Source organism: Pinus tabuliformis, chromosome 6 (assembly GCF_031772625.1).
Source record: "Pinus tabuliformis cultivar Carrire ecotype Pingquan chromosome 6, CPIR1, whole genome shotgun sequence".
Taxonomy (NCBI): Eukaryota; Viridiplantae; Streptophyta; class Pinopsida; order Pinales; family Pinaceae; genus Pinus; species Pinus tabuliformis.
Window position 1 is genome coordinate 1,407,520,508 of NC_142292.1, and position 72,089 is coordinate 1,407,592,596.

A 72,089-nucleotide genomic window follows, 5' to 3' on the forward strand; every position below is an offset into this window, starting at 1 on the left:
AGTTTGAATTTTTTACACATTTTTACAAAAAATGAGAAAATGACCTTGCCTTCAAAAACAGGGTTTTTGAACTCAAGGTAAAAATTAGCTGTACAATATGAAATCATTTGAAGTGATGCTTTGTTGGACATCCCTCTGGCCTGCTGGGCATTTATTGACCTCAAAAGACATGACCTCAAAAGACAAAATTGGACTAAACCCTGGACCTAGGACCTTGATTTCAAGACAAGACCAATGACCCTGTAAGGAATTTATTGACTGAAACAAACTTGATCCAGCAATGCCAAGAAGGGAATAAATGACACAAGCCCCTCCATCAGGGTTATGGCATGCCTAATGGAATGCAATAAGATGACACTGATGAGACACCTACTTATGCAAATGCAAAGAGCTTTGATCGCTGATGGAGGGCTACTAGACCGACTCCAACACAACTTTTAAAGGATAATGCCATTTTGGTGTAGAATCGAATGAAACAACAAGCAAATCAACATCGCAGTGAAAGAAGTTTTGATGTAGGCGATTGGGTATTTTTACGGCTACATCTCAAGCAAGCTATTTATGAGAAGGAAATGTTGGAAATACTACATGCACTTAAGAAATGGTGACATTACCTAATGGGAAGACACTTCAAGGTAAAAATGGATCATGATAGTCTTAAATACTTTTTAGAACAAAGGTTATCTTTAGAAGAACAGAAAGAATGGGTCACAAAGATGTTGGGTTATGACTTTGAAATCATCTACAAAAAAGGGAAGCAAATGTTGTTGCAAATGCACTCTCAAGAAAGGATGAGGATGTGGAAGCATTGTTTTGTGCTATTTATATTATCCAACCAGATTGGATAAACGAAGCAAGGGATGAATGGAAGAAGGACGAAGAAGTGTGGCCACTCATTCAAAAGTTGCAGAAGATCCCAGTTCAAACAATATTGCCAAAACTTGATGAGGAAGGAAAAGTCATTTTGGAACCTGGAGCAGTCACAGAAATAAGAACCCGACAGCTACGAAATCGATCAATTTCAGAGTATCTCATCAAGTGGAAGAACTTACCCGCTGAAGATTCCACATGGGAGGACAATAATTTTATATAGAAGCATCAATAACTACTCAATTGTCGAGGACAACACTTTTTGAAGGAGAGGGGTATGTTAGGTCCCTATACTACTAGTGTAACCCCTTATTGTTATTAGTACAACCCACTTATTATATTTTTGTGCCTGTGTAGTCCCCATATTGTTATTACTGTGCCCCATAGAAGCCCAATATTGTTATTATTGTGCCCTTACATTATTATTGTTATGTCGGCTCTTATTATGTTATGACCCCTTAGACTCCTATATATAGAAAGGAGGTCTTGTCATTTGTATCATCGAAGAATTGTTCATTTGTGTAATGTAAAGGAGGTTTCCCCCTCTAAGAGGCTTATTTTGAAGGCGTTTATCTATCTTTTCTATATTTTTTGTAGATGATTTCAAAGTCATAACATATTTGTGACCCATTTTTTCTGTTCTTCTAAAGATAACAACTATTACACTAGATACAACTATTTCATAAATGCCTCAAACGAGCCAATTACAGGGAAAATTTTAGGGGCTAATATTCGCAGGTGGGCTAATATTCCATGCTTTTTCCAAAAAAAAGATTCACCAATTTCCATTTTTCTAAAAATGAATTTGCCCAAATTTTATAGTATAAAATTATTTTACCTTAAAAATCACCAATATTATATATTTTCTAATATAAAATAATTAGAAATATAAACATTTTTACAAAATTATCATCAAACATTTTAAAATTTGGATATTAGGGACTAGTAAGATTCACCAAGGTTGCTAAACTTTAAGATAAACTTCCATCCTTAAAATTTTCCCTGGCCAATTATAACATGTCTTAGGAGACTTGAACCCATGAAGCCAGTGAAACAAATTGTTTTTCAAACCACTCTGGCTAACATCATTTGACTATGTATATCACAATTGGTATTAAAGCAATTAGGAAATGAAAATTTGAAATCAACTTGTGTTAAACGTTGAATTGCAATGACATAGGCCAAAAAGTGGGTCTGTGGTGAGTTACATTTCCATACCAACCATAAGATGAAGTCTTAGGTTGAAGGTGATTTTAATGGAAATGTAGCAAATTTGTTTTATTTCAATAAATTGGTGATAGGTTGAGGATTGGATAACTCCAAGCATTACAATTTTTAATAAAACGAGACAAATATATACATTGAGATGACCTTTGGTTTCATCTTCCCACAGTTTTGAGCATGGTTGATCTTATTCACCTAGACAACTCTTCATTTATCCTATGCTAACTATTTACAATACCATAATCCCAAGGAATAGGTATCTGGCATTCCCCTCTTAATACAAAGGGATGTTTATAAATGGAAGGGTATTTCTAAACTTTTCAAACTTTTCTCTTCCAAGCACTTTGGTGAATATATCTAAAATTTACTCTCTTTCATAACAATGTATCAATTGAATGGTCTTGGCCTCTATATGCTGTCAAATAAAATGGTACTTTGTGTTGATGTGCTCTCTTTTAATCATGGAATCTAGTATTCTTGGCCAACTTCATTGTAGAAGTTTTGTTAATCAAAAGTGGAGTAGTATTTGTTTGTTTATCCCACAAATCATCTAATATCTTCTTGAGACACATGATTTCCTTTGTTTCCTCTATTACAACCACATGTTCTTCCTCTGTAGTGTAATTTTCTAGAATATAATATTTATGTGATATTTAAGATATCACTATTGATCCAAATCTCATGACGTACCCTAAAGTAGACACTACATTCTTCTTATCCACATCAAAGTCTGAATGTGTATTTGCAACTAGTTTTAAGTCTTGAACATTGGAGTATTTGAACCCAAAGACTTGAGTTCCTTTCAATTACCTTGGAACTACATTTGCAGCACACCAATGTCATTCACAACGTATTTTCATGAACATGGAAAGCATCCCAACTATAAATAAATTTTTGGTTTGCTGGTAGTAAGGTAGATAAGCCTCCCCAAAAGATGTTTATATTTAGTTGCATCGTCAAATTGATTCTATTCATTTTATGTTATTTATATATTTTGTTTCGTAAAAATAGAGAGAGGATTACAACTAGCCATTGAAAATTTGTTCAATAGTTCTTCAATGTACTTCTTTTAGGAGATGAATACATGCTTTGGATTTGAAGTCACTACAATACCCAAGTATTACTGAAGATACATGATGTATATCATCTTAAATCCCTCCATATCTCTCTTTGTGGATGCAATAGATGCAATAGATGCTTCATTGTTCCCTGGTGTCAAAAGATCATTTACATACACCACAATATATAAAACAATTTTTACAACTTTCTTGACAAATAAAGTTTCATTTTCAAAATCAAAATTCTTGAAATTGATCTTCAAACATTCTTAGTTAACTTGGCATACCATGCACAAGGTGCTTGCTTTAATCCATACCAAAACTTGATGAGCTTGCATACTTTCCATATGCTTTTCGTTTGTAGTTCACATATATAAATAACAAAGTAGGATATAAGGCATTAGTTCAAGGTTTGCTTCTTGGTCAATAAAAAGGGATGAAAAACATTATTGTTTTTGGATATTCAAAACTAATTGTCAATCAAATTAGCGAGAAATACAATATTAAGAAGAAGAAATTGAAAGCTTATGCAGATAGAATTTGGGGGTTACTGAAATTTTTTTATTCCTTTGAAATGTTTTTTCTGTGCCAAGGGAGAAAAATCAAAAAGTTGATCCTTTAGTGGTAGAAACTTATCCATTTAATTGTGAATCAACTGATATTTCATACCAGTTTGAGATTTTGTTTCGCCCATCTATTTCTAATAATCAAAGAAATTGGCAAGTGTTTTACAATGAAGAACATATCATAAAGTCCCTTGTTTAGGAAGGTAAGGAGAATGAAGAACTATTCGGAAGAGAAAAAGTACCAGCGTCTCTTGAATCAATGTTCAATCATAATAATCAAATTCATATGTCCCATCTCTTAAAAGAATTGTCAAGCAAGAAAATTCAAGAAGTCAGAAAGATAAATATTTGAATTCCCAAAGTACCAAAATGGTTGAATGTTGGAACAACTTGTATTCAACATGAAGTTGATCAATACATCACCCTGTTTAGGAGATTTCAAAACATTTTTTCATGGACATGTTAGGATTTGAAGGAATAAAATAAGAAGATCATATACCATGTCATTCCTTTGAAAGAAGGGACGAAACTTATCAGACAAAATCCATGGATAATCAATCCTAAATTAAAGCCTTTGGTTAAATTAGAAATTGAGAAGATGGAAAAGGCTAGAATTATTTTTCCAATAAGGCATTATGAATAGATTGCAAATTGAATTATTGTTAGAAACAAAAATTGTGAAATAAGATTATGTATTGATTTCTGCGATCTTAAGAAAGCTTCACTTAGAGATAATTATACTCTTCCAAATATGGAAAGGATATTGCAACAAGTCACTAGAGTAGCAGTAATATCAATGCTAGATGGATTTTCTGGATATAATCATATATTGGTGGGAAAAGAGGATAGACATATGACTACATTTTTTCACCATGGGGAACCTATGCGTATGATTGAATGACATTTGGACCAAAAAATGTTTGGGAAACATTTCAGAGAGCCACATATTACACATTCAGAGAATTGATTGGAAAAATCATGGTTGATTATCAAGGTTACCTAATTGTAAATTCCAAACTCATAACATCTCATTGGGCTCACTTAATTATTTTTTTTAAAGATGCATATAATGTGGAGTATCCCTTAACCCTAAGAAATGCCTATTCATAGTATTAAAGAGAAGGTTACTTTGCCATAGAGTGAGACAAAAGGGAATCTATATAGAACTAGAGATAATCAAGGAAATAGGTGAATTGAATCCTACTACTACAAGAAATGCAATCCAACCATTTTTTGGAAAGATTAATTTTGCAAGGTGCTTTGTTCCGGGATATGTTTCAATCGTCAATAATATCAATAAATTGTTGAAGGACATTAAATTTGAATCAACAGAAGAAAATCGAAAATCCTTGGAAGATATCAAGTCGGAAATAACCTGAAGTCCCATCTGAATCAGTATTGACTTTACAAATGATTTCATCTTGTACACTTTTGCATTTGATGAAAACATTTATGTAGCCTTGACCCAAAGAATGGAAGTGAAAGAAGAACATCCTATTTATTTCATGAGTAAGTCATTACAAGAACATGAACTGGAGTTGTTTTGGAAAAATAAGCTTATGTTCTAGTTGAAGCTATTGCATACTTAAAAAGATATATTTTGGCATCACATGTAATAGCTTTTGTACATTATGCACTGGTTAAGTTGATGTTGACACAACAATTGAGAGAATGAAAATGAGCTAGTTGGTTGGCAAAATTACAAGAATATCACATTGAAATCTTGAGTGTTGTAATGAAGCAGGTCAACATGTTCTACTACAAACGTCTAACTGGTACAGGGATGTTTTATTTTACTTGAGATTAGGGAAGTTTCCAAATGGAATGGCAGTAAAATAAAGAAGAGCTCTCAAAATGAAATTGAACTCTTATGTATCAATATCTAGAATCTTATTCAAAAGAAATCATGATATAGTGTTATTAATATGCCCTCCTCAAGTAAAAACCTTAGAGATTATTAGAGAAATGTGTGAAGGTGTATGTGGAGGGAATTTTGCTTATGTTCTAATAGCCCATAAAAATTCTCAAAGGTAGATTTTATTGGCCTACACTTTCTAGAGATACACATGCTTACATAAGGAAGTTTCTTCCATGTCAAAAGTTCTCATAAAGAAAAATAAGGTTGCAATGTTTCCAAATACTATTATTGTATGTGCTCCTTTCACTCAATGGAGATTGGATGTTATTGGTCCAATTAATCCCAAATCAAAGTGTTGGTCATGCATATATTATAACAACAACATATTACATTATTGAATGGCTAGAGGTAGTAACCTTAAAGCAGGAAAAAATAGAGCATCTTATATAGTTCCTAGAAAAAAGCATCCTTGCAAGATTTGGTGTTCTAGAGAAGTTTATCATAGATAATGGATCTATAATTATCGAGTCCAAATTTACAGAATTTTGTGGAAAATATTGAATACTTACAGGGCATTCTTCCAATTATTATACACAAGGTAATGGCTTGTCTAAATTAATAAACAAGGCTTTGGTTAATGTCTTAAAGAAAACAATGGTAGAGAATCAAAAGAAAGAAAATGGAATAAGAAGTTATTGAATGCTTTATGGGCTTGCAGAGTTACTCCAAAAGTAATAACTATCCAAACACCATTTCATCTAGTATATGGGACAGATGCAAGGTTACCTAGACATATGGAAATCAATGCATTGACTATAACAAAGTAGATACAAGATGAAGATGGAATCACCCCTTTCCAAATTAGATTTCATCAACTCATTCAACTAGAAGAACAAAGAGAACAAGCTTTTAGAAAGATTTAGAGAAGACATGAAGTTGTAACTAGGAGTTTCAACAAGCGAATAACAAATAAAACTTTTTAAATATGCTAATTAGTTTTATTATGGAATAAAACCAAAGAGAAACCCTCAATGCATAGGAAGTTTGATGCCTTATGGATTGGATAATATAGCATAAAAAATATCAATGGTTGCAATTCATATATTTTAAAGTAATGGATGCTCAGGTGTTGAGATTACCTACTAATGGGTAGCATATCAAGAAATTCTTTGCATAAAAGTCTTGAAATACCTCTTTGTACATAGAAGTATATAACCTTGTACGTATACAACTTGTATCATACTTCATCCATTCACATAGTTTGACTCTATAACCCAATGGGAAAGGAAATTGGTTGAGTGGTGGTGTTTTTAGCAACTCACAAGGGTTATTATCCCACAATAGGAGCCAAATGTTGATGTATTTTTGCACTCCTACTGCATTTTCCTTATCACTAAATTTACCTTGAATTGGTCATTTTTTAAAGATAAATGTGTGGAAATACTTTTCACTTGTCACTCCACACATCTATGCACTATACATTGAGGTTTTGATCCATACTTATACAAGAATGCAACAGAATACATATACAAACATAAACACCGAGATGCAATGGAAATAAAACTTCATTTCATTATTATCAAAGAAATGAAATATGCTTACATACAGAATGGAAATTAACTAGCTCATGCGATGGTAGCTTATCTCTGAGAAGATATGTGGCGGATACAAGCCTCTGAAATATGTTACAATGAGGTTTGGTGACCTTTTATCATTGAGAAACAATGAGAAGCCCTAAACATTCAAAAACCTAACCCTAGGAGATGAAGCGCCAAAAGCTTGTGGGCCCCATTGGGGTAAGTTAGAACATCAACTTCTCGGGGTCATAACTTTGGCATAGTATCTCTATTTCCCTATCATAATACCTTGTTTCGAAGATCTTGAAGATTTGTAGGGGAGGACACACTGCTACCTGACATGGAGATCTCGTCCTTGGTGAATCCACCCAATGGTGTATGACTGCGAGTGTGGTGGGGTCAGTAGACCCAATCGCTCCACGACCTCTACTGCAATGAGGTTATTTTGGCTTTTGTTGTCGAAAATTAACTGCAACGAAGAACCCTTCACCCATATTTGTGAGTGGAAGAGTTGCTTCCCATCCTCTGGATCGTCTAGCTCAATCTTCTGGAGCTTGGTGATGGAAACGATGGCACTAAGCTCAACATCAATAATCTGCTTCCCTTCCATTTTCGGGTTCTAACTCAGAGTCAAAACATGCTTCTGATTCAAAATCTTTCAGCTCAACCACCAGTGACTACTTGACTTGAGACTCACTTGTGTTGTCAGTGAGGCTCTTATGGAACTCACACCATTTCCATGTGTCCTTCTTTGTCTTCGTGATGTCATTCTTTTCTTGCAGCTTCAATGGGTTGTCTTGGGTTGCCCCACCTTGGCTTCAGGGAAAGTTTCAGGGGCTAATATTCGCCCATGGGCTAATTTTCTATACTTTTTCCAAAAAAAAGATTCGCTAATTTCCATTTTTTTGTAAAAATGATTCACCCAAATTTTATAGAATGAAATTATTTTACCCTAAAAATTGCCAAAAAATAATATATAGACTATATAAAAATATTATAAATTTGAATATTTTTACAAAAATATCTCCAAACATTTTATAGATTTCATATTATGGACTAGTGGGATTCGCCAAGGTTTCTAAACTTTAAGATAAATTTCCATCCTTAAAATTTTCCCTGCTTGGCTTTGTCCTTTGTTCTACAGTTTGGGGTTCCTTTCCTTTGTTTTGGATTTGTAGATCCAAAGTCTCACTTCTTCTGTTTAAATTTCTACTCAATCTTGATAACATATTGACAGGTGTCGCCAAGAGAGGAGATGTCGAGGAACTCCATCTCGTCCTTGATGTACTTGTGTAGGTAGTCACGTACTTTAGGACCAAATTCATGTGAAGGGTATGAAAAATATTTGTGAACGTCGACACGCCTTGGTCCCTTCTTTGCCGCAGCATGGTCCATTTTACACATTTATCTTCATAGCTCCCGACAGGGTAATATTGTTCCTTGATGGTGTCTTGAAAAGAATTCCAAGTGGCATGGTTGAAAATAGTGAGGATTCCCTCTCATCCTTTTGTTCATAGTAGGTTTCCCATTAGTCCATGACATGGGGAGCGGCTTTGAGGAGTACAAAAGTATCTTTTCCCTATTGGAAAATTCATGAACTAAAAAATATCCTTCCAAGATATTTAACCATCTATCTACGGTATTTGCATCTATCTCTCCTTCAAATATGGGAATCTCAAATTTTACTTGTACCTTAAAGGGAGTTGCTCCCCCATAGTGGTTTTTGGATGAAGAGGTGTCGCATGTGGGTAGCCGTCGAAGGATCTGGGGAAAATTTATCCATCATCACATTCCTCTATAGCTCGAGGGATTCCTTGAGAAATATTTTGAAAGGATCTCCTGCTCACTCATCTTTCTTTTCTTCTTCCATGGGAGGTCATCGGGCTTTCCAAGGATGGTATTGCAAAGGTTCAACCAATTCGTGTTAGTTTCTATACCATTGAATGTGTTCTAGCCACAAAATTTGGTGGAGAGGCTAGAATACATGATATCTCCAAAACTAGAAATCATTTCTACAAATTCCACCTAAACATGGATTAATTAGATTATTATCTAGTTTTTAAATATTTCGTAAGTCTAAACTTATTGAATATGGTTAATTAATCATAATTAATTAGGTCAAGGTGAGAATAGTCTATAAACTCACATGGATCGAATTCAAGATGATCCTAGCCATTGATTAAGTTTTAATCTTGGTTGTTGGTGCTCCAACAATGGATTATAAGAGGAAGTCGATGGGAACTTGGAGAATACACACTAGAACTTTGATTTCCTTGGTAGATCGATTTTTTAGAGACAAACAACACTTGCTAGAGATCCAAAGATTGAAGCAGAGACATTAAGGGGCAAAGACAGTGATTTGGAGGAAGTTTTTCAGATCCAGAGAAGCACCAACAAGTAGGCCTATTTGTTCCCACCGAGGCAACACAAAGGACTACGTAATTGCTTTAGAAGAGCAACTCAATTTAGCTAGAAGAAAAATCGTTTTCAGTTCCAGAGGCCGAGCAGAGGTTCCAAAGTGCCAGAGAACTTATTTCCTTAGCTGAGACACGTAGAACGACTTCATCAGAGACTGGTTGGAAGTTTGACGTCATAGAGACTACACAGAACAGCACAGAGGGTCTAGGAGGCCGAGTTTTCTCAAGGGAGGTTGTGTCAGGATTGCTTGTGGAGGAAGGGTAATTCCCTTCAATAATTTTTTCCATATTTTCTTGTTGTGGATTGCTAGTTTCAGGCATCTAGATTGTACTCAAAATTTCACTCTTGCATAATAAAATAAAACCCTCATCCGTTACACTGGTTTTCCCCCATTGGGTTTTTCCAGGGACATTTGTCCAAAAATAATAATGTCATTTTTATTGTGTGTGTCTTAGTATTTTCTCAGTTCCAACGCTATTTATTTCCGCAATTTTTTTTGTGAAGGTTGCAGTGTGTTTATTTCGATGTTGTCGTAGCAATAAAATGAATAATTAATTTATCAATTAGAAGAAATAATACCAATTGTTGCAATAGGATTCCGGTATTGGAATTTTCACAATTCGAGCCCTAACTCCTTATACCTTGACCTCGTTTGGGACATGCAAAGAAAAACTAGAGAAAGATCATACCACTCTAATACCATTGATCCGGACTTATACATGAATGCAACAGAATATAAATACAAACATAAACACCGAGATGTAACAGAAATAAAACTTCATTTCATTAATATTCAAAGAATTTAAATATGCTTACATACAGAATGGAAATAAACTGGCTCGGGTGATGGTAGCTTATCTCTGAGAAGAGATGTGGCAGCTACAAGCCTCTGAACTGTATTAAAATGAGGCTCGATGGCCTTTTTATCATTAAAAAACAATGATAAACCCTAAACATCCAAAAACCTAACCATAGGAGATGAAGCGCCAAAAGCTTGTGGGCCCCGTTGGGGTAATTTGGAATGTCAAATTCACGGGTGTTATGCAGGATTTATGATTGCAGGCAGAAATATCTCCCTTAGGCTTGGTGGCTAACCTAAAATAACAAAATGACAAAGGACCCATTTTTTTCCTTAAAGTAAGTAGATGAGGGGAAGAAACCTACTTGGAATCTATCGTATCTTTCACTCCTTCTTTGGCTTTAATGCTCCAATATTAGCTCTAGATACCAAAATTAGAACCTACACAACCAGACAACACAAGCCAAGAAACTACAAGATCTATGTAAGATCATATATCTACGTTATTCAACATATCAACATGGTATTGAAATATATGAAATAACAACATCACGTATGGGAAAACAAAAGAACTCTTTGTATGTTTCAATCCTTCTTTGGCTTGAATGCTCCAATTTTAGCTCCAGCTGCCAAAACCAATACCTGCACAACCAGAAAACACAAGCCAAGAAACTACAAGATCTATGTAGCACCATCTATCTACTATATTCAACATATCAACATGGTATTGAAATATATGAAATAACGACATCACATATAGGAAAACAAAATAACTATGTGTATTGATATAAATGGAGTGACTTACAACCATAAATAGGTGTCGATATTGTGGAAGAGCTCCTCCAAGTTATTGAATTGTCCTTCATTTGTCACAAGTTGTACCTCCAATCACCCTAAATTCATGAAAGGATAACTCTCACAACATGAGCATAAGGGTATAATCACTCTCCAAAAGCCAACCCCTTGCATATGGAAGGTTGTAAACATATAGAGGAGTGAGGTAAGTTGGGTGTTCTTATCCTTTTACCAATCTTGGGATTGAGATCCACTCTTGATGCTAGGATGAGATCTAAGGATAAGGGATGGAAAATCCAAGGTAGGATAGGATAGGATTTGAAATTTTCATCTAAGTTAAATGGTTACAACAGATCCTAGAAGCTTCTGCAAATGGAGGATTCGAGATTCTCTCTATTTTTTGTGAAATTCTAGAGCTTCCATAGGTGTAAGGATAGAAACCTGTAGGTGATCAATGCAGGCCACAGTGGAGAAACTTTTAGGTTAACGTTGTCCAACAAGAGGCTAGGGTGCATTGTTCCTAAAACTGGCTCAGATGGTGCAGTTTAGGGCAGAAACTTTGGGGAATGAGAGAGTCATGCATAGGGATTTGTGCAATGATGATGTAAAGGGGGAATAGGATGTTGATTGATCCCATTAGGAGGTTGATTTATTAGATGTGATAAAATGTCCTATAATAGAGTGCCCCCTAAAGCACAAAGTTAGACAAGATGACTGATGACTGAAGTGCTTTAGCTTGTGACAAGTCAGGATCAAGAACAATTGGCGAGATCATCTTCTGTTACAATACATTTACATCATGACATCCTTTTGTTGAGGGAGGCATACCCTTACTCAGCACATAAGATAACATAACATGTACAATGATCAAAATACATGTCCATTGATGACTTATGGTGGACCCATAATTGGATGACTGTAAGTATGACCATAGACATCATACATAGTGATCTCTATATAATCCTAAAATCATAGCTTGGATGGTGGAAACTAGATCTAGAGTATTTTATCTCGTTCACATGACCAACCAATGTTCGAGCCTAACCATGTGAATAAATGAGCTAAATTCAAACGTGGTAGACACCATCTGATTATTGACCAATGATGTAAGTCGTTAACAAATGCGAGAGAAACCACTGATGATGTTAATTGATCTCAAGGTACTCAAGTACAATAAGTAAGGTGTGAATAAATGAGTTTACATCGAACACCACACAGAATCTTTCAACTGAAGGCCAATGATGTAAACCTATCGCCGAGGGTGAGGACACTTTCCATTGATGTATGCAAGTGCCCAAGTACCGATGGGTGTTTCTAAGTCAACTTCCTGGAGAATGTGTTGATGTCTACGGGAAGTGACCCATCGCAGGAGGGCCTTGATGTATCGCCCATGAACGACACGAAACGGGTATCATGATTGAGACAGAAGGATGTTGATATGGAACTGGATGAAAGGAAAACATGGAATGAATGCTTAAGAGTATTGTAACGGATATAAGCTAAATGACTTCTCTTGAACACAACGGCAACACTGAATGGAGTTGGTAGCATTGACCCAAAACCAAAATGGATGCTCTGAAAATTATGTGATAACTAAGAGACAAGAATATTACCTAACCCAAAAGCCATGGAGATGAAGTGGAAGAGTGTCATGTTCAAGAGCGACTCATTACCATTAACAAATGGAGTACCCTGTTTTCCCAATTTTCCCAACCATATTGGTCATTACCTCTTTATTTTTTAAAAATATTGAGGAGGGTAACATATGCTTGATATGTAAGTGCATCCTTCGGATGAATCCCTATGAGAATATTTAGTGAACCCTGAGAAGGAGTGGTTCGGCCCTGTCATGATCGACAAGCCCATCATCGTTTGATGTTTTTACTAGTCTACCGAGGGTGAAAACTCAACTTCTTTTTCATATTCAGAGATTTTGAAAAAGAGGTGAGAAAAGAAAACTCTAGATGTTCCTTTTCGTAGGTGGTCCCTTAGGTCTGAAAAGGCAGAAAACAATACCCAAGAGAACCTCTTAGCAATGTTTGACTAAGGTATTCCTTTTTCATAGTTAGTCTATCTCAGTCTGGAAAAGGGTTAAACTTATACTGAGTAGACGTCTTTTTATTTACTTTTATGAGTTCGAAAAGACAAGTGCTCGAAAATATTTTCAAATTTTGGGGGTCTGAAAAGAGCTAAAAGAGGATTCCAATGGGTTCCTCTTTCGTAGGTTTAAAGAGTCTGTAAAAAGAGATAAAAGAGTACTCTTTGGTCAAAATCGCCTGTGTAAAGCATAGAAAAATCCATTAACAACTATCGACCTGCTCAGAACAACACAAAAAGGATTAAACATACTTGTTTCATAGTAAGAATGAATCATCACTAGGTCAAAACATTACATATGAATAAAATAATGAGAAATATGACCATATATACTCAAAAATGGCTGTTCATTTTTACCATTTCACAGTTACCTCTAACAATGAGAGTTCTGAGTACTTTTGCCCTCGATCTTCTATAACTGATTGTGGCCAATCCAGTGGATGATTTCGAGTACCATCGCTTCCAAGTAGGAGATAAAACCTTTCTCTTTCTTTCAATGGTTCCATTTTGTGATTTCAAGCAAAATTTCTGAATTTTTTAAGGCCCCAGGGTTCCAAAATTTCACCCTAGGACCAACGCAAGCCCAGAAGGTCAAAAAGTGCGTTGCACCTAAGCATTCATGCACTGCAAGTAGAGGTGCAACACTCTCGTTTTCTCTTTTGGGGTGCATTGGGCGCAAATCTAAAGCTTTTTTTATCAGTTTTCCTTCAAAATTTGACAATTTTTTTGCATGAAAAGGATCATAATGAATCTCTTGTTGATGTTCAAGGGTTCATCAACACAAAATGGGTTTCATATGGACAGAAAGAGAAGATGAGGAATATGATTTAAATGCAGCAAGTGATCCTACTACCATTCAGGCATTAAAGAACTATGGATTACTAAACTTCTTCTACCATTCTAGTATGAGGCAACTAATGGAGTTGTTGAAATACCTTGTTTGTTCATGGGATGTTCAAGCACAAGAGTTTAGGTTTGGGGAACATCTAATCAAGATAAAGGTAGAAGATATCTACTTTCTGATAGGAATGTCCATGAGGGGTGCCCCCATATCTCTCCTAGGTGAGAAAAGTGGTGGGGAGAGAGTGAAAGATTATATCGCCACCTATTGTAGACCTTGAACCCGGACAAAAAAATATGGAAATATTACTATAAAATATGTGACCTGGTTACCTTTGAGAATGATCCTATTCATTATCACAAGATTAGAAAGCAGCTCCACATTTCATGTTCCAAGCAGATCATATATGCAATATGGATTGGAGTGTATGGAGCCAACACTCTTCAACTAGAGCGAGGTAGTTCCAGTCAATATGAAAGAATAATTGACTAAAGCAAAAGATGGAAAACTAAAGAACTTCGGATACGGTGTGATATTAGTTTCTTTTGTTTTAGAATGGGTTCCATTACTTCAACCTCAACATGTCATACTCAAGCCTATCGATCTGAGGATGCCACGGATGACAAGGTGGATAGATCACATGTCCCGACATGCAGGGCCACCAACGATCAACTTCGCACCATCCTTCTTTGAATGGATGAACATAAAATTTATCATGATCAACAACTATCCTTACGCAAGCATGGATTTCCATGATGACCCCGAGCTCGTGCTTCCTAAGGGTGAGGAATGGGGTGTAGCAAGTAAGAAATTTTGACCTTTAAAGTTTTGAATTTTTTACATTTTTTTTGTGTGTTTTTTGAAGTTTCTGAGACTAAACTATTCATGCTTCATGCAAATGTGGGACCATTTTGACATATTGGTACTTCATATCTCCATCGTACAGAGGAACGACAATAGGAGGAGGCAGTAGAACTAGCACGGGTCGTTGCGATGGGACAGGATATGCTATGGGATCCAAATGTATCAAAGATCCTATCAGAGGTAGAGCACCACATGGAAGGGTTGACACATGAAATTGATGATACCGCAGTCGACCAACTTCCACTGGGACTTCAACACTACACCATAGGAGTGCCTAGTCATACCGGTCGATTATTGCGCAAGATGGCTCGTGTAGTGTCATTCTATCATGAGCACCTTTGATTATGTCTACTTAGATCATTGCATGTACTTTTTTATATGGGAAATATATGTCATATATTTCTCGAGCACAAATTTTGTAAAACCAAACTTATATATATTCAATGTTTTTGGGTTTCCATTGTATTTTCAATATGATGTGATGGAAATTCAAAATTAATTACATTCATTGCAAATGTCTATCTAAAACATGATTAGCTATGACATTTGTCAATGTGTTTAGATTCCTATAAATGTGTTCATATTGCATGAAATCGAAATGTATTTCTAGAAAGCGTACTCTTAAACCCATGCGTAAGATGGTGGGACTTCTAACTAAATAGATATCGGCAAGTTGTAGTACTACGAGTTGTGAGTTAAGTCTATCAACTAAACGGTGGATACCATGCGCAATAGCATCAGACAGTAGCTCGACCAGTGCACTATACTCAGTGATGTTGTTAGTGGAGTGACCAATACAAATCCCTTGCAGACTCACTAACTCGCCATTTGGAGTAAAGATAGCCCATGTTGCGGAAGTTAAGTTCTAAGTACTACGACTGGGACCATCAGCATAACCGATGAAAGTTTCAAGAGATATCAACATCTGCAAACCAAGCGTAAAAGGGAATCAATAGAAACCGTATAAAACTCTGAAAAGACAAAATGCAAACACACTCAACACACCTATCAATAGTATGTACATAGTGAAAACTACACTTGAGATCAAGCATAATATTTATTAAGGTACAACCCATTTCTAGGTTGCGCCAAGGGAACTCCATCAAGATCTACTAAGTCGTAGGCCCCTTTTGCAAGGACTCACTTGACAATATATGGACTTAACCACATGGGTTGAAATTTCCCAAACCTAACTTATCAAATTCCTGGTCATATAGCAGGACAAGGTCTCCTTATGAGAAGACATGAGGCTTGACACTCTTGACACTCTTGTCTTTTATCATCATCGTTAGCTATAGAAGCATTGTTTCAGGTTTCATATAAATGAGTCAGATGTAAAAGACGCTCCCCCTCTCCGAAATTTGCAGGAAGAAGTTCGATAGATAGTTTCAATGATGGAATTTCGCATTCAATTGGGAGGATAGCTTCCAGACAATACACCAACTAAAAGGGTGTGAATCCAGTAGCCATTGTGATTGAGGTTCAATATGCCCACAAAGTAACGTAAATGAGAAAATTCCAGTCCAATTTGTGGACCCCTACCATGCGTTGAAGCATCGTCTTAAGAACTTTGTTGATGGCCTCAACCTATCCATTAGCCTGAGGATAGTAGGGAGTGGAACTTTCATGGGAAAGTCCCAACTTAGCAGTTAGTTTGGTCATCATATGATTCCGTAAATGTTTTCCGTGATCCATAACTATTGCTTGTGGAACACCAAATCGTGTGATGATGCGGTTGAAAAAGAAGTATGGAGTCATTTCACCAATGTTGTTAAATGTATGCATCACCTCGGCCCACTCAGTAAAGTAGGCAACAATGACAATAATATAGCCATGCCCCCTGGCCGAGTGAGGGTTACTTGTCATGAAATCGATACCCCATTTCGCAAAGGGACCAACATCGATAAAGGGATGTAACGGAGCGGGTGGAGCATGGGTCTTACGAACATATATCTAGCACATATGACACTTTTGGACAGTGAGGATGCAATCTCGAAAGATGGTAGGCCAGAAGTAACAAACGCGTAAAATTTTATGGGCGGTATCATAACAAGATAAATGTATGCCACATGCCCCAAAGTGGCATTCATTTAAGACTTTCTCAGTCTCCTCAAGTGTGAGGAACCTTCATAAGATTGTATCGATACCACAATGGTAAAGGGTGTTACCGATAATGATGTAATTTTGGGCTTGGTAATGAATATGTCGCTGCTCCGAGTGAGAGGTATTAGACCAAAAATTCTGGGTCGGGAGATAAATTAGGAAATCTCCACACCACGAGTCAGATGACGAGATCAGAAACAACGAATCATCGGGAATAAAATCTTTAGATGTAGGTTCTGAATCAGAGGAAGGGAGATTGCACATCAGTTCGACAAAAAATAGGGATTTCTTTGACTTGGATTTGGTGAACTCCAAGACGAATTCTTGTAAGATGACAATCCATTTTGAGTACTTGCCCCCCAACAATTGACATGACAAAATTTATGTCATAGGGTTGTAATCCGAAATGACCATAGTATTCTGAAGCAAGATGTAAAGGCAAAATATTTGGATGGCTTGAATGACCACCAAAGCCAACTTTTCTACTTGGGAATATTGAATTTCAATATCGTTAATATTCTGACTCAGATAGTAAATGGGATGTTCAGATACCATTGCTATAGTAAAAATTGAAATAGCAAGATAGAGGAAGTAATCACATTGATAGTCAGGGGGATATAAAAGAGATGCCTGAACCAATACATCTTTCAGGGCATCAAACGCTTTCTGAGTTATGTCATCCCAATGGAAGGGAACCCCTTTTTTCAACAAGCGATTGAATCCTTTGGTGAATTCAACATAATTAGGGATGAATCTTAGTAGGAAGTTAGCTTTCCCTTGAAGTCGTTGAAGCTGAACTAGTGAAGAAGGTGTAGGAAAATCGAAAATTTCTTGTACTTTTAATGGATCGATATGAATTCCTTGTTTCAATATAATGAAACCTAAGAGTCATCCAGAAGTAACACAAAACACACATTTTTGTGGGTTAAGGTGAATATTATAATGTCTACATCAAAGGAAAATAGCTTGAAGATGCATTGTGTGATTAGTCTTATGTTTTGAGTGAATAGGGAGGTCATCTAAATATGGTTGAGCGATGTTTTTAATATCATGAAAAGTGTAATCCATGACACATTGAAACGTGGCCCCAACATTCTTTAAACCAAATGGGAGTTTCCTATAGGTTAAAGTGCCCTAAGGACAAATAAAAGCAATTTTTGGTTGGTCCATCAGGAGAATGTTGATTTGATTATAACTCGAAAATCCATCCATGAACGAATAAATTCCGCAACCAGCGCAGTCATCAACAATCTAATTAATAAACAAGGTGGGATAATTGTCCTTTGGACATGCAAGATTCACATCCCGATAATCGACGCACACTCAAATGGTGCCATGTTTCTTCATGATAGGAACTACATCCGACACCCAATCAATTAAAGGAACGAGGTATATGAAACCAGCTCAAAGAATCTTTTCAACTTAAACTTTAATTTTGGCATCAAGATATGTCTTAATTTCATGTACAACTATATTTGGGTTGATACCTAGCATCTCCTCATAGGTCCAGGAAAAGACATCTTGGAACTCATGAAAAAGGGCTCAATAAGTCTCGATCTCGAATGGAGAACAAGATGCTCCAATATGTAGATTTTCAACAACACCTGGCTTGATGGAAATGTCAAGAGGTATCGTCTCTTCGAAATTTGAAAGGTTCTTTTTTGAATCAACCTAAGGAATAGACACGAAATTTGTAAAAATATCGGCATAATTGGGCAAGCATACATCACTAAGACTATCCTCAATGGAATCAGGTAAGGAGGAATGATGGTGATGTTCCTCCCACAATGCATCGCCCAACATCATGACTTCCAGGATGCTTTTGTCGATAGGGAATACATGCCAAAAAGGATCGGAAGATGTACCATATTCCAACAATCTGTCTACCCAATTAAGCGAATCAAAAGAGGAAACCGCACAAGCCGAATAAATGGCTTCGTAATCTAGCTCAATGGGGCTTAGCAACATTCGGTCGCCAGAAATTTGGATGTCAATTTTGTCTAGTACAATCCATGGATAAGTTAGGATAGTAGAAGATGATATCATGTTGATATAGGCCACCGAAGATGAGCTATCAGGAAGGAGAGGAGGAGGGAGTGAAAAGGTCCCCATAAGCAAAGAATCCTTCAACAATCCAACTCTGACATGTTAATATGATTGTAAGGTTTCCCCCACAAGAGGGACACTTCCAATAACATGTGAATCAGAGGCAAAAGAGGTGAGTTGGTCTATGGCTACAATATCGCCTTTATGAGGAAAGGCAATCATACAGAAGTAAGTCGAAATGACAGCAGCCATGGCATAAACCCACGTATGTCCTAATATAAGATTGTAATCGAGAGATATGTCAATAACTTCAACTTCTATGGACACAGTTTTGCCCCCTAATTTAACTTGCAGGGAGTTCAAAATACCACAAGGTTTATATGTTCTCCTGTCAAAGGCTTTCAATGTAGTAGGTGACTGACTCAGTTGAGGAGAACCAATCACCTTCTAGCAAGACATGGACATAATGCAAGTCGAGGCTCCCTCATCCATGATAGAATGATGAATATTCTTACCACGAATGATGACTTGGATTATAAAGGCTAACTGAGCTAAAAGCCAAGGGGTATATTTTTCATAAGATAAAACAACAAGGTTGGAATCCAATGGATCCACACATCCGATAGCTGAAAGTAAAGCCCTCTTTTGGGTAAGTCAGTTCTGCAACAGCACAAGAGTCAACATAGCCGATGGAGACTGAGCCAAGTCTTCAGCTATGTTATAATTCTAAGTGGCTCTTGCATGAAGGTTGAAATTTCACTTATGAATAACACCATTTGGAGGTTTAATAGTCAATTCAGTAGGAATTGACGATGGAGTGGGATCTAACAAGGATGGTGTTGAATTGGCAGGTTGATCAGTAGCCTGACCATTCAATAGATTCACATTACCATAATACTTGTTCTGAGTAGCTACCAAAACATCAAATCTCTTGTTTGAAGAGGAAAGCATCAAAACTGTGTTAGAGGAAGATGGGTCCCAAGCAACCATATGAGTCTCTTGATTAGGAAATGGGTCAGTCACCACTACAGGAGAAGTGGAGGACTTAAGAAATTCATTCACTTCAGCGCATTGAGGACAATCACGTGTAAAGTTCTCCTTGTTGCAAATCAAGAAAGGATATCAAGGCTTTCATTTCTCATCAAAATACTGATTTGTTTGTTTATCCTACGGAGAGGGATCTTTCCTTTTCTTACCTTTTCATTTCTTCTTGATTCTAGGTTGTTGTTGATACTTGCCTTTATTAGATGAAATGGCATTTATGTCGAAAGCAAAAGCCGCAAGAGGGTGGCATTGAGGGTTTTTAGCAAATGCAAGTGGAGCAATACCAGATGGTTTACTCGTCGTTTGCATGCTGGTAGAACCAATAATGCCATCAGCAGCATGAGATTATTTACTAGGCATAAGAGGAGGAATAGTATTAGAAGGTCTCAGAGTGTTTGGTATCTTATCATAGAGCGTGTTGGATTGGGTATAAACCAAATCCAAATATTGTGCATGAGAAATTACTTTCTCTTCAGTCATGACTCCACCTTTGGCCACATCTTATGTTATGGGTGCCAACAGATATTTGGTAAACCATTCCGCGAGCAATTGACCAAGAACATAAGTTTTGACCAACCGGCAACAATCCCTCCACTCATGAATGTGATCTAAAATGTGAGTGGAATATGATTGTTTTAAGTTGGTTAATAGTTTCATTCCAGTTTCGTATCTGATGGGAAATTGGATATGCATGAGGAAGGTTGTGGATAAGGTACTGAAATCATGGAATGAAGCTCTGGGTAACTCAATATACCATTTAGTGGCACTACCCGTAAGTGTTATTTGGAAAAGATGAAGTTGAATAGAATCATCATTCAGGGAGTTTGATGAATAACATAGATGATACATCATGGTATGCATCGACGGGTCTTCTCCTAGATTCCCATTGAATATAGGGATGTCAGAAGGCAATTTAGTAGGAATAATTGACCACCAAGGCTAATGATCAATGGGGTCATTGGTGAGCCGAGTCAAATATGGAATCTCGAGAGTGGCCACAAAAGGAAACTGTTGATTAAAGTCTGAAGAAGGATGAATTAGATATGAAGGAATATCCCGGGAAACATACACTTGCATTCCTGAATAAGGAGGGTTCTGGTTATAAGGAACCTGGTTACCAGAATGAGGATTCTCATAGCCATAATACAAGTGACCTTATTGACCAACCCCAAGATAACAATGAATTTGTTGGCCTTGAAAAGGCACCTGCAGAATACCCTGATAAGGTCTATATTATTGCCCAATGGGGATTTTCATTGTCCCGTGATAAATAGGGTTTGATTGATGTTGTGCCATACCGTACACCATTTGTCCTATTAGAATTTGAGGAATAACTTGTTCAAGCGATTGAGATTATAAAGGAACTTGTAAAGGCTGAGTAAGTGGAACCTGAGAGATACCAAATGCTGAAGGAATATGTTGCGATGTAATCGCAGCCTGTACAGGTTGAGTTACACGAAATTGAGCTTGTTGAGGTACAGATTGAGGAATATGAACTTGAGATGATGGAACAGGTTGGGAAACAAACAATGAACCCAACATCGAACAAGGTTGAATGGGAAAAGTAGGTTTCCAAACACTAGCATCCATCCCAGGACAAGGAGGACTATAATAAGGTTGGCTACCAATCTAAGGTATACCAACAACAAGTTGCCCCCCTGCCAAAGGAGGAGGGCCAACCTATTGTTCAATTGTCGGTGTAGGAAGAGGAGAAGCAGCAGGTTGAGAAACACTCATAAGAGCAGTGCCAGATGGAATTCTCGAAGTGGATGTCATGGGGGATGTCCATAAACTAGAAGATGCACCAAAGAAGGTACCATATAAAGACTGAGAACCTAGTGGGACGAATGGGCCTCCATACAGATGTGCCTCTGATGATTTCAAAAACATAGATGTGGAAGCGACATTTGAAGTCTCAACCATAGTAGTAGATGCAAGCTAGGAAGCCATATCGGTTCCAGTCATGGTCAATAATCCCAATGTGGATTGTCGCGTGAAATTTGTGGGTAAGTAAAAAGAACCAGGTAAATGAGTTTGTTTAGGAGGTGGAGGAGGAAGAAGAGGATGGGTTGGATAAAGGAAAAGTCCCTCCAAATGAGTAAAAGGATGAGGCTCTTCTTGTGGTATCTCTTCGATACTCACAAGTCCAGGTGGAAGCGGTTCACTGTCGAGGCCAAGATATATAGTAGGAGGACCCGTCTAAGACAATAGAATGGAGGATGGAATACATGAAGTAACAAGCGAAGATGATTGCGGCTCCTTAGGTTCAATGACCATAGGAAATAAATTTTCTGACTCAAGAAGGTCAGATTCTATAACCTCAGGGAATAAATTTTCAAGTAATTCAATATCGATTGTGTCAATTTCACTGACAAAATTAGATGTAATCTCGGGTTTGATACTCAAGGGAAAGATGACTCTGGTTGATCAAATTCAAGTGGAGGACCAGAAGTAGTTCCTAATTTTCTCGATTCTGTAGTTTGCGTTCTTTTATGCTTTTGACGATGGCCAGGAGTAGCCTGTGGTGGAAGAGGAGGCTTATTTTTCATTCTACGTGAACTATGGAGTGGGGGATCTTGTTGGTCCATGTTGGATAGTAAATTTTATTAACACAAAAAGAGGGTAATCTAGGCATAAAGGATTACCAAGCAACCGTGAACTACAATATACACCTTGGCAAACAAAGGACTTAACGTATGGCAGCCAATATCCCCGATTGTTGTGTTCGGTGTATCATAGTTTACAAGGTGATAGACTTGGTTACCTATGGATGAATAGCAACCTGTTGGGGACTCCCAAAATATACGCAACGTAGCATGGGAGAGTCGTCTGTAGTAGTGTTGTCTAATGTGTAACCGTTTGATGAGAGCGTTCCCATATACTTTACGTGCGTGGAGCGCCACCAATATACCCGAAGGTACATGGAGTACGATCCTATACACTCACATATGTGGAACAGGATTTCACCCCTGGGACGCAATGCTGGCAAACAATGATAGATCCTAAGTTTAACGACACCATAAAATGTCTCTAGCCTAGACCTCTATGTTTTGTGTTAATGTTACAAATGCTCTTTAGGTTGACTCAGTAAATTTTAAGTTGATCTTGAATTAAGTTTCAGTTTTATGGATCACCAAGAATTCACCTCAATTCCATAAAATGAAAAGCTAGCACGAGGAAATGGAATCTTTCTCTTCAATGAAAATCTAGCTAAGGAATGGAAGAGACAAACAATATGCAGCATAGAAAATGCAGCAAACAAGATGCTCAATGCAATTCCCTTTTCATGCAACTGTTCCTAAATCAATATAGATGTAAAAACCCTAAATGGAAAGGCAATATTTTTTCTTTTCACCACACTTAATTTCCAAAAATGATGAAAACTAAGATTTAAAGTCTAATCACTGATGCAAGTGCACTTTTCATAATGAGGACTAGAACAACAATTCATCCAAGCGATATATGATTAAATGAAACAAGTTTGCAAGCATCCTAAAGATAAGAACAAAGAAAAATCAAAATCAATTCTTACTAAAGGAAATCAAACACAAATGCAAACCAAATGGAGGCTTCAAAGAGACCACAAGACACTCAAAACTTAGGGAAGGTCAGCTAGAAGTAGGCTGATCAAATCAACATTGAGAAAACAAGGCAAAATTTGTGCAAAAATAGGGATCAACGTAGGTGTAGAAGAGGCATCAGTGCTCTGCAACGCATGCATAGAGAGGTCACGGGTGGGGTGCAACGTAGGCACAAAGAAGGCCCAGGTGGGGTGCAACATTCTGTCAGCAGACTAGAGGGTGCGTTGGTCCTAGGAAAGAGGTTTCTGACACAAAAATTGTAAATAAGACTCAATGCAATTACTTCCTAGGTTGGTTCTTGGCTGGTTAAAGCAACAAAGGTCTATGATAGAGGTAAATCAAACACAATGGACAAAGAAAACACCAAGGGGATACATTGTTCCCCAGTATGATCACCAATTTGTTATGCATGATTTATAACGGTGGATAGAAATATGTCCCCTAGGTTTGGTGGCTAACCTAGAATAACAGAATGAAGGGAAGAAACCTACTTGGAATCTGTCATATGTTTCGCTCCTTCTTTGGATTGAATGGTTCAATCTTAGCTCCAACTACCAAAATTAGAACTTTCACAACCAGAAAACACAAGCCAAGAAACTACGAGATCTATGTAGCATCATCTATCTACTTTATTCAGCATATCAACATGGTATTGAAATATACAAAATAATGAAATCACATATAGGAAAACAAAATAACTCTTTGTATTGATATAAATGGAGTGAGTTACAACCATAAATAGCTGTCAATCTTTTAGAAGAGCTCCTCCAAGTTGTTGACTTGTCCTTCCTTTGTAACGAAGTGTACCACCAATCACCCTAAATGCATGAAAGGATAACTCTCACAATAACAACATAAGGGTTGAATCACTCTCCAAAATACAACCCCTTGCATATGGAATGTTGTAAATATATATATGAGTGAGGTAAGTTGGGAGTTCTTATCCTTTTACCAATCTTGGGATTGAGGTCCACTTTTGATGGGAGGATGAGATCTAAGGATAAGGGATGGAAACTCCAAGCTAGGATAGGATAGGATTTGAAAGTTTTATCTGAGTTAAATGATTACAACAAATCCTGGAAGCTTCTAGAAATGGAGGTTTCATGATTCTCTCTCTTTTTCCCGGATTTCTAGAACCAACGCAGGTGCAAGAAGAGCAACCTGTAGGTGATCAACGCAGACCACAGTGGAGAAACCAGTAGGTGAACATTGTCCAACAAGAGGCCAGGGTGTGTTGGTCCTAAAACTTACTCAGATGATGCAGTTCAAGGAAAAAACTCTGGGGAATGAGATATTCATGCATAGATATTTGTGCAATGATGATGTAAAGGGGGAATAAGGTGTTGATTAATCCCATTAGGAGGTTGATTGATTATATGTGACAAAATGGCCTATAACACCGAGGTCGTAACTTTGGCATACGATCTTTGTTTGGCTATCATAATACCTTATTTCAAAGATCTCGAAGAGGAGGCCAAAAAAAAAAGGTAAACTAGTTTGGCACTTTTTTGGTCTCTCTGTTTTCCCTAAAAACATATTTTAGTCCCTCAAAACAGCTTCGGGAGTTTAAGACCCGAAAAAAATGCCAAAAATAGTAAGTTGTGCTTCAATTAAGGAAACTGAAAAGACAACTGTGGGGGTCCAAGTGGAATAGGTGGGTGGCCACCAATATCCACCTCGATCAGGTTTCCACATTTCCAACATTTAGTCATTTTCCTTTGTGTGCAAAACAATTCATCAACTATTCCCCAAACGTATATCCTTTCACACACAATATCCACCACATCGTTCTTCCCACACAGTTAGTCTTCTACACATCTATCCCTTTACACAACCATATCTCTCTACAATCCATGACATAACTTACCTCTTTGCTTCCATTCCACACGCAGTGAAAAAAAAATGTTGTTTTCTCCTTTTGAGGCTAATTGAAAACTCATTTAAGGAACTCTGGTCCTCGAGGTGTAAAAAGGTTCTTGGTATTGTACTCATCAACCATATTTTCCTCCACCTTGATATCGTGATATGTGAATTATCCATGTGTCACATCCTACCCTTACACCACGAGAATTACTTAACTCATTGCCTTGACATTGTATTACATGAATTACTTTCTAAGGAACCTATTTAAGACTAGTCATAAGCTATTAACTTCCACTATCATTCTCGCATGACCCAATGAAGGTGGTACATGAAAAGGTGATATCCTATTAAATACTATCGTAACTTAAGGATTTAACATATAAGACTTCTAGTGAGGCTTTATTGATCTTCCATGCATCTCCAAAATACATTAAGCCAATGAGCAGTATGGAAACCTAAGGAAGAAAGGAGTCATGTAGAGACACAACCAACTCATTAGCTAGACAAGACAAATTTTTTCACTTGTCCACTACGTATCAATGGTACTTAAGCTTGGCCCCAAAAGAGAGATAGAAATAAAATTTGGAACACAAGGTTGGAAAATGTTGCATTCATTATGGAAGGCTACAATTTCAAGGAAATAGTGCATTGGTGTGCAATACAATTTGGTTCAAAGACGAGAACCATTCAACTCAATTCAGAGAAGAATCCAGTACTTATTACTCTTGTCGATTTTAGAATAATTCTAAAGCTGTTCGAGCCCATTAGGAAGCTCAAGCTTGTTGAATTTGACTCTTTCCTACACTCACAAGGTGACTGGATGAATAGTATACAAGAATTTATATTGCCTTGTGCACCCATCCTGTCTATTCTTACTTCTCTAGATATCTCTATTTTAAATTCCAAGCCATATAAATATTTTTCCTACCTTTCTGCCTGAGTTATGGTGTGTGAATTAACTGCAACAATTCTCGATTCAATAATGCATATTTTGTATTTTTTCTTCAAAAGAGATACTCTTTTTTATTGGGGGGAGTAATTTCTTACGAGATTTCATATCAGATGATAAATTTCCTAAAGACCCACAAATTCTATATGATGGCCTACTTGGTAATGCCAATAGTTTTATGAAATATCTTTGACCGTCTACCTTGTAAAACTAATATGAACCCATATATAGAACTAGCTTAGTTCTAGTATCCTATCTTGTGGAAGCACAAAGCCTAGTTTCATTTTTATCAAGTAAAGGATCATTTTGTTTGTGAATTTAACCATATACTGACAAGGCAATGGCCCAAGATCATTTTTGATGAATCAACAGAGTTTCTGATATGAAAAGGGAAACATGAGGAGCGAGAGGGAAACACTCTCATCATAATATACAAATTTCAAGGCAAACCTTTATTTCTCCCTAAGTTCGTTCTTGAAAGATACTTTTTTGTTGAAGTATGGAGACAATACCACCCATGACTGATTTTATTTGAGAGGAAAAAGAAAAAAAATCCATTACAGTCCCTTTTACTATGGGAGAGACTATTGAGAAAAATTCTACCCATTGCATAGAATTTATTAAATTATCAAAACCTTTTAATTTGATTGAAGTTTAATCCATCCAAGGATTTGAACATGATGGTATCTTTTCTAGTCACTTGGCATCGATGAGATATGCCAATTTATTTACAAAGATTGTAGAAGAAAGCTGAGAAAATCAAGTCTCTAGAATACCCACCCCAACCTTCCATGTTACCACTAAAGCAAACACTAATACTGAAGGAAAAACAAAGCAAACAAAGAAAATTCCCACCAGTTCTCATCCCACTCAACCATTCCAATTGATTGAATCTCCTCTCGCATAATAAAAAGGAAACAATTAATATAAGAGGAAATAGCAAAGGCAAACATTTTGGTTATGGTAATGGAGAGAAGTCACCCCCTCATGTTTCTCTTGAGAATCATATGTAGTCTCATCATCTAAAAGCAAAATTTACAGTAAAAAATGGTTCTATAATGCAGAAAGGCCATGGATGTGGAGGTAGATAACACTATAGTCCTAGAATGAGTGATGACTCGAATAGTTGAAGCTCAAAATATTGTTGAAGAGTTGGCTACTGAAGAGCTTACCATAATTGAAGATAAATCCTTGACCATGCAAGACACCCATTATGATAAGTCTACAAAAACGTTGCAATTCTAAAAGGTGCAAATAAAGAACAAAAAAGTAGCAAGTCAAGTAAAAAGTAAAATAGATGTTTCAAGAGTCGGACTTTATGGACTCCTGAAATTGCATCAGGCCACAAGGGATTCTCTTGACTATTTTGTAACATAGCAAGAAGCTGGAAATTTAAGATTGAAGAAAAGAATACATGAGCTTGAAGAAGGTCTTAATAAAACACCATTATTTTATGACTTCATTATTTATTTAAGCACCAAAAGTGAAAACAACGCTCGACATACCCCAAAGGATCAGAAAAACATCACAATTGTTAATAGGAATTAGAACATGTGCCACTCTAAATATTAATAAGTAACTTGAAATCATAGATAAAGTATGGCAAATTTCTCTACTGCCGAGAAATTTATCCCAAAGAATTATAAACCTTGTTATGAATATCTATGAAGGGACCTTGGAATATGATCAACAACTTGTTGAAAATGATTTGAATATATTCGTGAATAAAATTAACTCTCTTAGTGAATAGATACATCAACAAGATTTTCCTACCCCAAAAAGAATTAAACAAATCAAAGCAGGATGGTTTTCCAAGATTAAAATGCTTGAAGACACTCCTTCTAATTGAGCATTAATGACCGCAAAAGAAATAGATTCTTTAAAGGCATTAAAATAGTTGATGATCTTAAAGGACCCCGAATGATTACGGACTCCGTGATGATAATTTAAGATGCTTTAAAAGAAGAATTGAACACCATTAGAGTATCATTGGGTGGTGAATTTGTTAATCTAGCCATGTTTCCTAAAGCTCAAATCAAGAAGTGACTAGTCATGTTTGTCAATAATAATAACGGGTAATGGCTAACATTCAAATTCTAAATAAATACAAGATGAAATATTTACTTTGAGAGTGAATCAAAATATAATTGTTTCACCTATGAAAGATTACATTGAAGAATGACTTAATAAATTCTTGAACAAAGTCAATGATCCAAAATAATGCTTGAGCAATTAAGATAACCAACAACCATGGAACTAACTCTATTTAACTTCTTCTATAACTATTGCACGAGAAGGTAGGATTCATTCCACCCATAATCCTTTTGCAATTTTGTGATTCTCTATTTTCCTTTGAAGCAATTCCCTACTCTCTTCTCAGTGTTTGATTAATCCGAGTTTATTGAACTACTTCATGTTTTTTAAATCCAATCTTTGACTATGTTTTCTCTCTTTCTTCCACGTACCTTTATCATTACTATTAGTCCACAGGAACCCAATCCTAGTCCCTTAGGGACGAATGCATTTTATTCTTACGAATAAGTAACAGGATTTTGTGACTGTGCTTTAGGCACTTGACTTTAAGTTCATAAAATACTTTTTTTACTCTCGCAAAGAGCTTATTTCATAAATCATTTCATTTGTGTTTCTGAAACTTTAATTTCCAAATAAGAAGTAAAAGTCTTGTGAATGTTTTCATATGTTCTTATGATTTTAAATGTGTGATATCATTTTATAGTTCTTTGGGTGTATGTACCAATATTTTTTATTTATGTTTAACTGAATTTGCTTCAAATATATTTCCTCACATATGTCATGGGTTAAAATGTGGGATGGATTTGTGAGAATATAATTTATTTTCTTTTAATTGAGGAACACTTGGTCTACTCATAGGTGCATGTGTTCAATGCTCAAACTTCAATATTTAAGTTATATGCATATTAGAGTGTGATCATAGAGGAGTACCACCACTATAAAAACATAGAGGGAATCTGGAAACAAACCCTATGAGGTTGACTTTTTTCTTTGACGATAAAAGAGATCAACAACTTTTCAGACCCAAACCTCCAACTAAACAAATATTCTAACAAAATAGTAAGGAACTTCCATCCAAATGTAATATTGGAAGAGTTTAGTTTTGACACTATTCAATTTCCACATGCAAGTAATATTTGAGAAGAAACTCGCATCCCTCCCATAGTGGGAGTAATTTCTTGATGCTACAAGTGGATTAACTTCTCTTGCTTTGTCTTTTATATCTACAAAATTTAATGCTCGATTGTCTTTCCATTTCACATCTTCTTCTCCTAGTCATACATATTTCTCAAATTTTTCTTATTCAGTATTCAATACTACATGTTTCCCCTTTCTCATTCAATCAAAATTATGGACTAGCAAGTAGAAAATACATGTGTAGTTACATTATAAACAAGGTGTTTGTTGGGTTGCTCATTCAACCAATAAATGAAGTGCTTAGATATAAATAGGATGTTGTCACAGGTGTTAGGGTTTGGTATTAGTTCAGCCTAGTGACACAATTGTGGCTTATAAAAAGACAAGGTGTTGTAGTTTTGGGTGCAAGCCTTACTCTTTCCATTATCCAGTGTGTACTTGCAATTACCACAACATAGGTGGAAGCTCAAGATGGACCATTTCCACCAATAATGAAAAGTTATGCAACACTCGAGTGAAGTCTGGTACCTTGAAGCTTGATTATATGCCACTAAAATTAATTAAAAAACACTCAGGGAGAGAGAAAAAGTTCACAACAAATTGAAAACTCACATTAGAGAATACCAATGGTCTTCTTTCCAATAAATAACAAAATAGATTAGGATTTCCTAGATGTGTGGAATTATTTTATGGTTTCTCTATACTGAACCTCAATGCACAAGCAAGGATTGGGAGGTAAATTGCATAGGAAGAGGTTAAAATAAATAATTCATGCCTTTATATTGCAAAACACAAGGAAGCTTCATAGGTAATAGAGTTATCTAAAAAGATAGCAGTTTGATACATTAACAGAATAGGGATTGGATAACTTCACACATTATAATTTTTAATAAATGGAGACAAATTTATACATAGAGATGACCTATGGTCTTCTCACATATACAAATATCACTATTCCTATTCACCTATTATTATGATTCTTCATTTTTTCTAGGTTAACTATTTACAATACCATAATCCCAAGGATTAGGTATTTGACAACTAGTCTATGGTTTTAAAGACTTTTCAACAAGAAGATGAGTTATTGGGTTATGATCACCACCTCCTTTTTGTTCATATCCTTTTTTTCTAGGCTCAACTTCTCCAAATGTTCTGTTCTTCGATTAAATTTCTCAAACCGCCTTGGATTACATGGTAGAATGATAATAGAATTAACAATTTTCAAAACAAGTTGGTTTTTTTTTTAGATTCAAGAATATAATACTATATAGTTAGACCTCTAAGGTAGATGGGAATTTAAATTACATAAAGGGAGGGCTCAAAGGGATTCTTGTAAAATTACCTTTGGCCTTTTAAAGTCCTATTAGAACATGTGGACAACTAAGAGGAAGTGCACGCATGTTGTCAAATTGTATTATATTTGTTTTAATTAGTTACATAACTATCATAGTAATGACTTGTCAATTTTGTTAGATTCAAATTCAAAGTTCCTTCGACAAGTATTCATTTATCATCCTTTTAAATTTTAGTTTATCCACCTATTACGTATCAACCTTATGAAGTTTACCACCACATAGTAGTTCTATTTGGATAAGTCTATATGATTGGAACAACTCACTAATGACTAATGTTAAGAAATAGAACATAAACACAAGAACTTGGTGAAAAAGAATTGGAGCCACTATCTTCTCTCACCACAATATTCATTCTAATGATACAAATTTATATTACATGGATCAAACCACCTCATAAACTAGATTTTCTCTCACATCAAATATGCATCAAAAGATAAGGTTGGGAGGAAGAAAAAAATGATCTAACACAGAGTTACGATAAAAAAATATATATTCTTTGAGGTGAAATACTATAAGGTGATGTAGGACTTCATTCTTGTGCAGGGAGTTATAGGCAAACAACCCCCCTTGAATCATAAATCCAAAAATTTACACCACCAAGGATGTAAGAACTAGTATCATTTCCAAGTATTTAACCTAAAACTCCTAGGTTAAGCCTCAACAATGATTTCCTTGAAATACCACCAAGTTTGGATGTTGAAAACTCATAGAATCTAGGAAATCTCATCATGTGAACATATGATCCATAAAGCCTATAATTGTTCACTAATGTGAACTCAAATATGGAGTGACAGTGAATCAACTATTGCTCTGACAAGTTGTCGAAAATGCTCGACAACCCAATCAAATATCAAGTAACAATGTAAAAGGATCTAGCTATCCTCTACTAGATCGAATAACCATCCAAGTGAACAAATTGTCCACAAAACGGATCTTAGGAAATGACACGTAAACAATATCAATTAGTGTCCCAACCTTGAATATTGTGTATAATCCAATTATAAGATATTAAACCGTAATTCTACCAAAAAACCATGGAATAGTAAACCAAGTGTCCCACTAGAACTACTCAAATCCTCAATTAATCATGTTAAGGAAAACTTGATCACATCAATGATTGTCACATAAAAATATGATTAGTGGAAAAAACCTCAAAGTGCCCAATTTGACAATTTATCAGAGGTGATGAAATTTTTGCAATGCTCTTATTGATGTTGTTGTCACTTATTTGTCATTTTGTTTGTCGAAGTATACCATCTACAAACTACTGTTTCCCATTTTCCATTTTGTTTGTTGTTGTTGAAACTTGAAGGTTGACAATCATCAATAATATTCCCACCTTTATTAGCTAAAAGGTGAGACATCATGGGTGTTCTTATGGGTTATATGTAACCAATTCATGACTACATTTGGTGGTTTTGGTTTACCGCTAACCATTTTTACCTCATTTGGTTGTTATAGTTTACCACTAACCATTTTCACTCATATGTGTAACCCCCTCGAAAGTTGTAGAATAGTGCCATTTCAGGGTCATCCACTTAATATTAATTCGATAAGACATCTAGAATTGGGATCTAGTCATGCCCAAAATATTCACCTAGAATAGTTCGTGGAAAGCCTTATGGTTTTCTATTTTCTCCATGAAAATGTATATTTACGTGTGTTTGAACTAGATAGTAAGACATATGCAACTTCTTAACTTGTCCATTCCATCTGCGAGAAATTATCCATCCATAATGAAGTGTCTTTGTTGAACCTTTTTTTTCTTTCAACATTTGTAAAATAAAATAAAACTGTCTTCCCACAATGAAGGCAAATATGGAGATTAAAACATCAATTTTCCATGTGACCAACTTAATGACAATGTTGGAATTTTTGTATCAACAATATTCTTAGAGTCAACAAGAAAGCAGACACACACATACTGAATTGGTTTGGAATAGTTAGGAGTACAAAATTGATTGATTTTATGTATCCTAACCCATATTGATCTTTATTGATCTGTAATTCACTCCAAGTTTTAGCAATGCTTCAGAAATATCATTATTTTCCTATTTATTTTCTTTTGGACATTCATGAAAGTTTGCTTTTGTAACCTCAAGTGAAAAAAATTCAAGGTCACTTTCACTTAAATTGCTTTTGGCATCACCCTATGGTTTGGCATTTTGGGATTTATCATTAACTATTTCACTTCCCTAAATTGCATGTTGAGGAGGATTCTTTTAGATAAACACTAGTTCTAAATTCTTGACAAGCCCCTAAACTTTTAGTGTCTATAATGCATCATTCAAGAGTCTTTATTACATTTGTAGAAAGTTGAATTTTATTTAGATTACTCGCAAACATGTAATAACATTTTCCAATGTACTATTGGGCATTGTGGTTGAGTCCCTCCTACTAATTCAAGCAATATTTCCAATAAGGAAAACAATTATGTGATTCTAGTCATCTCACTTGCTTATACTTCTTGTCATTCTCACATGCTATTTTTATGTCTTTCTCACTTGCTTATTTGTTTGAATACGTGTCATGCTTGCCTACAATTTTTTATAACAACCACAGTGTTAGGTACTACCAATCATACACTGAAATTATGAATTTACAATGAATTGTCTTTGAAAATGGCCTTCTTATTCAAAATCTAGGGGGTATTTTTTTACAATAGGACTTCTTGTAACTCTATCCTTTCTATGATTTGATGACATGGTTCAATGACTTAAGCACCATGTCTTCTTGGAAAACGCCTCCATTATCGCTAAAGAAGAGCAACACCATAAGCGAAAGATCAGAGAAGCTCTTGAAATTATCAAACACCCGCATAATCTCAACAGAGACAATGGTATGGAGATTAGTGGAAGCTGGTTTCCCCTGATCAAATAAAAATTAAACCGATATCAATATATTAATAATAATAATAATAATAATAAATTAATAATTCTCCATTAAACTTTACAATATTAATTAATTAGGTTTTTAATTTAATCATCCTTATTAATTTCATATTATAAAAATATCTATTTTAATATAATAATAATAATCATTAAATATTTATTCTTTCAAACAATTATAAAATTTATTAATAGTCAATAATAATCAATATAATTAATTATTATATTAATTATTAATTATTATATTAATAATAATTAATAATATTAATCATAATAATTAATATAATAATTAATTATATTATTATTTTAATTATAATTATAATTATATTAATATATATTAATTAATATAATAATCGATTATATTAATATAGTAATTAATTATATTAATTAATAATAATCAATTATATTAACTAATAATAATTAATATAATTAATAATAATAATAATATAAATAATAAATAATTAATATAATTAATTACTATATTAATATAATTAATTTTCATATTAATCATTATACTAATAATTAATTATTATATTAATAAAAATTGATATAATTAATTATTATATTAAATAAATAATAATAAATTAAAATAATTATAACCATTTCAATTAATTTGAATAATAATATACATTATTTGATATTACAAATATTACTAATTACTAATCATTATAATAATAAGAGTTGAAGTAATAATAATCGATCTTTCAATTAATATTTCTATTTCTAATTATTATATTATTAATAATAATTAAAAATAATTTTAATCATTTTAATTAATTTCAATAATAATATATAATTAATAGTACTTATTACTAATTATTATATTGATAATAATAATTAAAGTCATAATAATCATTTCAATTAATTAAAAAAAAAAAAAAAAATTAAAATTAATTAATCAATTAAATCATGAGGGAGCCGACTTCTCAAAAATTGAGAGCCGACCTTCCCTTCCCTTCTTTTCCCTCCTCATTTCTATTTAAACCCTAAAAGTCTGCTCTTCTTCTATCAAAGCATTCAAGTTGTCCTGATGATGGATCCCGGTTGGGATTCGAAACGTTGGCAGAAAATGGTTCTTACTGTGGATTCTCTGGTGACTAAGTCGAAGACTTAATCTTATTCTTAAATTTAATGATTGAATGATTCTACCAACTCTTGACCCAAAGAGACACTTGAACTACAGCATGTGGATCACATAACTAATGCAAACAAAGTCATCATGGATTTTATATAAAATTTTTGAACAAAAGTGACATTCATTGTCGAATGTTTGACAATGCACCATGAAGTGTAGAGGAACAAACAATAATTAACCTTTTTGTTGCATGAAATGAAACATTTCTTTGTGTATGATTTATGTCTAGTTCATGTCTTTTATGTTGTCTTAATCCATATGGGGTGTGCTGAATGAGAAAATGCAATTATAGTTTAAGTGTGATAATTAGATGCAAATTTAATCATCCAAGATCGAACATATGAGAATACATCATAACATATGCACACGAGCACAAAAAACTATATAGACCCCATTATTTGGATTGCAAAATAGGTCTAAGACATATGAGATAAGTAACATATGGTATTATTATGAGGTCCTTCATGCAACCAAAATGGTATGCCTAAATATAATGAGAGGGTTATAATGATATTCATGCACAAAAGTTTTGTCTCAACTCTTATACCAATTACTATTGAGAATTCAATAGGGTAGTGATTATGTTAATTCTCTTTTAACTTGATAATTGTTTGTGTTATCTTTTACCTTATTAGCTTTGTTCCTTATTATTATGGTGTGAGATATATCAAATAGCTACCAAAACTATAAGAACGGTGATACAATATATAGGCTGCAAGCCAGGGCCAAAACCCCACCTTTTGAGGGGAAAACCCTTAAATCTCTTCTCTTCTTATAGATCCTTCAATTGAATAATAACATGACCTAGTGACTTAGACAAATACCCTCCAAGATCAAGATCAAATCAGTCGCCTACTGCAAGAACTTCGACCTCCCACTGTAGATCTGAAATTCTGACTTCTGGTAACTACTGTTTCTCCTCTTAGAGACATTTATCTTCTTCATATAGTCTCCTCTTTCATTCGCTTGCCTCTCCTTGAGTCTTAAGGCTAGTGAGACACCTTAAGACACCTTCACTTGACTTCCTTTCTCTCTTTCCTCCAAGGTCAAACCAAATATAGCCCCAACACAAAAACCCTAGCTTCAACTTTCATATGGGAGAGAGATAACTATCCCAAGCACTTTGACTTCCTCTTCATCCTTCTTTTTAGACCTCTCTTAGTCCTATTCTACACATATAATGAGATGAGTGAGTGTGTCCAATGGAGGATGATTTCCACTCTATATGTAGGCTTCTTTAAAGGTAGATGTGGCTCTTCATGTAGATCGACTTGACAGCTTCTAGGCCGACTTGATCTTGGAGGGCATTTTGACACTTTAAAGACAAAAAAAAACATTACAATATACAATGTGCCCATGGGGTCTTCAATATATGACAATGACTCTTAAACCTAGGACAAACCCTAGAAGCACTTAATGGGTGCTTGACCTATAAAATAAAATATCTCGAGCATGAAACCCATGCTCCAATAATAATTTCTTTTCATTTTATAAATTACTAGAATACATTTCATACTTATGAAGACCAAACCTAGTTACACATTTTTTAACACTCCCTCTTAACAAGGGAGGTATTCATAAGAGGTTCATGGTCAATCTCAATCTGAAGGGATCTCATAAAAAGAGTCAAATTGGTAACTCATTTTTCTAACATCATATTTAACCAGCATTGTCATATAGCAAGGCCTTGACTAACAACTCTATCTCTCCACAAGATCAGAGCAAAATGTTGGCGAGACCAATGACCTATAAACACCATAACCATTGTCTCTCAAGTTACATACTCCACCCGAGTGTTCACCAAGTATGACTTTCATTGGACTATTCTTATCTTTGGTAGCTAATCCTCAAAGAATATCAGTCCACAACTACTCTTGTCTTGAATTCCCTACCTCATTCTCAAAGAGTATCGAATGTCAAATGGTTACCCAATCCTCCATTCTTTCTTCCCAAGAGAAGACAAGAATGTAGTGTCTATCTCTCTCTTAATTAGGGACGATACATCAACCAAACCAAGCTTGTCTCTCAAGTAAAAAAGATTCTTGTTCAAAAGTGGCTTTGCCAATATGTCAGCTACCTGCTCATCAGTGGAGATATATTGTAGTTGCAACACACCATTTTGCACTAGTTCTTGAATGTAGTGATACTTGTTGTTTATATGCTTTATCTTTGCATGAAACATTGAATCTTGAGAAAAATGTATACAAATGATGTTATCACAAAGTATCGTTGTAGGGTTCTTTGATCCTTCAAACAGGTCAGATAACAACTTCCTCAACCATATTGCTTCTTTGCTTACTTCACAAGTTGTAACATATTAAGCCTCGGCATTACTTAAAGCAATTGTGTCTTGCTTTATGTTCATCCATGAGATCATGGGGGATACCAAACTGAAACATCCTCTCGTGGTGCTCCTTCCATCTTGCTCACTACCTTTCCAGTCAGAGTTTGTATATCCAATCAGTTGGACATCATTCCTTCTATCATACTTCAGATAGTAGTGGATGGTTCCTTGTAGATATCGTAGAATATGTTCTACTGCTACCCAATGATCATGCTTCGGGTCCACTTGGAATTGACTAAGAACATTTACTACAAAGCATATGTTTGGTAAAGTATTCACCAAGTACATCAATGAGCTAATAAGTAGACTATACTTGGAAGCAACCATAGGGCTAGATTTAGAACTCCTTAGTTTCTTCAAGTTTGTGATCATCGGAGTAGTCATAGGTTTGCAATCCATCATGTAAAACTTATTCAACAACTTGATTATGTACTTTCCTTAACCCAAATAAAATTCATTAGGCCCTTGACAGACTTCTAGTCCTAGATATTAATGCATCAACCCAAGATCCTTCATGTCAAATTATGTTGCTAGTTGCTTCTTGCATTCTTCCATTCGACCTTCCACACCTGTCAAGAGAAGATCGTATACATACAAAAGAATGATTACAAGTTCTCCATCTACAACCTTAATATAAGGGTTCGGATCAACAAAACTTTTTGTGAAGCCTATTCTTTGAAGATATGCATCCATTCTAACATACCATGTCCTTGGTGCTTGCTTGAGGCCATATAATGATTTCTTTAATATGTAAACATATTACTTCCTATCTTTAATTTTGAACCCCAAGGGTTGTTCTATATAGACTTCTTCATCTATTGTTCCATTCAGAAACATAGCCTTGGCATCCATTTGATGGATGTTCCATCCCATTGATGATGACAGGGAGACTAATGATCAAATCATTATATATCTTGTTGTTGGAGCAAATGTTTCTTCATAGTTGATTCCTTCAAGTTGAGAGAAGCCCCTAGCCACAATTATTGCTTTATACTTATCTATACTTCCATCGGCCGCATATTTAATCTTATAGATCCATTTGGAAGTAACCACAGATTTGTATTTGGGCCTAGTGTTAGAAAATTATATATTACGGAGCAATGGAACACATAAAATATTGCAGAAATATAAACACAGAAAACGCATAAAACAAGAGAGACACAGATATACGTGGTTCACCCAGTTTGGGCTACGTCCAACCCGAACAGCCAATCCTTCCTTTCTATTATCCAGCAAAATGAAGAGACACAACCTACAGCAAATCCGCTATAATATCCTCTGTTTTTTTTTTTTACAGCCTCACCTCTCTGTTTCTCGCTCAGAGAATACACATCTATGTCACAGCCTCAAATACAAATGCCCTCATACAAATAGAGGGGTTGCCTTATAGGGCAAAAAACCCTAAACTAAACATAAGTTCTACCATCAGATCATCCACCTAATGAACGGCCCAGATTGACTAGAAATTACTATACTTTTACAAGGCAATTTTACATCTATTTTTGGCTTCGGGGGTGCTGCCCCCAAACCCCCGCCAGGGGACCGTTGGCCCCTGGACCCCCGCGAGGGGGACAAGTCCCCCCCGCATGGAGGGGTGTACAAACTTCCTAGGGTATACATCCGGCTGAAACAAAATACCTCTGAACAATCATGCTCCACACACAACACCTAGGTACGATCTCCCAGACTCCATTCTTCATTATAGATTGCTACTCTTCATTCATGGCATCTTTCCATTCCTGATTATTTACAGCCTCTTCAAAAGTGGATGGTCTACTTCTATTAGTTTTGTCATGTATGCAGCATACCCATAATATCTTTTTGGTTTCTTTCTTTCTCTAAATGATCCTTTCACTGCCTTATGACCTTCTGAATCAAGTAGAGTAGATTTCAACCAATTATGTATTTTTCTTGTTTCAAGGATGACCATAGGTTGAACAGGCTCACTGGGAACTTCTTCTTCATGGTGTGATTTTTCTTCTCTCTTGTCCACTTCCTCCTCAAATACGAGAAGTTATTCATCATCATAGTGTAGAGAAAGTTCCTTTGATTTATTGAAAGTTATGCTTTCATCAAATATGACATCATGGCTGAATTCTATGTGATGTCCATCTTTCATGTAGATCCTAGAAGCTTTCGATGAGTTTTTGTACCAACCAAATGTTACCTTCATTCCTAAGGATCCAACTTCTTTCTTTTGTCCTTAGGTATGTGGATATATACAAGACACCCAAAAATTCAAAGATGATCTACGAATGGCTTCTTTCCAGTGAACACTTCTTCCGGAGTTTTATTGTCTAGAGATATGTGGGGACTTCGATTCTGAATGTAGACAGTTGTCTTCATGGCTTCTCCCCACAGAAACTTAGGTAGATCCTTATCGTGTAACATTGCTTTTACACGTTCTTCAATGGATTTATTCATCCATTCTAAAACTCTGTTTTGCTCGATATTGTATGGGACTATCGGCTCCCTCTTAATCCCAGACTCCTTACAAAATTCTTTAATCTCTTTGGATGTATATTCTCCTCCATTATCAGATCTTAATATCTTGTTGCTTCTTTCTATAAGGTTCTCCACTTCAGCTTTGAAATCTTGAAATTTTGAAAATACTTCGTCCTTGGTTTTCATTAAGTAAACCCAGTTTTTTCTTTAATGATCATCAATGAATGTAGATGACCTCTAAGAGATTTAGGAGTCATAGGGCCACATACATCAGAGTGGATGAGATCCAAGATTTCTTTTTACTATGAAACACTACTTCCAAATGGTCTCTTGGTATTCTTACCCAATGCACATCCCTTACAAACTCCTTCATGATCTTCCTTTAGATTCAGAATTCCATCTACTATGGAACTTAGAGTTGGAATGATTTTAAAATGTATATGACCAAATATTCTATGCCAAAGTTCACATGGGCTAATTTAAATGTGAACTATAGCTTGGGCCACAGGAGACATTAGTCTGTAGAGTCTTCCTTTTCGAATGCCAATGAATTTAGCTTGATCTATACTTGAGTCTTAATTCCATACAATGACCTTACCATCATTGAAATCTACTCTATCACCCTTTTCTTCTAAACTTGAAATGGAAAGTAAGTTTTTGTGCAAACTTGAAACAAATAGAATGTTTTTGAGGCGAACGTTGCTTCCGTCTTCCAAATTTATGGAGGTTGATCCAATACCTTTCACGAGATATCTCTTGTTATATCCAAGTTCCACTGAATAAGTGGATTTTCCTTTTGATGAGGACTTCAATTGATTGGAGTGGCCAATGATGTGCCTTGATGCGCAACTATCAATTACCCAAATTTATTCATCTTGGAATGTGCGAGAGAGAGCGGAGAAGAGACCTTCATCCTTTTCTTTGATTGATACCTTCTTTGAAGAAAATAAGAAACTCCATGCTTCCTTGATACCTTTCTTGAGATGGCTTTTGATCTTCTTGATTAACTTCTTCACTGTAGATGAGATCTTCATGATGCCCTTAGATAACCTTAGCTCTAAAACCATGTTGAGAATTCAATAAGGTATTGATTATGTTAATTATATTTATCTTGATAATTGTCTGTGTTATCTTTTACCTTATTAGCTTTGTTCCTTATTATTACAGTATCAGATATATCAAACAACTACCAAAACAATACGAACAATGACACAAGATATAAGCTTCAATCCAAGGCCAAAACCCCTCCTCTTGAGGGAAAACCCTCAAATCTCTTCTCGTCTTATAGATCCTTCAATTGAATAATACCATGATCTATTTACTCAGACAAATACCCTCCAATATCAAGATCAAGATCAACTTGGCCTCCTACCACAAGAACTTTGACCTCCCACTGTAGATCTGAAATTCTGACTTCGAGCAACTATTGCAACTGTTGTTTCTCCTCTTAGAGACTTCGATCTTCTTCTTATATCCTCCTCTTACCTTCACTTGCCTCTCCTTGAGTCTTAGGGCTAGTGATACACCTTAATACACCTTTGTTTGACTTCCTTTCTCTCCTTCCTCCAAGATCGCACAAAAGATAGCCCCAACGCAAAAACCCTAGCTTTGACTTTCACGTGGGAGAGAGATAACTAGCCCAAGCACTTTGACTTCTTTCGACTTCCTCTTCATCCTTGTTTTTCAGCCTCTCTTAGTCCTCTTCTATGCATAGAATGACATGAGTGATTGTGTCCAATAGAGGACGAGTTCCACTCTATATATAAGCTTCTTCAAAGGTAGATGTGGCTCTTCATGTAGGCCGACTTGACAGTTTCTAGGATGACTTGATCTTGGAGGGAATTTCAACACTTTAAAGAAAAAACCATATTTTTGTTTACAAGATACAATGTGCCCATGGGGTCTTCAATATATGACAATGACTCTTGAACCTAGGACAAACCCTAGAAGCACGCAATGGGTGCTTGACCTATAAAATAAAACATCTTAGGCATGAAACCCATGATCCAATAATAATTTCTTTTCATTTTATAAATTGCAAGAATACATTTCATACTTATGAAGACCAAACCTAGTTACACATTTTTCAACAATTAAAAGCCTTCAATCTTTCACATATGGCATTTTTTCTCATTTTAAAAAGAATTATGTATAAACTTGGGACTAAAAATCGTTTAATTTGGAGCAAAATTATAATTTGGAAAAAATATCCAATGACCCTCCCAGTTTTTCATGGTTTGAGAAAAGTATAATTACTTTGCTTTGGCTCTCAATTCCTTACCCATTTGAATTTGGCATTAATTATGATTTGTGATTTTTTGTTCTACTTTTAGAGGGATTTCAATACATAAAATGAATATTTAATGGCATTGTCTAATGAGGCCACAATTTTTCCCAGATAACGAATTTCCCGTTGGAATCCAGCAAGAAATTATTCTAGAAATCTGACTGTGGGAGTGTTTAAGTTGTTTTCTTTATGCCAAAAATGGATTCAACACCATAAAGAACCCCTGGGGCACCCAAAATCCTGAAGCTTGACAGTTGTAACCTGGATTTTCAAAAATTTCTACCATAATTTCTATTGTTGTCTAGGGGAAAACATGTCTTGTTTAGACTATGCAATATTTAGTTATGTTTCCCATATGGAAAAAGGAACTTGCAAATACAAATCATGTTACCACTTTTTTGCTTGATAGGTGCATAGCGGGTTGTGTGTTCTCTTGTTGCAGGTAATGCAAGTGATCCAAACCCCTCTATTTGGATCTCCTAGACCCTAGGACTTGATTTGTGCCAACAAGTTTGATAAGTGTGCTTCTATGGCCTCTATATCACTTTGCTATTTGACACAACTCTAATCAACATATTATATGGTGGGGTTCAATCCTTCTACTACTGGAGCATCAACATTGTCTAACTTTTTGTGCATGGAAACCATTTATATGCACTATTATCCTTGGTTTGTATCCTTTACCATTTCTCCAAGGTAGAGACAATGAAAATTATAGATACCAAGTTGCTTTTTGTTGTCATATTTGCATTCCATAGAGGCCCGGGCCTTGTGGAATTCACTCCTAGTGTGGTCTCTAAGACAGAGGTCGAATATTTGTAGTGTCTTATGCATAAAACAACATACAAGGATGTTTTATCTAGGAAAGGCTATGTAATCAAAGGTTGTGAACATTCAATATGATTTGTTGAAAAGTGTATTTTTGTGTGATTAATGAGACATTGAGATGTCACTAGTAGATGTGATGTGAAATTCGCAACCTATAATGTTGATTTCACCTTTTTTCTACACAAATCTACTCCATACAATATATCTCCTCCATTTTATAATCTGAGTCACTCTATACAATATATAAATGCCCAAAAATGTTCTATAGTAAAATAAATATTCATGGAGGTGGATCTATAGTAAAGGAAATTAATGTGAACCTTGAGATCCGTAACAATCCCACAAAATTAATGTTAATTTGAAATTTGAAAATAGACCTCGACTCCTCCAACAATATAAATGTGAAGACCATAGACAACTTTTAAAAGTATGAAATCAGAATCAAATAGTAGATCAACCTATGTGAATCATAATGTTGTTCTACGCCAGTATAGACCTGTAGTTTTATGGATTTGAACATAACTCACATACTTAGATCTCATATATCGATCACATGGACTTTATAGCTAGGGAATATCTCTTAATCACACTACTACAATGCCATTGAAATGATTGCATGGTTAACCTATGATTCGAGATAAATTGTGCTCAAAGATTGGATGGGAATTAACAATAAGTACAAGCAATCTCAAATCCCTTAAATATCTTCACAATGAACAAGATCCATTCAAAATTCCAATTCCAATTGCCCTGATACCAATTTTTAATGGACCCAGACCACCAATCTAGATTTTGATACCATAAATCTAACTCTATCCACAATGTATTTTTAAAATTCCTTTAACTTAGATCATCTATTCAAAATTAACATTTTGATACCATTAATTAATTAATTGCAACCTTCATGAAGGCTCATATAACCTTATACTATGTTTTGATGTCAATTTGTAACATGTCTTGCATATGATACACTTATACAATGATAGCAACATGTCATTCAATGCATAATAACATATACACACATAATATTAAGTGTAAACGTCATAACAAAATTAAGTATGTAAATACACAACATAAAATTGCATATTATAAACAACTCTTTATCTTTTACAAAATCACCAACTAGCTCTAGACCTGATACGTTCCACATAACCAAAGACATTATTGTTCTATCTTTCATAACGATAGGTCACCCTCAAGGTACGGATATAAATTGACCAACTGAAATGCTACCTAAGCCAACTGGGTTTAACAGTTAGTACAAACAATAGCTAGGCCAAGCTACCGAACTCCAACAACAATTTCAACCACAGTATCATCCCCCTTAACCTACACAACCCAAGGAAGTGCACCTCCTTATTTATTCAGCATTTCCATATGTTGTCTGACTTCCTTTCCAAGGATCCAATGTAGGCTAGCTAGGAAGTCCTAGAGTTGTGCTCCAGGAACTTTGACTACTATAATTGACTCTCTAGAAACCCTAGAATCTTTACACCAAGGGAAACCCATCCTATAAAGTTTTACCTCTAGGGTTCTGACCTTCTCCAAGGTAGCCCAAGGAGAATTGTTCACCTAAATACACACTATGATTCACATGGCTTCACAATGTGACATGGTTATAGTGGCTCACTAGCTCATCTCCACGTGCAATGTTAACAATGACAAAGAATGATAGAAAATGAATGGCTTTCTCACTAAGGCCATATTTTATATATCCATGTTCACTCTCTAACAAGTGGCACTTAAATCACTATTCTCCCTGGTACTTGGGATCTTATCCCAGTATTTTGGAACTTATGATAAAATCATGACATGGGAACTTATGCTTAGGACTCTTGAATATTTTAATATTTCTTGGTTTAGCCCCTATCCCTTTCATTAGGCCCTCAACTCCCTTTCCATTTAGTGGATTCCTAGATCCCCGTTCTTTTTTTTATAACTTGGTCTTTATCCATGTTCTATTTTATTAATTATATGTGTGGTTACAATTTATAGTGCTAAGCTCACTTATCTTTCAACATAAAAGTACTTGGACTCTAACCTAATATTACATAGTCACTCTAGCCGAACAAACCATACTAGCTCATTGGTATATATAATATATGTACATACGACTGGTGATCAACATGGGGTATTATAGAAAAAGGGAGTAAGTATAAAAAAATTAAATCTTATAAACAACTCTAGTGATGGCAGGAGTGAAAGGTTGATCATTCACTTCCATGGACAATTTGAACTTTCATTTTCCTAGGGTCTGGGATAGGCCACTAGTAATGAGGTAGAAGCTTATTCCTTCCTTTAGGGTTTGATTTAAGCATCTACTCTTAACCTTCATAAGTTTATTATAGTGGGGGATTCAAAAATAATAATACACCATATTTTTTTTAGGTTCCTTCTTGGCAAACTATAAACTCAAAAATATTTTCAAAAGGATCCATTTTCTTACAAATCAGTGACAATATAAGTGGTATATCATGTTCTTTGTCATAATAAATAGGTGGCATACTTTTTGGCTAATAAGGGCTTGTCCTTAGACCCTAGTATCATTAGTATTAATGGTAGGAGGAATCATCTTCCATTCCCCCAATTAACCAAAATTTCAATATGAAGTTATCTAATTTGCACAGATGAGGCCTCAACATGGCATATGACATGTTAAACCATGTGGTCATTTCATGCACAAAGGTTTTAAAATAGGTAAATTACATTATTTGGGCACCCCTATGGAGAGTGGTCGGTGTAGTCATATGCAGAGTCATTATGACTAGTTTAATTTGGCTTAAGGTGGATTTGATGGTCGCTCTCATTGATGTAGATAGATGTCATTCACTCTTGATGCCTTCATTATGTGGGGACGACATTTGAATGGTGCATACAATACTTTCCCATGCTACTGGATGGATCAGAGAAGGGTTGTTGAAGTTTAGTTTAATGTCAACCGCTAATTCCTCGTGGGGAGTTGACATCGTGAAACAAGAATCAATTGCATTGATGAGTACGGATTTGGGGATGTATGTGGAAATGATGTCAGGATGTGGGAATACATGTACGAGACCAATATAGTACATTTCAACACCCTATTAGTCTAGGATGTGCCTTGTCCCTTTTAATTGGGTATTTGAATTTGGCAATTTGTTTGCATCTGAAAGAAAGTTTTGCAATTTCGAGGTTTGTAGTTATTAGGGAATTAATCCTATAATTTACAATGGTGAGGAGTTTGGCAACAGCAAATAAGTTATGATTTATGTGCCAAAGGTTGGAACAGATGTTCCAGGTTCAGATCTTGAAGTGACAATGCTCTCCTGTTAGTGTAAATCATTGCCTTAACAAAGCATTGTCATCAACTAGAGTTTGAAGTTAGCTAGGATAATGTTCAAGGGAAGTTATCATAGCATAATTGATTGGGACCTCCATAACATGTAGGAGGAAATGTTGTAGTTCCAAACAAGGTATAACCAACTGCCTTTTAGTTTATCTACCACCATAGAGACTTGTGTAGAACGGAGGACCCTATTGCATAAGGCTGAGGGTGCAATTGGACATATGTAACATCAAATGGAGGAACTACAATAAGGAAAGAAGCATGGTTGTTTGTTATCATTGGAATCTGGTAACTCAATATGATTTCATCCTATGCATATTCCTTATTGGGATATTGTTGACCTCTCCCTGGAGCCATGTTTGTGCTTAGCGAAGAGACACATGCTACTCAAAATTAACTGCCATTAAATGTAAATTTTATTGGCTCTTGGGGCTATTATAGAGGGTATATCATTGGAATATATATAGAATAGGTAAAGTATTTCTATGTTTTATGCTAGTTATTAGGTGGGAGAAAAAGATATTCTCACAATTATGAATAAACCAAATTTTATAATTTGATCTAATGTTGTTCCCTCGAGCACAAAGTTGTAATATGATTTATTTTTTGGTTAAAAATATATATACAAATAATTCATTAATTCTTCATTGTTTAATATGGAAGATCTAATTACAGCCATGAAGGAGATGTGTCATCTTGACCTTTGGGACGATTTGCTTTAATTCAATAAAAATAATCACAAAGGGCTCATGGATGAGCACATGTGGCTACTGGGTTTTGAAAAAGTAAGACTCTAGTTCAAGGAGTTTGGAAGGACAAAAAAAATTGAGAGGTGTTGCTTCCTACATAAATGCTTTCATTGTAATAAACTATTATAAATCCATCTTAACCTTGATCTTTCAAGCACCGATAACTTTGTGTCTTGATTTTCTCAATCCTTCTTGATTCTTAATAGGTCAAATCAATATATATTATATATATTTCCATCGTATATTATGGTATCAAATTTATGTCTTACATGTAGCAATCTTAAATCAATTATATGTATTATTTTAAAAAAAAATCATAACAAAATTACAAATATTTACATAATTATCAAACAATTTCTTAAAAATAAGATTGAGTATCCTATGCCCATGGGGCATAGAATAGATGGTGGCAGGGTATTCTGTTAAGGCTCTTTGTGTTGTAAAGGTCATCGGTTTGAAACTATGTGTGAGCAAAAATCTAACCATGTTAAGGGCTAGTGTGGCCTAGTACAGGTGCGATCCCCGGGTGATTTTGATAGCTTAGATGGCCTTTGGTCGCAACTACTCAAGCGACAGGTTAGTTGTGTAGTTATATCAGGGCTCACATAAATTAGCAAAAAAAACAAAACAAAAAACATTGAGTATCCTAACTACCTAAAAACCTCTCCATATAGATGGGGAGATGTATACACCCATTCTAATTTCTAAAATGTAAGAATTAATTAGAAAAAACTCAAACAAAAAACGAGGATGTAACTAACCAATGCAATTTACATAACATGACCATAAAGTCCTCTAGACGGTAGTGAATGGCCTAAAAAACCATAAGCACATTTCTTGAGCCCAATCTCACCCCTCTCCACAAATTCCTTACTTGTCCGCAAGGTAGACCTTTAGATGGTAGTGAGTGGCCTAAAAAAACCATAAGCACATTTCTCCAACCCAATCTCACTAGTCTCCACAAATTCCTTGCTTGTCCACACGGTAGATAAACAATGTCATGGGAATTTGGCACATTGAAACAAGAGACGTGGTGATATTGCTAGTTTGGAAAAATGCACAAATGTTGAGTAAACAACCTTAGGTTTTGAAAAACCAAAACTTGATATCATTTTCAAATTAATTTTATTATTTTTTCCCAATAAAAATATGGAAATTATTGCATTGAGAGGCACTCTCTAGCCTAGTATGGAAGAGATGTTATAATGTCTTGTCATGTAAACATTTTGACTCAGTCAAATTACCAACAGTTTTTGAACTCCAAGTTTTGACGACCCATGGTTTTTCCCATAGTATTTTTCTCTAGTGTAGCCTATTTAAATGCATAACATTAACATATAAATAAGGCTACTTATTATGCGATTGTAGACAAAGATCCGGAAACCTTGCTCTATGATGTTGAGAGCCAAGTTTTGGCCCATCACTGCCAGACCCACTAGCCTAACTCTCTACAGCGCCCTTACCCCATTGACGCTAAAATAAAATCACATAACTTGAACCCTAAACTTCTTGCATAGATAAGAAGAAACTTTACACACTCAAAGTTCCCATGATCGAACCTCATAGGAGTTGGGATATCAATGTATAACCATAGAACCCAAAAACCTCTTCTATAAAAAACAAGAAGCCCCCACACTCAAGTGCTTTAATATGGTGGATGGTTCCCAAGATCAAAACTGGTCATGTTTGAGATATCAATGTATTCGATATTTGTGTTACTACTACTATTCTTGCAAAGATTTAAGAGTGAATTCTGTTTTGTAGGTAGGAAAAACTAGAGCTCTACACTAAAGCAAAAGGAAAACTAGCAAACAACCACCTCTCGATCTGTCTCTGCGCCTGGAACTAGACATGACTATGCGGGCTTTGGCTATAAAATGAAAAGGTATATAGAAATACGTGTTATTTCATTTTTCATCTCTTTTTAGAAAACATACACATCCATATGCTGGCACAAGCATCACTAACTGAATCCGAGTTCATATATAATGCTTCAATTTCATCTACTGAGTAAACAACATGAAGTATCGGTTATGGCTTTCGAACAAGCTTTTAATTATCTCTTAAATAGGCTTTCAAACTAGTGATGATGCTTTGATCTTACTTACTCAATTTACTGGTAAAACGTTTTGGTATTTGTATTAATATAAATATTACCAAGCATTGTCGTATGAATATTAAAAGGTTCTAATATTCATATTTTCAAAATATCAAATGAAGGGGAGCAATTTTTGAAATTTTTGAGAATGGAGTTCTCCATTTTTCTCAAAGGTCATGTGACCTGCCTACAATGGCAAAGACTCCAAAGGACGTTGTGAAAATGGAATATTGAATATTACGCCTTTAGTGTTATAAAAAAGATAAAAAAAATTCACTTCAGTGCAATGTTGCAGAGGTTTTTCATACCATGTGGTCATTATAATTAGGTAGGTCAATTTGGATGGGATACAACTTGAGTGGGCCTAATGGTTAAGAGCGTGTGTTTCCTCCTAAGAGGTCACAGGTTCAAAACCAGAGGGGGGTAGAGTATGTATGCCTTCGTAGACTTAGCAGTAAAATCGTTGTGCAGAGGTGGGTCCCTTGTCCCACAAACAAGTGGGTCGGTCCCTTGTCCCACAAACAAGGGGGTCTCATACACCAAGTGGGTCCCTTGTCCCACAAACAAGTGGGTGGGTCCCTTGTCTCACAAACAAGGGGGTCTCATACACCAATTTGGTGTCTGGCTTCCCTGTGACTTTAAAATTGCATAATAATAATTGATTTTCAAGATTAAGGAAAGAGATAAAAAGAAGATACAAAAAAATATAAATAGTAAATATAATTATTAATTAAAATATTTTGACTTGGTCAAATCACATAAAAAGAAAATAAAATTGAAATAAAATAATAATAATAATAATTATTATTATTATTACGTAAACGAACCTGGTCCATCTTATCTCTTAATCAAAGAAGCACCAAGAGGAATCAAATCTCTCAAGGTGCAAACCTTTCCTCACATTTTGCACTCGAAAAAGAGGTTTATACCTTGAGAGATTTGATCCCTCTCAATGCTTGATAGATCCGATTTTAAGTTGGATCTAAGCTAGTTTATTAATCCTATCATGTCTATATTAAAAAGTTTACAAGATTGTTTTAATTGAATGTTTTCAATATTTTTTGGTGTTTGGTTAATTTTACAGTTTAATTTAATTTTGTTAAAATAAAATGTACTAGTTTAAATTGACAAGTTTATTAGGAATAACATTTATAAATGTGGGAAGTATTTATTAGGTTTACTTACAAAGTTTTATTAGGATGTGTAATATAATGTAATGTTAATAAAATAGGATTGATAATAAAAAAATTGGTAGCTTGATTTTTTCATCTAGGGCTCTTTCTTAGGGTTTCTTCTTCATAGTTGTTTATGGCTAGTTCCACGCGAGAGGGCTTGACCCCATTGTTTAGTTAGATTGTCTTAAAGGTTCGTACGAATGTTGGATCGGTCGGCAATTCCTCCCAAACTCCTCATAATTTGTGTCCTTTTCAAAGCTCAACTGGAGGAAATGGATATTTTGATCACTCAAAGAAACCACTACTTGGAGCATTTTGGTAAAATAAAATTCAAAGGTGTTTCCTATCAAAAGCGATGTAAGATCCAAAGTATGAGGTCAGATTCAACAAGATTGTAGAATATGTCCAATAAAAGGATGATCATGATCTGAACTACAAGTCCATTGGATTATGGCCCTTTCAAAAGTTCCTAATCAGTTGGATCTAAAACAAATGGAACCTCAAGGGACAAATAGATTTGGAGGTAGGAGAAAAAGGGTTCTTCACAATATTTTTTTCAAGATTGGAGGATAAAATGAGAGTTTTTGAAGGAGGGCCTTACTTTTTTAATAAGGTTTGGCTCTTCATGCAATTTCGGAAAGAGCGGTACAATCCCAAGAAGGAAGACATCCTTGCTGCCTTGGTACGAGTCTATCTCTTTTTTCTTCCAAAGGAATATTTGGAGAAAGAAATACTTAAAGGCATTATAAATGTCATTGGTAGCTTTGTCAAGGTTTAAGAGGAAAATGAAGAGGGCGATACACATCCTATGCAAGGATCTGTGTCTATATGAATATTTTGCAGCCTCTTCAAACTTCAGTAAACAATTATTATTAGGATAATCTTTGGAAACAAACATTGGATTATGAAAATGTCATATTTAGATGTAGCCATTGTCATGAATATGTACATGCTTTTAGAGATTGTCTTCTAATTACAAAGGATTTACTAGTAGGTTAATCAAGTCATAAAGAGAGATGGGTTTTGAAAAAATCCCCCAAAGGAAAAGGAATTTGAGACCTTAGTTAGCCACAAAGAACACCAGATCTGGAAATAGGTTCACGTCTCTCTCCTCTTCATGCAATATCCTAGTGCAAGAAGATAATTAATAATTTAGTCCCCCTTTCGACTACTGGAAGTATTTCCAACTATTGGTTGCCCCCAACAGAGCTAAAGAAAAAGAACTCATAAGGTAATCAACAAAATTATTTGCCAAAGGAGACAACTAGCTCAGAAATGGAAGAGGATGATACTAAAGACCTTTTAGAAGACATGGATCTAGATTATCCACATTTGTCAATTGCTCTAGTAGAGGACTACACCAATAAATATCCACAATCCATGTCAAACCATCATATCAAGACCAGTTACACAGAATATCTCAAATCCAATAGTCAAACAGATAACACTCAATATGGTTTGAGTACTTCAAATCCCAATTTAGGAGTTCATACAAAATCTTTCCAATATTCCCCCAAGATAGTCAAGTAGGATAGAAAAAAGGGATGCAAGATCTCTATGGCCTTAATCCAAGAAAATGGATAAAAGTTAGTTAGCTCAAGGAAATTCATGAAAATGTCGGAGGATTTCCTCCTTCACAGCCCAGAAAAATTATAAGTTTTCATCTTGAATCTCTGGAGAATAAATGTCTTGTTGTAATTATTGTCATTGTCAATATGATAATTTTTATGTTGATTTGTAGATTTACTGGAATTTTTGGTTAATAGGCCAAGGTTTGTAGTCCTTCTACGATAAACGGAAATTTCTAGACTTTGAAAAGGCAAGCTACATGTAACTTTTTGTCTGATTAATGAAAACCTCTTCTTATTCATAAAATAAAAGTTAATAAAGAAAAAGAAAGGAAGAATTTAAGTTCGTAACTTGAAAAATAGTGTTGAAATTTTTCGTTCAATTTAAAATTTTTTACCTATTTTAAATAATTTATATGTGTGGTTGTGTAAAGAAAATTGTTAACATTAGCATGGAGTAAAATTGTCAATTCGTAAACTTTATGGATTAGAAAACTAACTAACCATCATTTTATCCTTGTATATGTACCTTATAAACCAACTCTTATATATGTGTGCATTTAAGATTTTGACCTTCTAAATTTCACTTCTAGTGAATGTGTATTAAACAAGAGTTGTCTTGTGAAGAGGAAATACTAATTAAGGGAGAAAGCATTTACCAAAAAAAAGGTTATGGATTAGAAGAAGGGAAAGGTTAAAAGTACTTAATTTCTCTATTGGAATGCCCAGTCCATCAAAAAAAATATGGACCGAAGTGTCTTTGATGTGTTGGCGAAGTTCTTTTCCAATACCAAGTTCAAATAGAAGAAAAACTATTTCAATAATTTTTCATTCATATTCTTTCTGATTTGTCCTGATGATGGACCCCCTTTGGGGTTTGAAACGTTGGCAGAATGAACTAGAAACTGTGGATAATCCGGATCATGAAGCTACAAAATTTACTTTATTAAGAGTAGTGACTTGAATGATTTTGGGCAATCAAAATCTCTTTTTAAGTGTTTCTTAGATAAGATTTTCGAAAATCTAAATGTTAGATAGACGATATTTAAACAATGTTAAAAGCAAAATATATTAATAAACGAAATCTAGTATGTATGCCAGCTTCATGGGATCATATTAGATCCCGAAGGAAAAGTAGAAATAAGTTTTTCTTGGGAACGAAGGAAATTCACAAGTAACCAAGTAATAGAATGTGATTTTATCCAAGATCTCCTTCTTGTGAAGAATCCAACATAAAATATTTGATACCAAATAAATTAATATTATTATCAAATCGATGATCACAAAATCAACTCCATTGGATGTTAAGCTTGTTTTGATCATTGCTTGAATCAACAATTAGGTTAATAGTTTGATCTATGACTAGTAACTCAATCCAAGTTGTTCTGACGCTTCTAGAGCATTTGTTCCAACCCACAACCATAAGGAACATGAGCACCAATCAGAAAAGCAATCAAGTGGAAAAACCCACAACATTGTGGCTATCCAAGAAACGGCGAGGCAAGGCTAAAATCGTTGTAAATCTAGGGAAATCCCCATGCCAATGAAAGCACATAACCAAAAAAACACATGCATCCATAAATCAACTAGGAAATCACACATGCATTCTGTTACCTGCAAAGTAATACAGTTGTAGTCGTTGATCCAACAATCTCCTTGCTCTTTCCTACTTTCCTTTGCCTTCTTTCTCCAAATCCAATGTATGCCAAAGAGCTCCAAGAATACTCTAAGTGTGCAAGAGTATGAGAGAATGAGAGAATAGAAGAGAGCTCCACCCAAAAATTGTCAAAAGGTTGTCAACCTAGCAACTGATCCTCAGAAGCCTTTTTATCATTGAGGCCTCTATTTTCTTCACTTTCCTTCATTTTTCCTTCAATTCCCCTCTCATTCAAATTTGTGTCTCTTCATCTTCATTTTCTCTTATTTTCCTTTATTTCATTAATACAAGACCAGTCAATGTCTCTTTTCCTTTTTCGGTTTCCATAGCCATTAATTAATCACAAGTGATACCCATCACTATGTTTTTCCCAACATTCAGCTTCGAATATGTGTCCCATGACCTTGGTTTTATTTTATTTACATAGAAAATCAACGAGGGGTTGTTACATTTTCATTTTATAATTGTGGAAAAGAGAATCTTACTTTTGTGTTGGATTTGGCTTTGGTCATGTTGGCTAGGTTTGGGCTAACCTAGGTTCAATTTATACTGCGCACCAACAAAACCCTCAATCACTGGCCCTTCGGCAACGACCTACAAGCAGATTGCAGTCTCACCCGAAGTGACTATGGGAGGATGTAGAACCAGGTTTTTGCGGCCTTGAGCGAATAGGGGATGTGGTATTATTATGTTTTCTTATTCTTAACATTCATAAATCACTTCACCACATTACATCAATTACTTAAACATGCCATATAAACCATCATTGTTTTGAAATCAAACTGTAATAACTGCAACTCTAAAACACATAATAAGAAAATATACATATGAAGACACCAAATTATCATGGTTCACTCCAATGTGGGGCAACGTCCACAAGAATTGTTGCTAATATAATGAATATTTGTACAACAAACAGCTCTTGGTTTGCACACTAAGTTGCAGGTTGTTTGCGCACTCAACTGCAAACTCACGCTTCTGCGCACTTAGCTGCAGAGTCTCTCCTTTGCTACCAAACTACAAATCACAATAATTCAACCATAACATTGATCTGGATCCAAAGATCTAATTGTCTTCTTATTATTTCACCCTATATATATTATTACATCGAAGGGTTACATCATTACAATACCATGGTCCAAATAACATGGACTCCCTAAAACAAGCAACTATGGCCCAAAACCCTTTATAAAATCGTGCTTTTACAAAAAGGAGGGGCTTTGACCCACCCCAAAGCCCTTATACCGCGCGGTATATTCCAACTGCTCCACTGCGTGGTCCACTTCGTGTTTCACTGCTCTACTACATGTTCTACTCCAAAAAATGCGGAGTCTTTGCCAAAATCTAGGTCAAGTTGGGTTGCACCCAACATGCCCCCAACACTCACATGTGACTCATCCCGAGTCACTCATTCTTCTTGCTTCTGATCTTTGCTGCAATGTTGTTGTAATTATTGTATAACTATTGTAGAATCTCGTGACCTACTTCTCTTCGCTACGCACTTCTTCCAGCAGTGCCTTTGTCATGGGTTCTATAGCCTTCTGTACCATCATTGTCTCTCTCTGTCGAAGCTCTTGAAGCCTCTCATCTACTGCTTATGACAGTTGGAAAGCCTCATCCTACCATGGCTGAGTTCTCTCTGTTAAAACCTGCTCTTCCTTCCTCAGCTCCTCTATTTTCTTTTGGAGGGTATTTCCCTCATTGATCTTGGCAAGCTTCTGCAAGATTGGTAAGGTCTTCGTGATTACCCGAATCTCCTCCAACTATTGTTGCTTTTTCTTAATGTCTTCTTACAGTTTCTACACATTTGGATCTTCATGCAGTGAAGTCAAAATCTATAAACTTTCATCCAAAAGCTTCCCACAGTCTGCCACTATTGTGGAGATGTTGGCCATTAAGGCCTTCAAGTCAGTTTCCTTTTGCTCCTACACTTCTTGTGGTGTGGTTGGCTGCAGCTTCATCTACAGCTCACTGATCTTCATCTCGTATGAAAATTGTACTTCGATGATCTTTTCCTTATACCATTTTACTACAAGGTCGAGCTTCACGACCTTGTCCTCCACTAGTTCTTCTTCTCGGACATCAAGGTCCGGAATCTCTCGGCACGTTGCTTCAACCACCTCCTTGATCTTTTGTTGCTGCTGAGATGTGTGATCCCTTTCCTAATTCGTCTGGTCAAGCTTCTGCTACAGAGAAACTCACTCTCGTTCTACCTGAATGTTCAGCTGCAAGGTGTTTTTTTTGTGCAGCTTCAGCTCATCTATTATCTCCAGGCGCGACTTGTATAATCTCTAGAATGATACTACTTCAATGTTGATATTGACATACCTCCATTCTTTGGCCTGCTACTGAAGCTCAACGGAGTCAATCTGCAAGGCTCTGGCAGGTATTGGTGTTATCCGTGCTACAAGTGTGGGCTCTATTGGCCTTTCGTCTCCAATTTTCTCCACTACCTGTGTTGGCTGACTAACTGTCTGTTCCAGTATCTTCAAGTCTACAATGTACTCTTCGACACCTGTTAGAAGTGCATTATAGCGATCTTATACCTTATTCCACAATTTCGTTGTTGCTTTCTGACTTTTATCCCCAATCTGATCCAAGTCTCCATTAGTAAGGACTACTGGTGTTATATCCTTTGTCTCATCTTCCTTCTGCTTCTTTTTTCTTTTCGTGGCAACTTCGTCATGTGCCTTCCTCTGCGACATCTTCTTCTATTTTTGTCTTTTCAAACTCTTTGGTCTGCTCATCACCTTCATGGGGATCCTAGTGACCCTCATCATGTTGGTCCTATTCTTCTGAATCATGCTCATCCTAATCCTTATCCTTGTCCTTCCCACTCACTTCCTTGTGCTACGATGTGTCCTCCTCTGTCGCACTATCTTATGCATGTGTCTCCAGCGCAGTCATCCATTTTGCGGGCCACTGTTGTACTTTGGCAAGGAGATAAACTTCTACTACTAAATATGGCAGGGGATGCCTTTTCTTCTTTGTGTCCCTGCAAACCTGTATATAAACTTTGTGGAAATCAGCCTTAAACTTTGCGACAGAGCTATACTACTCATATAAGCTCGACGAAAGGCAAGAATGTTGGTTCACCAACATATGCAAGTTCATGTGATATAACACAAAAAATTTCATGTTTTCCTGTGCTTGCGTCGGTTTAGTGGTATACCATAACAAGGCATATTGCGCAACTTCACAAACATCTAAAGCTATCGGAGGGAACTGGGAATCCTCCGACTCTCTCCATGTGAGCAACTATCAAAATTATCCATGTGTAATGAAATGTAGTACCTTTCTCCTGAACCTCACGGCAGTCATCCAAAAACTCCTGGCATAGATATGCAGCCCAGTTGTACTGAACCCCATTAGCGCACTGCACAGCTAATGAAACCACTGATGCAGGGACTTCATTAGCCTAGCACTTCCTTCTAATCTTTCCAGCCAACATGTGTGTTGTGAAGCGAACTCCTTGGTCACTAATTGAGTTGATATTGTACCCCCGCTTCACTTTTGTCAATCCAAATTTCTTCTTCATGCTTTTGGCTATGGCACGGTCCTAATCTTTTCCAACAAATTATTCTGCGGGGTTCTGTTAGCGCTTGAAATTTCACCTCAGGCTGAGAAAGGCAAACTCCAAGGCAACATCAAACCACTTAGCCTTGTAGCTAGCCCTACGGAGCAGGAGAGGGCTCTCTCCGGTATATCTCAGCAAAGATCTTCAAAGGGCGGAGATAACCAATAAAGAACACTGATTTTAGGCTAGTAAACTGATAAAAGGTTTGATTTGAGATTTTTGGGATTTTGGTGGAAAATCGGGGAAAGGCAATTTTGGGTGCGGGGATTGGACACAGTTTTTGTAGGGGGTTATTTGGGGCAAGGTAGGAGACTGTATTGATGCCTTTGAAAGAGTCATATGGGCAAGAATGACTGGTGAGGAGCTAAGGAGAGCAAGTAAACACCTTGAGTTCTCCTTAAACAGATGAAAACATTGATATTAAGCAAACTTAAAAGCAGAGCATGGCAATCATGAATTCTACTTTAACACTTCATTTGCCTAATTTGCAGAAGGAAAAGTAAGAAGATGATTCACATAACAAACTTACAAGTACAAAGAGAAACACACCATCAATGCATGTAACCACACGAATCCCAAAAAGGACTGCAAAACCCTGGTCTTTCTTCCTTTGCCAAAATTGCAGAGATACAATGAGTAATACAATAGAAGCTTTCTCCCTCAAGAGTCCAACCATGAAAATGACCAAGAAAGTACATAATATAGGCAAGCTAACACACTTCCTTGCCTCTAGGGGTCGAGCTCATCCTTCTAGGAGCTGTTTCAACCAATTCTAAACTGAGCACTAAAATCTAGGCAGTCAAAACAACTTGCCTCTATAAGCTAGGAAACCAATTCATTCATTAAATTTTTGACTTTTTATGAATGAATCTTATAGAAGAGATAAATAAGTGTCAAAGTATCATAAAATTACATCATTTACATCAAGGAGGATCAAAATCCACTCCAAAAAGTCAAACCTAGTCAAAACTGCGTTTTGCTGAGCTGTAGGTGCATTTCTGTGAAAATAGCCTGATGCGTAGCGCCCTGAATCTCAACGCGTAGCGCGCTTTTGGGCCTGATTTTGAGGCACTTCCCGGAGTCCAAATGAGGCAAAAGTGGGCTTGTTGGAAAGGTATGGATGTCTACTTTCCAACCCAAGTGGAATTTCTGAATTTGGTGACCATTTTCCCCTCCAAAATTGCAATCTCCCAAGACTGCTTCCTGTGTGTCAAAAAGGTGGCAAAAAGTCATTTTTTGCATGTTTTTTGACCTTCTGGAGGCTCAAAACTTGATGAAATCTCTTGGAAATTGCTGAGAAAGTGTATTTTTGCATGAAAAATCCAAAAATGCTGAGTTTTTGAGAAATGGACTTGCCCATCTTCAGGGTAGCGCGCGGCGCGCTACGCGTTGAGGGCAAAAACCTGTGTTTGGCACAAAAAATTCACAATTGACAAAATTTTCTCCAAATTTCTTGAAATTTGGGCTGGGAGTCCCTAATCAAGTACCATGCTCATTCAAAGAGGATTTGGCCAAAATTTGGAGTGGATCGGCCATTTTCCGTCGTTTTAGTGCCTTGGCCAACCTCCTTGGATCTGGCGATTGTATTTTTGACATTTCTCTAAAACCATGACACCTGTGTAAAAAGTGAAGGAGGTTTTTCTTCTTTGGCATGTTGTGGACAAAAACCTCTCTCAGTTTTCCAAAATCCATCTTTGATTGCTCTGAAACATCTTTTGAGTGAAACTTATCCCGATGTGTGAAACAAGGAATTTTGTCGAAATGAAGTGAAATGAAGGGGATAAGGGGCTTCTAAATTCTTGGGGAAATTTTTGGAAGTAGGGAGGGATGTTAGGAAGCAGGGGAAAGTGGAATCTCAGAGATTGAGTGAGGGAAAGGGGTCCAAAAGGGCAAAACACAGGCCCAACCTAGAAAATTGCCAGGTTGTAGCTAGAAACTAGGGTTTGTGCGAAAATGAGGAATTTGGCGGATCTAAGGGATGGGAAGCATTTAATAAGGTACTTTAAGGATAGGGGAAGGTGTATGAACATCAGGATACAAGTTTTGCCGATGATTTGACCGTCCAAGAGAAATTGGCTTCAAAACCCTAGGAGAGGAAAATGACCTTACCTAGGCGCAACTGAAGCATGGACAAGGTGTAAAAACACTCATTAGACACTGAGATGATAATGAAAACCCTATGAATGATGATAGACTCAGCTGAATAGTGACATAGATTGGAATTTGGGCAACTTTGAAAAGAGTGAGAGCAAACCCTAGACCTAATGCCTAGTGACCAAATTTTGCTTGAAGACTCCCTGAAATGACAAAATTTGACCTTGACACTTCAAAATCACTTTGTAAGAGCACGTTTGATCACTGGAGGAAGGCTGGAAAGACTGACACTAACAGGTTCCACCCTTGATATGGCAGTCTTGTGATTCTCCATACGAGCATTTGTTCTATAGGGACCCTCTCCCCCATCCACAGGCATCGATTGTGCACCAGCATGAGAAGTTTTTATACACAAGCCATACTCCACGGACTTCTGTTGAAGTGCAACACATTCAATGTGTTCATTAACCTCAACTGCGCCAATCTAGTCGCCCAATGTTGTTGCTCTAACCTCTTCACACCATTTTCAGGGTAGTGTACCTGCTTTAGATATTTGTATGGTGTGAATTGTGGGTATTTCTTCCTATCATTGAAATCATAGTCCGCAAACTTCAGCTGCAGAATTTTTCCAAGGATTTCTCCAGCAAATGGTACTGACTCTGGTAATAAAGGTGTGAAGGTTCCATACTTCGCATCCTTCGACTCTTTTACTAGTTTTGCATCCAATTTCCTTGGTGGAATGTATGGTAGTAGAGGCGATGGAAACGTTGCGCCATCTGTTTCCATTTGCACCTACTCTACTTCTTCCTTGTTGTCTCTGACTTATTCAGGTTCTTGCTAAGGCTCGACAAGTTTCTTGTTTGGTTTCTTCTTCGTTCTCTTCTCTTTGGTTGGCTTCTTTCGTGGAGATCTGTATTACATGGGTAATGATGCTTCTATGGGAATCTTAGATGATGCTTCCATGATTACAGGTAACCCTTCTCACAAAATATACGAATAATTTCTTTCGAAGAATGCTCAGACAACATACGACAACGAAATTTTTTGTAACTTCTCCGCAATAGCAATATTTGAACTCTCAGGATAGAAAAGTGCCAAATCCAAATGGGACACGGCATTTTATAACAAAATTGAATTTCTAACTCCATCATTAGCTCAGATTGTGTTCATTAATTGCATATCTATCCTTAGATCTTGTCAATTTGTCCTCATAAATGCAACTTTCCATGAGTTTTAACATTAACTTTTCCCTTTTAACGGTCATATTTTCCATCGAACTTCGAATCATCCTATAGTGAACAACCGCTCTTATGTCCAGGCTCCTACGATCTTCGACATAATCCAGACTGTAGCGAAGTAACTTCCTACATCGAAGCTCTTTGCAGTGTATTTTATAGTCTAGTGCCCACTTTCAACTACAGGTGGCACTAAGACTTTTCTCTTTTCTTCTTTAGAGCGAAGCTGTGGGGGCAGGGTTGCTGATGTACAACTTCAACCTACTGCTATTTACTCTTCCTTGAACCAATTCTCCATTTAAATTTGGTAATTGAAATGCACCTCCATTAGTAATATGCTTGATAGTGTATGGGCCCAACCAATGCATCTTGAATTTTCCTATAAATCTCACAAACTTACAATGATATAGGAGAACAAGGTCTCCTACCTGAAACTTCTTCTGCTTAATATGTTTTTCATGCCAAGCCTTTTCTCTTGCTTTTTGTACCTGCTAATGGAATCCTGCTATAAATATGTCTTCCTCCAAAGCAATCAACTGTGACAATTATTTCCTTCATTAGATCAGGGTCTGCCATATCTATAAAAGTTGCAATCCTTAAGATAGGCATGATGTACTCCATGGGAATCACAACTTCTTGCCCGTAGACTAACCTAAAGGGTGTCTGACCTGTCAACTTTTTACATGTGGTCTTATAAGCCCATAAAACTACTGGAATTCTAAGGTCCCATTGATCTCTATTCACATTGCACACCTTACTAAGTGCATTCTCCAAAATCTTATTAAATTCTTCTATTGTTCCATTGGCCTCAGGGTGATAAGGGTTACTCTTCTGATGATAAACTTGGAACTCCTCAGTCAATGCTTCAATAGTCTTATTTAGGAAGTATGAACCTTGGTCACTCATCAAAATCTTCAGACATCTAAATCTAGACAATATATACTCAAAAATAAACTTTGCAACAGTCTATGTGCTACAGTCCCTTACTAGTTGTGCTTCAGCCCATCTTTTCAAGTAATCAGTCGCTATAATTATGTACCTCGCACCAGTATTCTTTCTAGGTGGGTTGATGAGTCCAACACAATCAATAGCCCACTTATTAAAGGATTGTAATGTAACTTGTGCTACCAATGGAATCTCATCCCTTATTGAAGGCTTCCTTGTTCTTTGACATACATCACATGCTCAGCAATACTCCTTCTCATCTCTATGTAGTGTAGGCCACCACAATCATGCTCTCAGAATCTTCTGCACAGTAGATTTTCCTACATAGTGTCCACCAATTGCGCCCTCATGAGCCTCTGCTAGAATCATTTGTCTTTCATATTCAAGAACATATTTGCATAGTATCTCATCTGGTCTCATCTTATATAAGTGCCCTACTATTAATGAAAAAATAGTTGCCTTAACCACTAATTCTTTCTTTTGTTGCGTAGTATATTCTGAAGGAGCCATTCCTGTGTTCAAAAACTGAATGATATCTGTGAAATGGTTATCTACAAATCTGATTGCAAATAACTGTGCATCAGGAAGATTATCCTCTATACTAGTTGGTTCTTCCCCTATTTCCAATCTTGACAAATGGTCAGGTCCTGCATTCAGTCTTCCTGGTTTGACAATGACCTCAAAGTCATACTCCTGGAATAATAGTAACCATATGCAACTTTTTCCTCCTAAGATAGGCTTGTTAACCAAAATACTTCAGTGCAGAATGATCTGTAAACATTTTAAAGTGTGACCGCAGCAAATAATGTCTAAACTTCTGCAAAGCATATACCATAGCCAATCCTTCCCTTTCTGTAGTGGTGTAATTTTTTTCTGCTTTAGATAACTTTCTACTTGTAAAAGTTATAGGATGATCAATCTCTCCTACACCAGGTTGTGCTAGTACTACTCCCAAAGCTATACAAGGCATCCACATGGACATGAAATTCCTTATTCCAATAAGGGAACACTAGTATAGGGGCATCTACCATTTTTGCTTTCAATATTTCGAGGCTCTTCTAACATTTCTCCATAGGTGCAGTAATCTGAGGATACCCCTTGATGAACTTCCTGTAATACCTAGTATGTCCCAACATAGTGCAAAGCTGTCTTACTCTCTTAGGTGGAGGTAAGTTCACAATGATAGAAATCTTAGCAGGATCCACCATTAGTCCTTGCTTACAAAAAATATGTAAAAAGGTACACAAAATATGCACTTCTTTAAGTTCAAAGAGATCTGATATTGTCTACATGTGCCGAGCATAAGTCTTAAACTTACAACATGTTTACTCAACAATCCAAACACTATTCAATCATCAAAATATACCTCTAAAAACTTGTGGATGTATTCCTTAAAATTTGCGACCACCACCCTATAGCAGGGGCATTTTTCAATCCAAAAGGCATTACTGTGTATTGATATGAGCCCCATTCTATAGCAAATGTGGTCTTATGCCGATCTTCAGGTGCAATCCCAATCTGATGATAACCTAAGAATCCATCTGTGAATGCATAAGCTTCCTGACCTCCTACATTGTCTAACACTTCATCTGTGAAAGGGGTATGTTACACAAAAATATCGTCACCATGATTATTTGTAGTTAGTATGGGTCTATCATCACTTGTATTGTCCTCCTAAGCAAGTCTCAGACCTCAGCTCTTCAAGTCAAGCTTTGGAAATGAGAGAAAGACATTAAAAATCAATGTAACTTTGGTTCCGCACTTTCTCTCACTGTCACCTGCGGTCCGCACCTTCTGTTTACAAAAGCTGCGGACCTACCCACTCTGTCCCTAACGGTGTAGGTGCAGACCCCTGTGAAAGTCAAAAGGCGCAAGTTTTATCTTTAAAAACTCACTTTGGGTTAATTCTAGAGGATTCTAGAAGGAATTTTGACGTGGATTGTTCGCTCTGAGGTGGTTCATGCATCCCAAAAGAGAAGGAGCTAATCCCTTGATGAGAGGAGCTATCCCTTTGAAGGAGGGCTTTATCCCTTTGAAGGAGGACTTAGTAACCTCCCTCCATTGCACTATAGATATAGGCATTGGGCTGGTTGCTAAGGAGGTTAGAAGCTAAACATTTTTAGAGTAAATGTTGGTGAAATCAAGACTTCCTAGTTGAGCTTAAGAGGAGAGATCACATACCTTTTTGGCTTCATTGGGTAGTGAGTGAAACTTGTCAAAGTAGAGGAGACTTCTTGTTGGACCTTGGGAGGAGCTTGTACAGCGTCAAGGCAAAGGTTGTAAAGTTCTTCTTCTTTTGAATTAATACAATCAAACTCATTTTTCTCAACAAGTATCTTATGTTATTTGTTTCATGGACTCCTTGACTTTCATGTTAAATATGTTTTATGATATTGGCTTTTTAGGTGCTATTTAATTTGTTTGCCTTGTTTGTGTTTGCAGATTCACGACAAAGGAACTCATTTGGATCAAAGGAGCGAGGGCATCCACAAACTTGTGTTGGACCTAAGGTAGGCCCTAAAAACACTTGTTTTCCATTGTTTATAAAAGCATATTTAGAGAAAGATAGTGTCTGGTTGGTTTGCTTGTCATTAGGTCTTCTTTAGATTCTAGGAAGGTCTATCTTGTCCGCAAGATCGACTTATTCCGTGTGACAAAATGGCGACTCCGCTGGGGACTTGATTGTTTTCCTTGTTTTTACTTTGACCTGAGAAACTGTGTTTTTGTTTCTGTTTTTGGCTTGTTGTGTGTAAAATTGGGTAGAGTTTGTAGATCCAGGGTTATTTTTTGTTTTTCATAGCTTTGGGAGAGGACCGCACCCTAGCCGTTTGACACAGTGCGTACCTATCCGCATCTTGGCTTTTAGCACAGAGCGGGACCGCACCTGTGTCAACTGTGGGCCTGCGGACCCTGTCAAAATTTTGAAAAACCTAAGATTTCCTCTGTTAGTCAGCTTAGTTTTTTGTTTAGAAATTGTTATCCACTGCCCAGACCTGCATATAACTTGTCAGAAGCTTTTCTTAGATTGATTTCGTTAGTGTTAGGGTTTTAGGTGAAATTCCTAGGAGTTTTGCTTGTTGGGCTTGTTTTTCATTTTGGTTGTGTAGTGGCTCTGAGCTTAGAAGCTGTAGAGACTTCAGATCACCTTAGTGTCTACCAGCCTTCTTATGAGTCTGACCATTTATGAAATCTCCCCTTGTTGAGGAATCCACTTTGAGTTTTCTCTTTACAAAACTTCGAAAAGCTTGTGTTTGAAAGTTTGGATTTTCATTTTCAAAAAGAAAACAAAATTGGTTGTTCTTGACTTATTTGTGATTCTGCATAAATTGGTCCTTAGCTTACATCTAGCTAAGTAAAACATCCTTAAAAAAGACATCTAGTAGGCTTTGACTTCAAATAGGTTTTTGTAATTTATAGATCTCAAAGTTAGTCATTTTCATTCGTTTTGAGTGTTTTATAAGAAAATATAAAAATCTCTTTTGAAAAAAAGTTTTTTTGTAGTGTTTGAGTGCTTTGAAACGAAAAAGGGAATTTTTTGTGAAATAACTAGTTGTCTCGTTTTGAGTGCATTGGAAAGGACAAAAAACTCTTCTTTTAATTTGTTTGATTAGGAAAGATTTGAGTTTACAAAAGTATTTGCATTCTCAAACTCTTTCTTAGTTAGAAGTTCATCGAAGAGAAAAAGATTGTTTAAATCATCTTAGGTGCATTTTTAGTGATTTTGAGTCGAGTCTTCATACCACGAGTTTCATCTCCGCACCTTTTGACTTAAACAAAAACCAATAAAAATAACGCTTAAAGTAAAATTCATCTAGTAACATTTTTTATTTCTAGGGCTCTGATACACCAACTTAGCTTAGGCTAATGTCTTGGAGTAGGAGAGTAATTAACTTTCCAAGACAGTAAAAACAAACAAGTAGTTGTATCTTGTGGTAGGGAAGAAATCCAATTGTTGCATTTATGCTCTGGGAAAGCTCCTCTTAAAGGAGAAGCACGAGATCGTGTCCGAACCAGTGTGGGAATCAATCCTTCCTCATTGGAAACGACGCCAAATATTCACATATTAAAAATGGTAAACCTCGGATTAACCATTGGCGAGGAGCCTGGGGTCACTTGTTGGTAAACCTTGGATTATGTCAAGGAGCCTTTAAGGGGATTGAGCTTGCTACTCTGCCCTTGCGTGCGTATCGGATCGTAGACTGTTCCCCCAGGTATATTTGTTTCAGTTGGTAACCTTAGTGGCCATATTCTTTAGGAATCTTCCTGAAGTGATAGTGGTGGGAAGATCCCACTGTACCTGGAGCAGACGTCAGCTAGACTCACTTGGATTTTCTGGGGGGTTCTCTTCACTCGAGATGGTTAAGTGGAGGAACTTGTGCTAGTCTATTCATTAAGCAGGTTGCTGGGGTAACTTTTCCAACCGCCATTTCTGTATTGAACTCTGCGACGTTGGATTTCATCACCAACTAGTGTTTTCAGTACGGAAAGTTACTATTTGTGTGTGTTTGATCTCCTAGATTCTTTAGGCATATGATTCAAATTTGTTTGGTTCTTTAGAGACTTTAGGTGCTTTTCATTGAGATTTTACTTTCTTTGCGTGTGAAGTAGTTAAAATTTTTAACTGTGGCTGAATTACCAAGGCAGTCCCGTAGACTTCGGGGCCAATCTCCTGAGTTTGTAAACATGGCTGAGTTACTGAGGAAGTTCCGTAGACTTCGGGGCCAACCTCCTGAGGAAGTACCGAGCCAGCTTGAAGGCTTGAAAGTCCTCGTAACTCCTAAAGACAGTAGAGTTGGGTTACCTGAAGAAGGAGAATCTTCTTTGATAGTACATCCTGATTTTCAACCGTTAGTGGCAGATTATAATCCATAGTCGGTGTCTGTTTCCGAAGTTACTGGTAGCTTTTCATCTACTAGTGATATAGGTGAGGAACCTGAAATATCCGAGCCTGAAACTGAATTTGCTGCTACTCTGACATCGGGGTTTGTTTCTCCAACTTCTAGTGGTCCTGGTTCACCTAGGGTAGAAAGAGTAATCACCCAAGATCTTCCTTTTGGACTTATTGCTATTGAAGAACTTGCTCCGGAAGAAGAAGTAGGCATCCCTATCCCTGAAAATCAACCTATTATTGAGCTAAGGGAGCGTGAATCAATTTTTTACAGTCCACCTAGGAGCAGTTCTTGGTATCTTTCTTTGACTAATTTCTTAGAAAACTCAGGGTTAAGTTTTTCACCACCTCGCGCTCCTTATCACCCAACACCTAGAGGTTATTATCCTTCGTTAAATATGTCGAATCAGTTGTCCATGTTTACTCAATCGCCCGAATCCTTTTTGTATGGCGGTCCTTCTGTTCCCTCTGAGTATCAGTCATTTTCTGGTACTTTTTTGGGAGCATCTCCTCAACCCATTGAGCAAGGGTTATTAACTGGAAGCAATGGTACTAAGCCGTTGAGCGTAGAAGACATTCTTATGATGTCAGGTTCTATTCCCAATCCTCAACCTCAAGGTGGCCAGTTACCGCCTGGGGGGCAGCCTCAATTAACGCCTGGGGGGCAACCTCAAGGTACACAATTTGCATCTGGGGAGCAACCTCAAGGACACTACATACCTATGGGATAGTACGTTCCTCAAGGTCAACCCCAGACTCAATATGTACCCCAAGATCAACCTCAGTATCAATTTATACCTCAAGGTCAACCCCAATATCAGTACGTGCCTCAAGGCTATCAACCCCAAGGTCAGTACTCGAACCAAGGTTTCCAACCACCCTCCGGTTAAACGTATGTTCAAGGAACCGGAAATGTACCTTTCAATTATCAATCCTACCCTAAACCCGGTTATGGTCCTCATATTCTCAACCTGTTATCGGTCAGTACCCCGGAATGAATATAGTGTGGGATCCATCGCAAACTCAACAGGTGTTGCAGCCAAATGTACAGTGGTCATCTCAAACTGGACAACCCTTAGTTTATGGTTCACCCCAGCAACCAGTCCAGTCTAACATTCAAACTTCTGTACCTTCGGCAGTTTCTTAGCCTGGGCCTAGTACACCTCGTACTCCACCTTAAATGACTGCTACAACTGCCGCAACATCTGTTCAATCTACCCCACCTACTTCTGGAGTATCGACAGCTCCGGTTTCTATTGTTCATGTATCTACTCCTCAGACATCTTTACCACCGTCTGGATCTACGATTCAAACTTCGGTTCAGATGCCTGTAGGACAACTTGGTTCAAGTACGATTGTCACAAGTCAGCTACAATTTACTTATCAACCGTACCAGGGACAGTACTAATTCGGTCCTGCTGTGCAGCAGCCAGTCTATCAGTATCAACCGTATCCTGGGTACAGTTATCAACAACCTCAATAACCCCAATACGGTCCGGTTAATCCTGGTTTTCCGGGAGGATACAATATCCCAAACGCAATTCCTATTCCTAGTTATCCTGGATATCCTCCTCCTGGGGCTGGTCTCATGACCCAGAGTTTTAGGGATCCTAATCGGCAGTTACCGTTTATCACAACTTTGGACTTGCCTGACTTGTCGCGCCTAACGAACGATCCCATTAATTATCTTCCGTTTTGGCCGCCAATGCCAAATAAGTTGCCCAGTGACATTCCCAAGTTCGAAGGTAAATCAGGAGAGGACCCGTCGAACCATGTGATGACTTACCACCTCTAGTGTGCGTCTAACTCCATTTCAGATGATTCAATCCGTCTTAGACTTTTCCAGCGCACTCTAATTGGTCTCGCGTCCAAGTGGTACATTGAGTTACCGCGAGGCACATTTTATAATTTTAGTCAGTTAGCTACCTCGTTTTTAACTCATTTTCAGTTGCCAGTCCGATATGACAATGACACGGAATTGTTAACTTCGTTAAAACAATCGACGTCTACTTATATTTCAGATCATATTCATGAGTGGAGACGTCGACGGCGTTTAGTGAAGGTATTTATTCCGGATTAGATTTTGGCCGAGTGGTTTGTAAAATCTTTGTTGCCAAAGATCACTGAAGATGTTGCTAAAGCCGGAGTTGTTACTGAGGAGCAAGTAATTGCTCAAGCACAGTACCTTGACTTGTTCTATACTCAGTCAGGTACGTTACACGAGAAAATCCCCGATCTTCCCAAGCAAAATCAAATCGTTGCAGCTCCTTCGGGATCTCATGTCGCCGATGGTATGATTGGTACAGTTAACACTAAAAGTAAGAAGAAATATTCCAAGAATTCTTCTCCTATTATAACCTTGCCTGATTCCCCAACGTGAGATTCTTCTGCAGAGATTTCCGCCGATATTCACGTTGTAGAGTCATCTACAGCCAAATCAAAATCCGGTGGGAAGAAGAAAGGAAAAAAGAAGAATAAAACGGACAAAAGTTCAAAGGAGAAACCTGAAAAGGCGGAATCCAATGATGAAAAGCGCAAACCTCGTTATCCTTGTCTCATTTGTGACGATGAACATTTTACAAGAGACTGCCCTCATCGTGCAAAGGTTGCGAAGATTGTCAAGGGTTCCAAAACTCCTGCTGTTTTGAAGGATCCTTTTCCGGCTCAAGACAGTAAGATGATAGGTTCGTCCTCGAGTGCCAATGAAGAACCCATACTGATGATGTCCCATGTTAGGATTGCGGCTCGATTGCAAGATTATGGTAGTAAAAGTCCTGTTGATGGTAAAGAAGCAGAATCTTCTCATTCTAATCCATCAACCTCAGCTCCCGGTTCCGATCCACTACAGATCGAGAAACCTAATCCAAATTTGGTAATCAAACCGCCCGCCACGGGTATACTTCGAAAGTCCGCTTTCAATCCACATGCGAGAGCGGATCAGAATTATAACATTGTTGAGGATTTAGCTGTTTCACCCTCAGCAATGTCGGCTTTGAAAGTGCTGCAATCATGTCCAGCACAACTTAAATTACTTCTGTCAGCTATAGGAGTTGTTGACATTCAGGACTCGAACCTAATAATTTTCGATCTAGAAAATAGTACACCGCGTTTGCCTCATCAAATGGCTTTCCAGATTCCAGTGATAGTCAAAAACAGGCCTATTCATCGGATTGTAATTGATGAGGGAGCCTCAACGTGTATTATGTCGATACAGTGTTGGAGATCGCTTGGTTCTCCTTCGCTAAACCAATCCCCGACGATTCTAAAGGCCTTTGATGGCCGTGGGTTTCATCCTTTTGGCATTCTACAGGATTTGCCTATAGGGGTTGAAGGAAAAACCGTTAGTCTAGATGTGGAGGTGGTTGATGCCCCTCTAGATTACAACCTTCTCTTGGGTCAAAGTTGGTCTTACGCTATGACAGTGGTCGTTTCATCGGTCTTTCGAGTAATAAAGTTTCCACATAATGGAAAGATCGTAACAATAGACCAGCTGGCTTACTTTTCATCCGACCCAACCTCTTCTAAGAGTATTCAACATGTCGGTAAAACGACTATCCCATATAAGGATGTTGGAGTAGGACTAGTTAAAGATGTCGGTTTACTGGGAACTTTTCCTTTTCCTCCGATCAACGCATCGTCTTCATTTGCAACTATTCATATGATCACATCGGACACCATTGTTTATGATGATCCTTGGATCGTTCCTTCTGAATCTGAGATAGACTCATTTGGTAATGTCATGCCTTTGAGTCCATATGAAATTGCCTATGAAGCCGTGCAGTCATTTGCCGACCCATGTTCAACCGAAAATGACTTCATGAATGTGGTCTGTGAGGGATCACTTTTCACATCAAGCTCGGATTTAATCACGTTTTCTGAACTTGTTCACTCTAATGAGCAAATTCGTGAAATCCTATGTGTAGATGATTTACCATGGGAAGATCTCCATCACTGATCTTCATTTTTACCCGAGGATGATTGTTTTGAAAATGATTTCTCATCAATTTTTACGACTGAATATGTCAAGGAACCTCATAATCCAATGAAACATCCCGATTCAGAGATAAATTTGGGAAACATCTCTCGAACTATTCCTGTTGACATTTCGATTAAGCCCGGAATTGTTGAGAACATTCATATAGGTGCCTCGTGTACAGATGACGAAATTCAGCTATATAAGGCCCTATTTCAAGAAGTCCATGACGTGTTTGCCTGGTCCTATGAGGAAATGCCAGGAATTGATCCCGCGATTGTTGTTCATGAGATCAAGACTTACCCGGACGCTAAACCCGTCCGGCAACATTTGCGTCAGATTCACCCACGAAAAGCTGCTGCAATTAAAGCAGAAGTTGAAAAATTATTGAAATCAGGTTTCATTTATCCGATCCCGTTAACGGATTGGGTATCGAATATTGTTCTGGTTAACAAAAAGCAGGGAACAATAAGAATATGCATCGATTATAGGGACATTAATCGAGCCTGTCCAAAGGACAATTACCCAACTCCCTATATCGATCAAATTATTGATGATTGTGCCGGCAGCGAAATATTCTCCTTCATGGATGGTTTTTCCGGATACAATCAAATCAATATTCTACCTGCCGATCAACCAAAAACGGCTTTCATTTGTCCATGGGGGACATTTTTTTATTGCAAGTTACTTTTTGGGCTTAAGAATGCCGGAGCAACTTTTCAAAGGGCGATGTCTTATGCGTTTCATGACATCAAGCACATTGTGCAACCGTATCTCGATGATTTGCCTGCTCATTCATTACATCGAGCTGATCACCTCGTCCATTTACGAGCAATCTTTTTGAGGTGTAGGCATTATCGGATTCGGTTGAACCCACACAAATGTGTCTTCTGTATAGAAACGGGTCGATTGCTGGGGTTTGTAGTTTCGAAAGCCAGCATTCGCGTCGATCCCTTGAAGGTCGAAGCTATCATCAAATTACCTCCTCCTTCGAGTCTTCGCCAACTCCAAAGTTTGCAAGGGAAAGCAAACTTTTTACGACGATTCATTCCTAACTACGCCGAGGTTACAAAGGGTTTTACCCAGTTGTTGAAGCAAAATACTCCATTCTATTGGGATGAGATAGCTCAGAAATCTTTTGATGCACTCAAACATGCGTTGGCCCATGCACCGTTGTTGCATCCTCCCAACTACAACCAGGATTACTTCTTGTATCTCGCTGCCTCTCATTCCACCATTGGAATGGTCTTAGTTCAAGAAGATGAATTCGGAACTGAACATGTGATATATTACCTTTGTCGAACTTTAAATCCAACTGAGCTAAAATACTCACATGTGGAGAAATTGGCATTGGCAGCTATTCAAGCTGTCCAACGTTTTCGTCACTACATTTTACTACGTAAAACTACAGTAATTTCGGATTGCAATCCTATGATCTACATTTTGACCAAGCAATTGCTAGGGGGCAAGTACTCTAAATGGATTGTTATCCTGCAAGAGTTCGACTTGGAATTTGAGAAGTCTAAGTCTAAGAAATCTTTAGTTTTTGCGGAGTTAATGTGTGACTTCCCGCGTGCTGACACGGAAACTGTGGCGGAGGAGCCCATTGCGGACGAATCCTTGTTTCTAATCAGCACTTTAGATCCGTGGTATGGGGATATCATCATTTATCTCCAGACCCAATCCTTTCAGCCAGAAATTTCAAGGTCAGAACGTCGAAAAATTCGATTCCAGTCCCAACAATTCAAGATTATTGGAGATACTCTTTATCGCCGTGGGGTGGACTCTGTTTTTCGACGTTG